The sequence below is a fragment of the Neophocaena asiaeorientalis genome, unplaced genomic scaffold (genome assembly GCF_003031525.2).
Source record: "Neophocaena asiaeorientalis asiaeorientalis breed wild unplaced genomic scaffold, Neophocaena_asiaeorientalis_V1.1 scaffold629, whole genome shotgun sequence".
Taxonomy (NCBI): domain Eukaryota; kingdom Metazoa; phylum Chordata; class Mammalia; order Artiodactyla; family Phocoenidae; genus Neophocaena; species Neophocaena asiaeorientalis.
Genome location: NW_020175468.1, coordinates 5949134 through 6018521, shown reverse-complemented (window position 1 = coordinate 6018521; position 69388 = coordinate 5949134). Strand labels below are relative to the sequence as shown.

The 69388-nt window shown below is 51.8% G+C and overlaps 3 protein-coding genes, 1 long non-coding RNA gene and 1 pseudogene across 5 annotated transcripts; 3 read left to right on the top strand and 2 right to left on the bottom strand.

Moving 5' to 3' along the window:
- Window positions 1-13691: 13691 nt before the first annotated feature.
- On the top strand, window positions 13692-15056 carry LOC112415552 (interferon-inducible GTPase 5-like). The gene is given in 5 exon segments (XM_024768609.1): window positions 13692-13881; window positions 13884-14306; window positions 14309-14513; window positions 14515-14779; window positions 14781-15056. Coding segments are annotated over 5 exon segments (1359 nt in total).
- A 256-nt stretch (window positions 15057-15312) lies between these two features.
- On the top strand, window positions 15313-20453 carry LOC112415355 (interferon-inducible GTPase 5-like; annotated as a pseudogene).
- A 2018-nt stretch (window positions 20454-22471) lies between these two features.
- Window positions 22472-41362, bottom strand: SMG9 (SMG9 nonsense mediated mRNA decay factor). 2 transcript variants are annotated; one of them, XM_024768607.1, is made up of 14 exons: window positions 41220-41362; window positions 38410-38565; window positions 36104-36178; window positions 35751-36015; window positions 35576-35673; window positions 33960-34072; window positions 31653-31764; window positions 28780-28875; window positions 28292-28377; window positions 25526-25632; window positions 24733-24840; window positions 24435-24563; window positions 24000-24144; window positions 22472-22991 (listed from the first exon to the last, which is right to left on the bottom strand). In XM_024768607.1, exons 2-14 carry the CDS (start codon window positions 38557-38559, stop codon window positions 22913-22915), a joined length of 1563 nt encoding a protein of 520 aa, XP_024624375.1. In that variant the 5' UTR covers window positions 38560-38565; window positions 41220-41362; the 3' UTR covers window positions 22472-22912. The 2 variants fall into 2 exon arrangements, with proteins under 2 accessions (XP_024624375.1, XP_024624376.1); XM_024768608.1 differs by lacking the exon at window positions 41220-41362 and adding an exon at window positions 36806-36840 and having other exon boundaries at window positions 38410-38538.
- LOC112415551 (uncharacterized) lies at window positions 41302-43571 on the top strand. Its single transcript, XR_003006325.1, has 2 exons — window positions 41302-41415; window positions 43301-43571. It is a non-coding gene; the product is annotated as an uncharacterized LOC112415551 (long non-coding RNA).
- Window positions 43572-55982: 12411 nt separating this feature from the next.
- On the bottom strand, window positions 55983-68523 carry KCNN4 (potassium calcium-activated channel subfamily N member 4). The gene is made up of 9 exons (XM_024768558.1): window positions 68228-68523; window positions 64971-65066; window positions 63289-63719; window positions 61140-61275; window positions 58455-58565; window positions 58142-58260; window positions 57774-57843; window positions 56410-56577; window positions 55983-56098 (listed from the first exon to the last, which is right to left on the bottom strand). The coding sequence occupies exons 1-8, from the start codon at window positions 68384-68386 to the stop codon at window positions 56413-56415; spliced, it is 1287 nt and encodes a 428-aa protein (XP_024624326.1). The 5' UTR covers window positions 68387-68523; the 3' UTR covers window positions 55983-56098; window positions 56410-56412.
- Between the last annotated feature and the right edge of the window lie 865 nt (window positions 68524-69388).

Genomic DNA, 69388 nt, shown 5'->3' with positions numbered 1-69388 from the left:
TCCATGGTTTGCTTGTTCTGAACTGCACTTCCTCAGCTGTTCCTGAATAACCTCAATTTTTGCTTAAATCAAATTGCTCTTTGCTCTGATTAAGGTTGACATTTCATGGTGTTGATGCCGACAGCTCAGCTTCTCTGTACGTGGTGCCAAATCGTATCTCCGAGACGGAGTTTTGGGTGAAGTAGAAAAGAATAGCTTTATTACTTTGCCAGGCAAAGGGGGACACAGCAGGCTCCTGCCTCGAAGAACTAGGGGTCCCCACTTGGAGAGTAAGTAGGAGCCAGCAACATCAGCCTTCAGGTTCCAACTGGTCTGGCGTCTACGTGCTTGTTGCATACCATCATTAATTGTTAACTTCTCCCACCTGGAGGAGGTTTCCTTATCTGCAAAACAGCTCTAAGCTGTTGTGTGTATCTGTTGATGGGGAAGCAGGACCTTGCCCCAAGGCTGCACTATTGTTTCTCTCCACTGTTTCTCCCTTTTCTCGCATCCCCTCCCTTCCCTAATGAACAGCTGCTTGAATCTGCCCGTTGGAACTCCGGGAAGGTCACGGAGGCTGAATGAAGGCTATTTCCTGTAATCAAAGAAATGGGGGACTCAGAAAGGCTTTGTGCCCAGGGCCACAGGGCCTTTTCCGGTATCAGTGTCATAAGTGGGATCCGAAGGAAACAAACTCCTGAGGAACTAGCAACCCCCAGAACCATGTGCGGTACCCATTTAAGCCCCTTGTGCTCTCTGCTTCTGTGAACCATCTCCTTCCTTTTGGTTTGGTAAGTCTTCTCTTGGATTCGCGCTCCCTCCTTTTGATCGAGCTCTCTAACTTTATTCGGGATCTTTTTTCTCGAAGGCATCGTCTTTTTGGTGAGTATTTATTTGTTTTCTGAACCTCTGATTTTGAAGTATGGGATCCCAATCCTCTAAATTATCTCAGGAGGGTCCTCCTTCTGGGATCCTGGCCAGCTTTATATTTAAAAACTATGGTCCCTCGTCATGCGCATTTTTAACTATATGGATTAACCTAACCAAAGATAATTTAGAACTTCGATGACCATTACGGGGCATTTTTTGATCTCCCCAAACTTGTTTTTCTCAAAAGTAAATGTGAAGACTGTGGATCTAAAATAAAACAAATGGAATGGGACGCCTATCTCTTTACAAAATACTATTCTAAATTGAAGTAAATAAACAATTGAAAGAAAATAAAAAGACATCAGAGGCCTCTTCACCCCCTTTACCCCACTGCATTAACTTCCTCTTTGGCTACTGTACCTGCCCCATCTTCTTTGTACCCTCCACTTCTCCATTCTAATCCTCTCCCTGAACTTCCCCTTTTCTCTGAACCTCTGGCTGTCACTTCCTCTCTTGACCTATAGGTTCTCCTAAAGTTGACGAGACTCCGAGGGATTTCCTGGTAAACTGCTACATTATTCCCTTAAACCGCTAAGGGAAAACTAAAATTAAAAATTAATAAGAAAACCTTGCCAAATTCTGGTAAATATTGGAGCTACACTATCCACTTTAAACCCCACTTAGAACTTGTAGATGCACTCCTTAAAAAAATCTGGCAGAAGCCAACAAAAGGTGAAAATTCTTACTAAGATCAGCTCTCCCAAATCTCCATCTGTAGTGGCCAGTTGCGATAGGAAAATAAAATTTCACGTTGCCTCTTCTTTCCAGGTCCAGACCCATTCATTATCGATCCTTTCTCTCCTAGAGATAGCTACTGCCTTCTTGCTTGTTGTGTTTTGCATCTGAAGACCTTGGCTTGGCTTTCTACCTGCCTGGGACAAGCAGCTGTTGGTTCCTCCTTTTGGCTATCTGTAGGAGTGACTCTGGATCTCGGGAAGGTAATAACCTTTGTGTTAGACCCAAACGGTCTACGTGGGATTCCAACTCGCCCAAGAACCGCCAAGAGTCGAGAGCCGTTGCAACACGCAAGAGGTTTATTAGGAGCCGATGCACCGGGGTTCCCAGAACCTCACGCAGGAGGCCGATGGGGAACCCCTAAAAGCGGAATCACATACTTTTTATAGGTTTATTTACTCATAGGGCGGGTATATTCTCACAATGATTGGGTAAATGTGGTGACTTTTGAATTCATTGGCTTAGGAACTTTTGCCCCACCTTCTGGCCATTACAGTGGTTTGTTCATTATGGCGGTTAGGGCGTATACCTGTTATGAGCAACTGGAAAATTACCCGCTGGCTGGAAAGTCCCCGTCAACTGAAAAACTCCAAGAATTGGTTTCGATAGGGAGAAGAATTGGTTTCGATAGGGAGAAGGAGTGGCGCAAGAGGTTGGTTTACGGGAACAAGTGAGGGGGTGGAAAGTCCCTAAAGGCCCCACATTCGCACGTTCTTTGAGGACACCTCTTGGGTCCATGGAGTTATTTAATACTGCCAGAAATATTTACTGTTTGTCCCAGCTGAAACCTGACAAGATATTTGAAAGGATTTAGTAACGTCATGATCAGAAATTTGGCCAATCTGGAAGCTAATATACAGATCCGGATAGGAATTTTCTTTTAGACCCTTTCCTTTAAGCTAAAATATACCAGGGTGGTGGAGGAGAGCTTTAGCCATCTGGGAAGATAAACTTAACTTGTTCCAACTGTCCTTTTATAACTAGTGTGCTTGGTATGATTGTACCTGATTCATGGCATAAATTTTAAAATGAAACTATAAGGTCTCTGTTTGCATCTGTCTCTGTGCTTATGTGTGTCAATAAATGTGTTGTAGATGTGTGGGATTTTCTACCTTTGGATGGTATCACAAAAATTAATGTGTAGGGACTTCCATGGTGGCACAGTGGTTAAGAATCCACCTGCCAATGCAGGGGACACAGGTTCGATCCCTGGTCCAGGAAGATCCCACATGCTGCACAGCAACTAAGTCTGTGAGCCACAACTCTTTAGCCTGCGCTCTAGAGCCCATGAGCTACAACTACTGAGCCCGCGTGCCACAACTACTGAAGCCTGCGCTCCTAGAGCCCGTGCTCCGCAACAAGAGAAGCCACCACAATGAGAAGCCTGCGCATCGCAACGAAGAGTATCCCCCCGCTTGCCGCAACTAGAGAAAGCCCACACGCAGCAACAAAGACCCAACGCAGCCAAAAATTTAAAAAATTAAATCAATAAAATTAATGTGTAGTTCAATTTAATTGGCTTAAAGAAAATAAAGAGCTTGTATAAATTAAGTATTCATAAAATTTCAAGAAATATAGTAGAACTTCACCAAAATGCTTTTCAGGTTCATGTGATATGGGAAAATATTGTTCGGTTAAAATAATTTGATTAAAATGGACATGTCTTAGAGTTATAAACATGGAATGTAATGCAAACATACAACTTTTATTCAACCTGGGCTTATTAGTCAAATAAGTTCATATTACAAAGTTTGTCAGCAAGAAAAGTAACTTGGTATGAAATTTTCATAAGTAATCTAAACGTTGTTAAAAATGAGTAAATTAAATAGATGTAAGTAGGATAAAAAGTGTTTAGGTGAATTTAAAAAATAGTTTCCCCAAATCTTTTGGAAGCTGAAACCTTAGTTTTGCTAAGTTCAGTTAAATAATGAGTTAAGTTGAATTCATTGAATATCCAAATCATCTCTAAATAGATAAAACACTGGAACATTAAATATTTTTTACAAGATTTATTATTTATTTAGGGCTCCGTCAGGTCTTAGTTGCCGCACGCAGGATCTTTGTTGAGGCATGCGGGATCTTTTGTTGCGGCGTGCAGGCTTCTCTCTAGTTGTGGCGCGCAGGCTCCAGGGTGCGTGCGCTCTGTAGTTTGCGGCACACTGTCTCTCTAGTTGATGCACGTGAGCTCAGTAGTTGTGGCGCACGGGCTTAGTTGCCCCGCAGCATGTGGGATCCTAGTTCCCTGACCAGGGATCGAACCCGCGTCCCCTGCATTGTAAGGCGATTCTTTACCACTGTACCACGAGGGAAGTCTGAAACATTAAACATTGAACATAGGGCTTCCCTGGTGGTGCAGCAGTTGAGAGTCCTGGCCACCACAGGGAGAGGCCCGCGCACCCAAAAAAAAAAAAAAAAAAATATTGAACATAGTTTTATCCATTTTGGGCTTCCTTTAGACATTTGGGTTTATTAGTAAACATGTTTTATGCCACACTGAGAAAAATGTCTATGAGAAAATTTGTATCTAGAAATTATAAAAAGTATTCGTAAATTTGCCAAGCCACAGAATGCTAATTAGAAGAAACAGTTCAGAATTGTTTACTCTTTTATTTTCACTAAAAATTAAGGTTTCTAAGGGTTAAGAATTCTAATTAATATATGCAATTAAAGCTACTGGAAATAATAAGAGAAATAACTCAGTATGCAAGAAAACTAGGATATGGGTTTTTTTTTTAATTGTTATTATTGTTTTAGAAAGGGTGTGAGGTATGGAGATGCATTTTTGTTGAGAAAGATGAAAGTGATTTTGTCCTAAAGTAAAGCTGGTTATTTTGGAAAGGGAAAGAAACTAAAATGAACATAGATATTTGTAGAAGATTCATGGAAAAAAAATCTTGGGAAAGGAATTTTATGGTGTGATCAAGCTGGATAAGATTGAAAAAATTTGCTATAAAGGTTTTTTTTTAAAATAAGCTTTAATATCAATAGTGTACTTATGAATAAAACTGGAACTTAACTTTCTTTCATCTTTTAAAATGACAAAGTTTGCTTCTACTATTGGTCTGCTTCTGAGAGGAGCTTGTAAAAGGTTTTTCCTTACTTTTTAAGCAATATGCCTAGAAAGGAAAGATTTTGTGTGTTTTTGTTAATTAATTAATTTATTTATTTGGCTGCATCAGGTCTTAGCTGTGGCACGTGGGATCTAGTTCCCTGACCAGGGATAAAACCCAGGCCCTTGCACTGGGAGCACAGTCTTAATCACTGGATCACCAGGGAAGTCTCTGTTTTTTCATATTTAAGGAAACCCTTTGTCTTATTAAAAATATTTACTTTTATTTATTTATTTATTTGTCTGCACTGGGCCTTTTTTTTTTTTTTTAATTGTTATTTTTTTGGCTGTGTTGGGTCTTCGTTGCTGCGCATGGGCTTTTCTCTAGTTATGGAGAGCAGGGGCTACTCTTCGTTGTGGTGTGTGGGCTTCTCATTGCGGTGGCTTCTCTTGTTGCACAGCATGGGCTCTAAGCATGTGGGCTTCAATAGTTGTGGCACACAGGCTCAGTAGTTGTGGCTCGCGGGCTCTAGAGAGCAGGCTCAGTAGTTGTGGCGCACGGGCTTAGTTGCTCCGTGGCATGTGGGATACACCCGGACCGGGGATCGAACCGATATCCCCTGCATTAGCAGGCTGATTCTTAACAACTGCGCCACCAGGGGAGTGTGCCGGGTCTTAGTTGCGGCACATGGGATCTTTTAGTTGCCATGCGAACTCTTATTTGCAGCGTGTGGGACCTTATTCCCTAACCAGGGATCGAACCCGGGCCCCCTGCATTGGGAGCACAGAGTCTTAGCCACTGAACCACCAGGGAAGTCTGAAACCTTTTGTCTTAAGCTATCTATGACTTATAGCAATTTGGCAAAGTATACCTTTGTAAACAAAAATGAAACATTTACTTTCTCTTCTTTCCTGATCCCTCCAAAATTTGGAAATTCTTGCATATTATTTTCATGGCAATATAGTTACTTATTTGCATAAGTTCAATAAAAATCTGTTCTCCCTGTAACAGGACAATTAGAAACACTGGCTCTATTACCAAGGTGTTGACTGGAATATTATATTCAAGAGAGATATGCATAGAGTCAAATATGACCAAACAGCTTTAAGGAACTGCCTTAACTTTGGCTTGACTTCCTGGACCCGAGGGGTTTTTAGCATTTAATCTGAGATTCCTTATAAAAAGTTCCAACAAAGCAGACTTAAAAAGAGATTATATGGTCAATCACTGTTCTTGCTGCATTTATAATCAGGGCAAATTTAATGCAAATAAATTTAGTTTTACTGTGTATCTTTGATTAAAATGGCGGCAGTTGTAGAGAGAGAAATCTGTCTATATTTCAATCCTGTTAATAGTCTCTGAGATTTTATTATATACCTGTAAACCGGACTGGATCCTGAAGTCTAGTATCCTCAAATATCTGGCTATGAATCTCCACACTAATGTTTCAGTCAGTAAGAACAAAGACTGCCCTTGGGTCTCCTAGGAAGAGACTAACCATATCTTCCTCATTACCTGGATGGCAGCCAAACTTCAGGGACTTGAAACTTGGATATACATCTCACAGCTGAAAAAGGCTCTGCCTGGCATCCAATCCTGTACAAATGCCAGAGACCTGCAAATCAACTTGACTAGGAAGAGATATAGCTGACATTGAGGTAGACTGCCTCCTCCCGAGATGCCGGATAAAGACTTCATACTTTAGCTAAACATAAAACACTTCCATTCTTCTTTCCTTTCTTTCCTTTACTCTGGCATTGGTCTGGAAAGATAATGCCATTATCCATTTCTCTCAGGCCATTGTTAAGGGGGATAACTTTTCGGACTGCTGTATTTGTCATCAAAAACTCTGATCTGTCCGTGATTCTAGAGACCCCCCTGGTCCATTTCCCTTTCTCTTGTTAAACCCAAACATGGGTAAATTTTTGTCCAGGCTCTGTGTAAAGAAATGGACATAAGGAAAGAATAACAAGAATAAAACTCCCTGTTTGGTCTAGAGACCATTAAAATTTTACTGGCCTCCGTGGCTGTCACCTTTCCAGTCCTGAGCCACAGATTCAGGCGTGAACAACTTGGAGACATACATGCCTCTGGGGTTGCATCCATAGGGAGAGCCTTTCTCCCTTGAGTTGGACTTAGTGTCAATAAACGTATGATCAGACATCTCTCCCTAACATTAGGAAAACTGGCCAATTCCACAGCCAAAGCAATAGCAGCCCAACAACCATTACTTGACTTGTTAACTAAAATAGTTTTGGACAATCACATAGCCCTTGATTACCTACCTGCTGAAGAAAGAGGCATCTGTGCAATAGCAAGTACCTTTTTCACATGGATAAATGTCTCTGGAGAAGTAGAAACTCAATTACACAAGATCAGGGAACAAGTGCATTGGTTACAACAAATTTCATGTGACTGTCCATGGTCCTTTAACTTGTTCAGTTGACTACCCTCAGGTCTGGGTTCATGGTTCAGGATGATTATACAAACTGGATTTGTCATATTACTTTAAATTCTGCTTTGCATAATTATTTTAAAACTTTACATCTGTTGCCTGTCAAACCTCTGCAGAAACAATGCACCAAATAGAATAATGTGCTTTGCAGTGAATTTTAATGCTTATAAGCTTAGGTATGATCTTTTAGAGTGAGAATGCCTGAGAGTCACCCCTTCTATCTTCCTTGTTACTCAGATGTGGCCTCAGATGGTTTCTGATCAATATGCACTTTCCCTCTGATGTTGGACGTGACACCCAGGAAAGGCCCTTCCTGGTACCAAAGGACAAAAATTATTCTAATAAGGAACAGATGACCCAACTTTTGATCAGCTGTGCTTTCAGAGAAAGATCTTGATCAAAAGGAGGAAATGTGAAAATGTGTTAAGGAAACCTAACTCAAAATTGGAGTCGAGAAGCTGTGAAGAGGGATTTCCTGGCGGCACAACGGTTAAGAATCTGCCTGCCAATGCAGGGGACATGGGTTCGAGCCCTGGTTTGGGAACATCCCATATGCCACGGAGCAACTAAGCCCGTGCACCACAACTACTGAGCCCACGTGCCACAACTACTGAAGCCCGCGCGCCTAGAGCCCATGCTCCGCAGCAAGAGAAGCCACCGCAATGAGAAGCCCGTGCACCGCCACAAAGAGTAGCCCCTGCTCGCCGCAATGAGAGAAAGCCTGCGCACAGTAATGAAGACCCAACACAACCAAAAATAAATAAATAAATTTATGAAAAATTAATAAATTAAAAAAAATATTGCAGTAAAAACATCATTTATCTTGATAACTGAGTTTTTTGGCACCCCTTAAATTTTGCACCCAATGCCAGCTTATTGACCCTAGTTCTGACTAGTTCTGACCAAACTGCGTCACTGAGTGCAGAAGGATCCCCCACCTCATTTCTGACATCCCCCCAAAAGCCTTGGCTTCCCCCACAGGTAAAAGGTATATAAATCCGCACTGCCTAGCATGAGATCTGGGTCCTGACCACCTCTCAGACCTCATGTCCTAAAACTCCCTCCCTTGTCACTCTGCTCCAGCCACACCAGCCACCGTGATTCTCGCCAGACACACCAGGCTCGCTTCTGCCTCAGGACCTTTGCACGTCCATGCCCTCTGCCTGGAATGCTCTTCCTCCTAAGGTCCACAAGGCTTGTTTCTTTACTTTATTAAGATAGAAGAATGTTACCTTTTTAGACAGGACTTCCCAGACCACTCTATCAAAAATAGCACACTCCCTCTCCCAAATCATTTGGCTATTTAGTGGCGTAAAACAGTGATTTAATATTTCTCACAAGTCTGAGGGTTGGCTGGGCTCAGTTGGATGGTTCTTTCACTTCCACATGGTATCGGCTAGGGTCACTCCTGTGGGTCAGTCCTGTGCATTCGGCTGGAGCTCAGCTGGGACTGGAACACCCTGGATGGCTTCAGGCTTATCTCCACGTGGTCTCTGTTTCTCCATGGGGTCTCTACAGCAGGGTAGCAGGACCTCTATATGGTAGCTCAGGGCTCTTGAGAAGGAGAAAGCAGAAGCTTCCCTCTTAAAGCCTGGGCCTAGAAATCCCAGAATGTCATTTCTGCTACATTCTGTTGATCAAAGCAAGTCATAAGGCCAGCTCAGATCCTGGAAAGGACAGAGACTCCCGCTCTTGATGGGAAGAGTGGCATGTGTCTAAGGAGATGGGAGAAATTGTTGGCAGCCATAGTTACAGGTGATCCACCAGCCCTCCGCCCCATCCCGTACCCTTGCTATCTTGTTCTTTTTTCTTGTCACTATCGGACACTACCTTATTTTTGTTTATTACCTAAATCTTTCCAAAAATATAAAGTCCATGAGGGCAAAGGCCATCTGTGTCTTGTTCACCAGTGTGTCAGTGCCCAGAACTGTGTCCAGATCCAGAAGGCAGCCAATACGTATTTGAATGAATGAATGAATCCCTGGGGACAAGCTTCAGGTTTCCCCAGGATGATGGCAAATGGCAGGAAGGTGAAGGTCATAATGTGTAGATATTTCTAAGGCGGTGCTTTAGGATTTTTCAGAGACACGCAGAGAAAGGACAAGGAGGAAAGGAGGATGAGAAGCTGGAAGGAGAAATGGGAGGAGGAAGAGGCGGCAGAGGACCGGGAGCTTCAGGAAGGAAGGACCAGGGACCATCTTAGTCCTGGCTGTATCTCCAGCCTTGACCAGCACAGGGCCGGGCACACGGCAGGTGTTCAGAAAACGCGTGCTGAGTAACTTTCTCCAAAAACCCTTTGCTGACTTGGCACCTCAACACACCGCTGGGTCAAGCATCCCCTGGCTCTCGCAGCCCTGTGGGCCATTCCATCCCCCCCTCACCCACTGTGGGTTGTCACGGTCAGGGGGTGGGTCTGTGTTCCCCACGGGACTCTGAATCCTGTGGGGACAGGGCTGGGGCTGCCTTGGCCGCTGCTGGGTCCCGAACGTCGACCAATGTAAATGTATACTGCGCAAACTTCCTCCCTGCGGGAAATACCGTCTGCGTCATTGCCGTGTTCCCGGACTGGCAGACGCAGCGTGAGCCCTCGGGAAACACTTCATCGATTCTAAGATGCACCCCTTTCATCCCCGCTGCGTTTTAGCAATTCTGAAATCAGGAAGAGTCCCAGTCGATGGTGCTTTACAGACAGGCGGCCATTGTGATGTAGCCGGCCCTGCCTGGGTGTCATCATGGAGCTGCCTTTTCTTTTTTTTTGTTTTTGATGGTTAGCAGTTTTTAGCAGTAAAGGTTTTTTTGTTCATTTTTGTTTGTTTTTAAAAATATTTTTAATTGAAGTATAGTTGATTTACAATGTTGCATTAATTTCTGCTGTACAGCAAAGTGGCTCAGTTATACATATACATATGTGTGTATATATATATATATATATATATATATATATATATATATATATATATATATATATATATATATATATATATATATATATATATATATATATATATATATATATATATATATATATATATATATATATATATATATATATATATATATATATATATATATATATATATATATATATATATATATATATATATATATATATATATATATATATATATATATATATATTCTTTCTTTTTCAGGTGGGAGAACAGAATTCTAGATTTAACCAGGTTAAATGAGTTACTCCATCTGACAGGCTTCACACACACCTGGCGCGTCATAAATGCCAGTAAGTGAACACTCAGCCTTAGCGTGTGAGCGACTCGGCGCACCCACCAGCCCGGGAGGTGTGTAGGAGCAGGGGTGAGTGTGAGTCACATCTCTGGACCGGCACAGGGACTGGTCAGGTCTAAACAAATGTTTGTGGAATGGCCAAATAACTGAGTGAATTACTGGGCAAATGAGAGCTCCCTCTCAGCTTAGCGTCTTTGCATAGGTTGGTTCCTTAGCCTGGATGCAACTCCCTAGCGGGCGATCTGGCTCACTCCTACTCATCCTTCAGATCTCAGCTCAGATGCCTGTTCCTCCAGGAAGCCCTCCTTGAATCCTGAGCTGGGTCAGGTGGCCCCTTGGTACTCCCACAGTCCTCTGGGGTCCCCCATCCCAGTCTGGCCCCGTCTGGGCCATCACTGTCTGGGGTTGGATCTGACTCTGCCACTGGACTGTGAGTCCTGTGGGGACAGAGGCCGGGGCCGTCTTGGTCATGGCTGCGTTCCCAGCACCTAGCCCAGGACGAGGCCTGGAGAGGTGCTGAATGTTTGATGGATGAAGAGAGAAGAGGAGACTTGGCAGACAGGCATGGGTTCAGCCTCTCTGGCTGGTGCTCTCAGGAGCTGGGAGAAGCACCCCTGGCAGCGTGCCAGCCTGCATTAGATGCATTTGTGCAGGTGCCCGGCAGCTGTCTTGGCCCACAGTCACCCTGGGCTGCTGCCATCCCCCTTTCCTCCAACCTGGAGCCTCCAAGGGCCAAGCCTAGCCTGATGTACTTCTGGGGCCCCGGACCACGGCTGGCCACACGGATTAGGAGCTGGAGCAGAATGAATGGATGTGGTGGGTTTCAGGGGATGCCATCTGTATACATTGTCTGCGTGTGTAACTGTGTCTCTTCCGGTCTGCAAGTCTGTGTGTGCCTGAATGTGTGTTGCTTGCGTGGCTGTTATATCTGTACGTTTGCCTGCGTTTAGCTTTTCTGTAATGACTCTGTATTTGAGGGTCTGTGTCTTTCCTTTCCCTTTCGGGCCAGGGTTGCGTGGCTGTGGATTCTGGGGAGGAAACTTAGTCTGTGTGTTTGCTGTCTGGGAATTTCTGAGAATATTTTTTCATCTCTTGGTCTCTGTGTTTGTGTGGTGGAGTGGTGGCCCCATGAGCAGCTGGGGGGTGGGGTCCTGGGCCCACCATGGGACCCCACCCTCTGACATCACCCTCACATTATTGTATCAGGGCTGGCTGACCAATAAGCTGCGGTTTGCTGTTATAATGGGTCCTAGCAACGGGCCCTGACCTTGTGCTAACGGGGGTGGGGGGAGGCCCCAGCAGTGGGGAGAGTGAGAGGGGAGAGAGAGCCTGCAGGGCAGGTGAGTTCCCCAAGGACAGGGCTCTCCAGCTGGGCCCTGTCCAATCCCAGTCCCAGCTCCCTCAACCCTAAGCCCACCCCAGGGGCCACTGGCCTGTCCGCCCCTTGCATTGGGACCTGTCCCAGGATCCCCCTCTCCTCTACCCAGGCCATGCCCTGGGATGGGTTAAGGGGACAGGGCACAGGAGGGACTGGGTATAGCCTGGGGGAAATGCCCCCACCTGGGCTGGGGGATCAGACCTGGAGGGAACAGTGGAATAAGGACGGTCTTCTGTAGGAGGTTGGGTGCGCCTGGGGACAGGGGCAGCCGAGGAGAGAAGGGGGAGGCAAAGACGTGTGGTTGAAGGGAGAGCAGCTCTTCAGAGGGACCTGGGTTTGAGTCCCGGCTGTGCCTCTGAGCGGGGACATCGCTTGTCTAGTCTGAGCCTCAGTCCGTCTCCGTCCGATGGGGACAGTGGTCCCTGACCTGAGCGTCTCTCCCAGGGTTCTCTGAAGAGTCTTAGTCAATGAGGAAGTGTATTTTAGAGGCGATGGACAAGAAGAGCGTGTGACTGGGGAGAGGGAGGCCAGGGAAGCTCCAAGGTGAGGAGGATGGGGTCACAGGAGAGACCATCATAACGGGCTCCGCGAGGTGCGAGGGGACTTGGCCTAGCAAGGCCTGCCAAACAGGGCTGGGTGTTTAATGAGACGCCTGGTGTCGGGGGCACCACCTCCCGTGCCCGGCTGCACCCGAGAATGTCTTCAAAGATGGCCTAGAGAAGACAGATGATGAGGCTCACGATGGTCACAGCAGCCCTGTGAGGTGGGCGAGGTTACCTTCCATGGTGCAGGTGAGGCTCAGAGAGGGCAGGGACGTCACACAGCTCAGAATATTAATAATGATCAGAACAATGACGGTGATGCTGATAACGCACACCACCTGCTCTGGGTCGGGCACTCTTTTATTATTATTTTATTTTATTTTTTGGCCACACCTCGAGGCTTTTGGAATCTCAGTTCCCCGACCAGGGATCGAACCCTGGCCCCCTGCAGTGGACGCTCATAGTCCTAACCACTGGACCACTAGGGAATTCCCCGGGCACTATTTTAAGTGCTTTATATGTACGAACTCTTTTCATTTTCAACAGCCCTAGGAGGTGGTTTGCTACTATGATCGTTATGATCCTCATGTGTAAGATGAGGAACGTGAGGCAGAGCTAAGGAACTTGCCCCAAATCTCTCAGCCAGTATGTGGTTAGCCCCGGATTGGATCCCAGGCAGTGTGGCTTCAGGGTCTGGGTCCCCTTGGCCATCACTTCACACTGCTTCCGATCACAGTAGAAGCAGCAGGAGAGCAGCTGCTCTCTTTGCCTGGTTGGCACGAGCTGGGTTGAAGCCCCTTCTGTTGCAGGTCTGGCTAAGTAAATTTCGGGGCTCAGTGCAAAATGAAACTGCAGGGCCCCTGCTTTAAAAGTTCAATTTTCATCAGTGTCATCAGAGTATTAAGCAAAGAGCTGGGCCTTTTAAGCGTGGAGCCCCGTGTGACTGCATGGGTCTCAAGCCGCCCATGAAACGGTCCGAGTTCCTAGGTTATCCCAAAGACTCTTCAGCCCCTCAGTAGGCAGGTCAGTCATTACGCCCATTAAGCGGAGAAACAAACAGGCTCAGAGAGGTGCCTCGTTTTGCCCCAGGCCACACAGCAAGTTAGTGGCAGAGACGGGATGGGAACCTGGGCCTACCAAACTCCAAAGCCCCCTACCTCGTGTCCAAAACGTACCCCGGGTTTTTGAAAAGGAGAGGGTTGCGGGGCTCCAGAGGGACTCCCCTTATATCCTCGGTGTGTCTCTCTCCCTGCCCCACGCCAAGGCCCGGGAGGCGTGAACGGCTCCCTTCTCCCCGCTCCCCCGCAGACCCTGAGGATCACGCGTCCGTCCGAGACTCTCCCCCAGCCCCCGCGCCCTCTGAACCGCCGGTCACCATGGCTACTTCGAAGTTGCCAGCGGTGCCCGGGGAGGAGGAGAACACCATCCTCATGGCCAAGGAAGAGCTGGAGGCCCTGCACACAGCCTTCGAGTCGGGCGACATCCCCCAGGCCACCTCCTGCCTCCGGGAGTTGCTGACCTCTTTCGAGAGCACCCGGCTGGAGGTGGGCGTCACAGGCGAGTCGGGGGAGGCAAGTCGTCCCTCATTAACGCCCTCCGTGGCCTGGGCGCCGAGGACCCCGGCGCGGCCCTCGCTGGCGTCATAGAGACCACAATGCAGCCCTCGCCCTACCCGCACCCGCAGTTTCCAGACGTGACCCTGTGGGACCTGCCGGGGGCCAGCTCTCCAGGCTGCCCGGCCGACAAGTACCTGAAGCAGGTGGACTTCGGCCGCTATGATTTCTTCCTGCTGGTCTCCCCCCGCCGCTGCGGCGCCGTGGAGACCCGCCTGGCCTCCGAGATCCTGCGCCAGGGCAAACAGTTCTACTTCGCGCGCACGCGCACCCAGCGACCCTCGGGCTTCAGCGAGGCGGAGGCCCTGCAGGACGTCCGCGAGCACTGCGTCGAGCGGCTGCGTGGGGCCGGCGTGAACGACCCGCGCGTCTTCCTCGTGCCAACCTCTCGCCCGCGCGCCACGACTTCCCGCTGCTCGTGTCCGCCTGGGAGCACGATCTGCCCGCGCCCCGTCGCCAGGCCGGCCTGCTGTCGCTGCCCGACGTCTCGCTGGAGGCCCTGCGGAAGAAGACGGACATACTCCAGGAGCAGGTGCTCAAGACGGCCCTGGTGTTGGGCGTCATCCAGGCTCTGCTCGGGCCGGCCGGCGGCCGCCTACGACAATTCATTGCTCGTCCGCTCGCTGCGCGGCTACCACTGCAGCTTCGGCCCGGACGACGACTCGCTAGACAAGCTGGCCGAGCAGGTGGGCAAACAGGCAGGCGATCTGCACGCGGGCATCCTCTCCCCGCTGGCCAACGAGGTCTCGCCCGAGACTGTCCTGCGGCTCTACTCCCAGTCGTCCGACGGTGCCATGAGGGAGGCCGGGGCCTTTGAGAAGGGCATCCCCCTGTTCGGAACGCTGGTGGCCGGGGGGCATCAGCTTCAGCACTGTCTACACCATGCTCCGGGGCTGCCTCAACGAGATGGCCGAGGATGCCCAGCAGGTCCGCATCAAGGCCTTGGAGGAGGAGGGGTCCCAGCCTGAGGTCAGCCTGCAGGCGGCTGGTGACAACGGCGTGGAAAAGCGGGGATCCGGGGAGGGGAGCGGCGAGGCAGACCCGCTCTCGACCTGCCAGAAGCTCGGCCTCCTCCTCAAGTACATTCTCCACAGCTGGAAGAAGCGAGATTTGTCGGAAGACAAATGAAAGTGCGGCCCCCAACCCCCTGCCTCACCCACAAACCAAGCCTTATCGAAACCAACCAGACAGACAAAAAAGGCTGAAAATGAGAGCAGTTGCTGAGGGGCGGGGTGTGGAGGGCTGAGGGTGGCAGGTGGGCCCAAGTCCAAGCCCCGAACCTGGGATAGGAACTGACCTTGGGAGGGAGAGGTTCAAGGTATGGACGGGGGGCGGGGGGTCAGGGCTCTTTAATAGTCTCTCTCTCCCTGGTCCCCAAGTGACCATGAGGGATTTGGGGGCGACAGGACAGCCCGGCCTGGATCCAGGACAGGAGCCCACTGTCACCTTGGGTGGGTGGCTGAGTGGGCACTGGGGCCTGCAGTCTCATGTCCCTTTCTGAGAACCCCAGAGTCCCAAAGGCCTGCTCTGGTGGGAGAGGGGCGGCCAACGCGTGCCCGGGATCGGCACGATGGTGCCTAGCAACTGGGTTAAAGAGAGGAGGGGGAGATGGGACATCCTGGGCCAGCCCTGCTGCCTGTGAGTGATGGTGGCGGGGGCGTGGCAGGGAGAAGGGAGGCCAGGTGGCCACGGGGAACCGTGGGGAACCTGGGGGAACAGAACGAGAGCGGAGGTGGTGAGAGGGCAGGTGGGCAATTCTGTAAGCATGCAAAGAGGGAAGAGGCAGGGGCGCAACCGGACACCTAGAGCGAGTCTCGTTTCAGAAAGATGGTGAGTGGGTCCACGTGTGGATGTGTGTGGCGGTGAGCTTGCTGGTGTATCTGTGATTGGGAGGAATCTTGGTATGTCTCTGTGATTTGGATGCTGTGGTCTAAGATCGTGAATAGTTGGCTGAGACTGGGGTTCCGGGTCTGTGTGCGTGGCTGCGTGGCTGGGCGCAGATGTTGGGGATGGTGCTGAAAGGCCACGGGTCTGACAGTGAGGACGCCTGTTGGGATTTCTGCACGAGGCTTTGAACGACAGAGGGTGTGTAACGCACTGAGTGACGGTATCAGCCTGGCCCAGGAGACCCTGGGAACCCAACTGGTTGGCACATCTTCTGGCTCTGTGCTTGGCTTTTTGGCTGGATGCAGAAGGGAATCTGACACCCTTACCTGCTCAAGCCAAAACTCACATGCCGAGTCAAGGGTCATGCATGTTTAAAAACGGACCACCAGACTGGGGGGCTTGGACAGGACAGGGGTTGCCCCAAGAGCATCTGTGGGCTTGGATGAGGGTCAGGGAAAGGTGGGATTTAGGTGCAGAGAAGGGCGAGTTTCCAGGAATTCAGAAGGCAGCTCTGGTGCTGTGAAGGTGGCCTCACTAATACTCCCTGAGGGTGTTCCAGGACCTGGTGATGGTTCTAGCCTCATCTGGGGTCCTCAAATTACCCCTGACTCTGGGAAACAGACTAACAGGGTCCACTTTTACCTGCAGGATTAATGGCGGTGCCAATTTTCTTTGCTGAAGAGCTCTGTGCTTTGCAAAAGATTCCCCTCTTCCCAGAAGGCCTCCCATTGGCTCTGCAAGGACTACTTGGGGTTCATGTGGACCTTTTGGCACCAAAGGAGGTGCGAGGGACCATGGTAGGTTCCCTTAGATGCACAAGAAAGAAGGTCCCTTCCAAATCGATTCTCAAAAACACAGCCCACATCCCTATACCTGTGGACCCTCAGACATCATTCTAAGCACAGGACTCACCAACCCCAAGTGGCTGAGATGGAAAGGTCAGGCCTGCTCTCACTACGCTGGGCCTAAGGTTAAGAGAGACAGCCTGGGTGACTTTTGTCTCCTGCTTCCAACTGGTGGCCTCGTCCTATCCCTTCTGCCTCCGTCTTTCCCTTTCCCACCTCCCATCTCAACCCCCAGCCCCTGTTCCAGCTGAGGCCTCCCCCTCCACACCTAGGTTCTGCCCCAGCCCCTCACCTTGTCTCCCAGGCCCCAGTCTCATGCACCGTAAGGCTACGGAGGGTTCGTTTCAAAATTATTTTTATTATTTATTTATTGGCCATGCCACATGGCTTGCAGGATCTTAGTTCCCCAACCAGGGATCGAACCCAGGCCCTCGGCAGTGAAAGCGTGGAGTCCTAACCACTGGACCGTCAGGGTATTCCCAGGGGGGCTCTTTCTAAGGTCCACCTCGGACCCCTCCCTTCCCTGCTCAGAACCCTTCCATGGCTACCCACAGATAAAGATCAAGCCCAGCCCGATGTTCCAAGCCCTTCCCAAGCTGGCCTCTTCCTGAACCTCGCCAGCAGTAAGACCCCCAGTCTTCCTAGAACAGCAGAGCTGGGAGGGCTCGGAGGAGTCATCGCTCCACTCCACAGGTGAGGAAACTGGCACCACCCCCCAGTCACAGAGGGGAAAATAAAGGCTCCAGAGGGGATATGGCTTGCCCCATGTCACCCCGCAAGTCCCTGGCATGGCTGGGATTAGATGCCGTCACGCAATCCCAGGATGTAAACGTGGCTGCCCCGTCCATCACACCGGTGAGGCCTTGGAGGCCTAGAGGCAGGACGGGGCTTGCCTAGGTGTGCCCTGTGGCTTCCGATCACATGCACATACTCAGGAGCCAGGCAACGAGGATGAGTAATGTTTCCACAAATGCACTAGACCCGTCTGTTTTGCTAGTGCTGGAAATGCAGCACCCAAAGAGGTCTTGGCACGTAGCGAGGGCTTAGCTGTGCAAAGATTTGGTGGTGGGGGGGGGTGTGTTGTACGGCAAAAGGATCAGAGGGAGCTGGCCCATATCCTGGTTCTGGTGCAGGCTGTAAGACATTTAGCAAGGGACCTTTATCTCCCTGAGCCTCAGTTTTCTGCTCTGTAGAATGGGCACTTGATGAAATCATGTATATGGTTAGAACAGTGGCTGGCCCAGAGTAAACATCAAATAAACCTGATCTATGATTACCAGCAATGATGAAGATTCCAGCTCTTAATCACTGCCCTTTATGGTTGATCCCAGTGCCTGGTGCATGGTAAATGCCCCCCCCCAAATTTAAGACTTTGAATTCCAGGACCAAAAGACTTCAGCCCCATTCCCAATATCCCCAGGAATCAGCTGGAGGCCTTGGGCAAGTGATCTGTCGTCTCAGTGCCAAATGTGGAGAGGAAGGGAGGGAATCTTTTCTGGCTGTTTTGAGGATTTGATGAGATACTCCAGGAGGAGAAGCTGGTGGTGATGAATAAATGCGAACTTAAATAAAGCACTTAGCACCGGGCCTGGCATCTTCTAACACTCTCAGTGCTATTACTGGTGATGCCGCAAATACTTCAGGCAAGCTGAGGGAGGTAGAGAAGAGAGGGCAACTCAGAGTGAAAATACTCCCTTACCTGTCCTGTCCAAGGTCATCAAGTCCTGAAGACGGAGAGCTGGGGGTCAGGCAGCCCATGGCAAGCAAAGTCTTCCAATCATGCCTCAGCCAGTCCAAGATACTGGAGCTCTCGCAGGGCACCAGGGCTCTGAAGGAGGCGGGGGACCTGCCAGCAGTAGCTGCCACGTTACAATCTACGCTTCATCCCCTGGAGAACGTCAGGCTGGACATTGGTGTTACCGGGGGAACGGGCTCAGGCAAGTCGACCTTTGTCAACGCCATCCAGGGGCTGGGGGGGCGAGGACCCCCACCTCGGCCTGCATGGGCATGGTGGAAATGACCGTGGACCCCACGCCATACCCGCATCCCAAGTACCCCAACATCGTCATCTGGGACCTGCTGGGCATAGGCGCACACGCCTTCTGGGCTGACAAATACCTCCAGCGGGCGCTGCTGGGCCGGTACGACTTCTTCCTCATCATTACGTTGGAGAGCTTCGCCGCCGACCATGCCCAGCTGGCCCTTGAGATCCGGGGCGGCGGGGCGAGCGCTTCTACTGCATCCACTCCAAGGTGGGTGTGGACATCGCCGCCTCATGCAGCCGCCACCCCAGCTCCTTCTCGGAGGAGAGGGTGCTCATCCAGCCTCGGGACGACTGTGTGCAGCGGCTGGAGGGTGAGGGGCAGGCTCTGGAGGGCTGGATTCTCTGGTTTTTTTTTTGGCCGAGCGTCTTGTGGGATCTTAATTCCCCAACCAGGGATTGAACCCGGGCCCTTGGCAGTGAAAGCACAGAGTCCTAACCGCAGGACTGCCAGGAAATTCCTATCTATTTCCTTATTTATTTTTTTAATTTTTAGTTTTTATTCATTTTGGGGGGGCTGGATTCTTGAGGGCTTGCCTCCCCCTTCCCCTTCATCTTCCCACCGAGGCCCACAGTGGGGTGAGGGGTCGCCCATGGTCACATGGCCCCCATGGTGAAATACTGCTTACAGCTGCCATTTCAGTCACCTGTGATGGAGACCAGTCACTTGCATTAAGGAAAAAAAAGGGTAGGTACTGGCTTATGTATTGGCCAAGTTAGAGCAGTGCAAATGCTATCCGCCCGTGCCCATGCGGATGCTGGCAACGCGTCGCGGCTGGCAGCTGTTCCTTGAGGGCTCACCAGCGGCCACGAACCACTTGCACCAGCTCAGTTCACCACCATGCCATCCCTAGGAGGTAGGTTATGAGCATCCCTTGGTTTTACAGGTAAGTACAGGAAAGCCCAGAGAGGTCTGGTAACTAGCCAGATGCCACACAGGGCGTAGGGAGCGAGGCTGGGATCTGAACTCAGGCAGCCTAGCTCCAGGGCTGACGGTCTTAAGCCACATGCTGTGTAGACCCAGCTTGCACCCAGGCAGCTCTCAGGACAGCTGGGTCGGCTTGGCGCGGGAACCCACTGAAGGTGCTTTTGTCTCCTGCAGCGGAGGGCCTCAAGGACCCCAAGGTCTTCCTGCTGTCCATGTTTGAGTTGGGCAAGTACGCCTTCCGCCTGCTGGAGGAGTCGATGGTGAGGGGCCTAGAGAGCCACAAGCGGCACGCGTTCCTGGTGGCCCTGCCCAACGTCTCCAAGCCCATGCTGGAGCGGAAGGCGGCCTCGCTACGGCAGCACATCTGGCTGGTGGCCATGGTGGCCTGTGGGGCCAACCCGAGTCCCGTGCCGGGCGTGCCGGAAGTGGCCTGTGACCTGTACACACACGCTCACCCGCTCCCTGGAGGGCTACCGCCGCAGCTTCAGCTTGGACGAGGACTCCCTCGTCAGGCTGGCGGAGCAGATGGGCCGGCCCGTGCACAAGATCCTGGAGGCGCTACAGGGCCCGAAGACCAAGACCACCGAGGCGCTGGTGGCGGAACTGCTGGGCCAGGCCTCCGGGGATGCCTCGGCGTTCAGCCAGGAGCCCCTCAACGTGCCCATCCTGGGCTCCCTGGCCGCCTGCGGACTCTCCTTTGCCCCTGTTTACCGATGCTCCGCACCTCCCTGGATGTGGACACCTAGAGCGTGCTGGTTGAGGCCTCCCTCGACAACCCCGAACACAAGCTCCCAGATAAATCCAGTCAAGGATCCCAGCCCTGAGCCTGGGCCAGCTGGAGGTGGCAGTGAGGGGCTGGGAGCACGCAGGCTCCATCTGTGCCCAGGCTAGGTGGCACTGGGGGACGGGAAGGAAGAAACTCAGCAGCAACTCTCCTGGACTGCGCCCGTGTGCTCTCGTGCTTCTGTGCTCTGGGTCTCACACTCTCGCTGGCATTGCCCCCGCCTTCCCTACTCTGGTGAACCCACACACCAACCAGCTTCCCCTGGGAAGCAAGGGGTGGCAACGGCACACGGGAGTGCTAAGTTCTGCTAAGGCAGAGACGAGCCAGCTGTCAGGCTGGAGAGAGCGGCCAGAAAGGTGTCCCCACATATCGGGCACGGCGGCAAAGGCCGCAGAAGCATTTCCATAAGAGGGCAGTGAACAGCTCTCAAGGGCCTGGGGGGTCATGAAGGGAGGTTCCTGCCTAAGGTCTCAGCCAGTGGTGGCAGGGCCAGAGCATGCCCTGGGCCTCGTACCTCCCAGACCTGGGGTCTGCAGACTCCCCACTTCTGGCCAGACCTTCTCTGGCCTGACTGCTTTCTTTACCGACCCCTACTCTACCCTCTTCAGCTGTGCTTTTTTTCTCAAAAGACCCCGGGATTCCCATGACCTGGACACCAGGACTGTATACAGGGTATGTCAGAGGGCAGGGAGAAGCCAGGGAGACCAAAGTGGCATGGGGGGTGGTGGACAGGCCAGATCAGCTGGTTGGACTGGAACTAACTGCTTTACTGAAGGGTGGAGTGGTATGATTTGAGGGCCAGGACTAGTTTGGGATTAGGGTGTGGTGAACAGACCAATCTGGAGACATACTTTGGGAAACACTAAATTAGGATGATGTACCATATTTAACTGAGCAGGTGAGGATAGGTACTACATTGAACTGTATGGTGTATTTAATTGAGGGTAGGTTCTGGATTAAAGGGAGGGACCATTTCTCAGCAAGAGCAGTTGAGGTTTAGAGAGGAAGGAAGCCACCACGTGCAAGGGTAACATCATGTGTAAGGATAACATATGAGCATTTGAACAAGGGTAGAACCTGTTTTGACTAAGGGGAAGTATAGTTGGCCCTCTGTATCCGAGGGTTCCACATCCGTGGATTCAACCAAACTTGGATTGAAAATATTTGAAAAAAAAATTCCAGAAAGTTCCAAACAGTAAAGCTTGACTTTTCCAAGTGCTGGCAACTATCTACATACCATTTACGTTGTATTTACAACTATTTACACAGCACTGACTGGTGGATTAGGCTTTTTTGTTTGTTTTTGCGGTACGTGGGCCTCTCACTGTCGTGTCCTCTCCCATTACGGAGCACAGGCTCCGGACGCGGAGGCTCAGCGGCCATGGCTCATGGGCCCAGCCGCTCCGCGGCATGTGGGATCTTCCCGGACCGGAGCACGAACCCGTGTCCCCTGCATTGGCAGGTGGATTCTTAACCACTGCGCCACCAGGGAAGCCCATGGATTAGGTTTTTTAACTAGTCTAGAAGATGACTTACAGTAGATGGAAGGATGTGCGTAGGTTACATGCAAATACTGTACTGTTTAATATACAGGACTTGAGCATCTAAGGATTTTGGTATCTACGGGGGGTCCTGGAACCAATCCCTTGTGGATACTGAGTGACAGTATACTATATTGACTAACTGTATTTAACGAAGGACGTGTTCTATTTTTTAACGAATTGAGTTAGGCATTGCATTTAACCAAAGGGAAGGCACCGTCTTCAAGTGAGCAGAAAACGAGGGCCCTGTACCTTCCTCTCCATGGCACACAGAGACGGGAGGCTTGATATCACCCCAGGAAATAGAATACCCCTTTCTAGAGGCTTCCTCCGTAGCAAAGACTGGTCTTTAACCACCCGTGGCAACTCTCTGACCTACAGTGGATGTGCCCACGGGAAGTTCATTCAGGCTCCAATGGGAGGCCATGGCTAACCTGCCCCCAAGGGCTGGGACCCAGAACAGGGGGATTTCCAGGACAGCACGCTGGGGAGGGGGAAGAAGATGAGCGCCAGAACAGGCTTGCATGACTGTTTTTATTCCAGCCACCAGATCTGCCCCAATAAAGAGCTCCCAGACCCTGCCTCACCTTCCAGGCAGGGGCCTGGAGTCAGGGCAGAGGGACCTGCTGCTCCTGTCCCTGCAGAGGGAGGCTGACACGGAGCCTGGGCTTCCTGGTGACCACTCAGGCTCCTCCCGCCACCTGTCCCTGTGGGGGCTGATGATGGGCTACCTCGTCCAGGCTGGGGGCGGGATCTCAAAGTCACCCCCTGAACAACGCTCCCTTGAGGATGGGGGACCGGCCCTGGACACCTCGTGTCTCCGGGTGAGGAAGTCACGGTCCCTTGTCCATCAGGCCTGCTGCCGCTCTCCGCCCCGCGGGGAGAGGACGTGGGTGCCCCTCGCCATCCACTGGGGGCCCGGAAGGGGGTTCTCTGCGAGACATTCCTCCCCTTGGCCTCAGGCCAGCAGGCGGCTGTACTCGGCCAGGGCGGAGGACTTTTTCACCCCGTCCCAGATCCGGGCGGCGTAGTGGAACCTGTGAGGGGAGGTCAACAGTCAGAGCTGCCCTGGCTGTGGCCCCCGCATGATCGTAACGCCTGGGATGCAGGGAAGATGCCAACACCGATGCTAGGTGGCCTGATCCCCTCGCCTCCCCCAGGGGAAGCGAAGGTGAAGTCCTCGAGCGCCCACCTCTGGGCCCAAACTGCTTCCCGCTCCACTCAGTGCTGGCCTTTGTGGGTAGGGGTCTATCTCTATATCCCTCCAGAGTCTTGTGATGATCAGAAATGTCAAGCAGCTGCATAACCCTCCCACCTCCCAAATTCTCCCCTCCCCGCTGGGCCCTGGTTTAGACCAAAGAGAGAAACAGAGCTCCAGAGTGGCTTCCTGCTGTGTCTGCACTCCCTGCCCCTTCTGCCCACAGCCGACTGCAGACAGACCCAGGGGAGCCAAGCTGCAGCTACTTCTCAAGTTTCTGTTTCTCTGGAAAATGAGATGAGGCAGCCCCGGGTCTGTGGCAGCACTGCTGTGGGCTCTGGGCATAGAGAGCCACGTAGAGTCGGGGCTGGGGAGGCAGCGCAGGGCTTTGTGAAGGAAGGTGGAGAAAGCCAGAGGCAGAGGCTCCCAGTGGAGGGGGCTAGTGGGGGGAGGGGGGCCTGGAGGACGCGGCTCCTGTGGTTCCCGACAGCTTTCCGCTTTCCTCTCCGGTGCAGCTATGCTCTCTGCACTCAGGGCCTCAGAATAAATCTTTAAACTGGACTGAGCTCACTGGCCCTACTCCTTGCAGTCAAGTGACACCCAACCACAGTGCATGACCTTGTTACGTAACACTTCCTTCTCTGAGCCTGAACCTCCCCACTAGTAAAACTGGTGACAAGATCTACACCCTCCCGGCTGATTGGGATTCAAAATCACATGGAACAGCAACAAGATGGTAGCACTCATCAGTGCTCCAGGAAGGGAAGCTGAGGTGTGGAGAGACCTCCGAGACCCTCAACACGGTCGAGGTGGGGTCCTCACACTGACTCCTCTGCCGAGCGCTTACCAGTTCTTCTCGGTGAGGATCGTGTGTGACAGCTGCGGCCGGGCCATGGACATCACCTGGCTCCGGAGCTTGCTCACCAAGGACTGGAAGCTGGGATGGCCTCGGTACCCAGGGAGCAGGGAGAAGAGGGGGCTGGAACTGGGTCCTGGAAAGTCAGAAGTTAGGAGGGGAGGGGAAGGGGGACAACCCGCCGAGAGAGGCCCTTCCTCCCCATCAACAGAATCCTGGCCTGCCAGGAGCGCCTCTGAGTTCAGCCCCGGCCCAGGTCCCCCCGTCCTTCCATGACTCGGAAACACGCTCCTACGGAAGGAAGGGTCTGTGCACCTTAGGGACAGGCTTGCGTCTCCCCTCAGACCAGGGCGGGTCCCTGTCACCCCCGGACCGGGGCAGCCTGTGTCTCCCTACGGACCAGATGCCCTCGAGGCGGAACCGTACCTGCTCTTGGGGGGGTTTCACTCTCTGCCTCGCTGTCCATGAAGGGCATCAGGAACAGATTGACCTCGGAGTCCAGGAAGTCGGGTGGGAGCCCAGGGAAGACGTTGCAGTGTAACATGGACAGCGTACCTGGCGGAGGGAACCCGTGAGGCTGCAGGCACAGTGCTGCAGGCCCGGGGGAGGTATGCGCGGGGTGGTCAAGCGGGCGTCAGGGGACGGGTCTGGGGGCCGGGGCTTTGGGACTGGATTGGGAGCCAGAAGGCCGCTGGCCAGCTTGGGGGTGGCTGGGGGCCCTCACCCTTGTACCGCAGGTGGGAGTGGGCCATGAGCTGGTCGATCACCAGGTGCATCTGCCGCAGCTTCCGAGGGCAGAAGTCCTCCCGGCGAGCTTTGTTCTGCAGGAAGACTGCGGGTGGGAGGAGAGGCCGAGCTCCCGTGCTGCTCGAGCTCGCCACTGCCACTCGCCACTCTCACACCAAAGACCGGCCCTGCCCCTGAGCTCAGATCACTTGTATTTACATAAGTAACTTCCCTTTAGTACCAGGCCCTGTGCTGGGCAGCGCTGGGGACCCAGAGAAATGAGTCAGAGCTGGTTTCTGCCCTCAGGAAGTCGCCAGGAGCCTGGCAGAAAGACCAGGGGCTGGGCCAGGTGGAGGAAGCAGGGAAGACCCTGCCTGGGGTGTCATAAACAAGCCGGATCTTTGCAGAGGAGCAGTGCGTCAGAGCGCAGGGCAAGGACAGAGCGGACCAGGGATGCACGAGTAGGGGCCCAAGCAGGGTGAACAGGGTGTGTGGCGCCACTGGGGCCGACACCACACTCACTCCCTGAGCCCCATGCCATGGACCCAGAAACAGGCAGACTACGGTCCTGCCCCCAAGGGGCTCCCATTCTGATCGAGGGGCCAGAGCTGGACTCGGGGGTCACGCCCTGATGGCCAGGGGGCCCCTCAGAGGAAGTGGCAGCTAATCCTTTTTGACTCTCCTCACAACCCCCACAGGTGCTCCTCCCAGCGCCCCCTCCCCAGAGTACTCCCGGTTTCCACCCCCCACTCTCCCCTGCCCACCAGTGCAGCCCCCGGAATGCCTCTCACCCAGGTGTGGGTAGTACTCAGTGCCTTCATCGGAGCCTGACGAGCTGCTGGACTCATGGCTGGGGGACGGGGTGGAGGGCTTCACCATCTCTGCTGTCTGGAGGAACCTTGGGGTTTGGGGTGACAGGTTGGTGCTCTGCCTCCGGCCCCCCCATATCCCACAGCCTGGGGAAGGAGGGGGCTCCCTTCACAGATCTGATTAAAGCTACAGCCACACTCAGAAAAATGCCACATACACACCATATTCCTCACACAGTTTTAGGGAACCCAGAGACAGCCCTCTCAGACACTGATCCATGGACCCATGTCAACACGTATGTATTTTTTTAACGAGTTTATGCCATCAAGAAAAATACTTTACTTTTTAGAGGAGTTTTAAGTTCATAGCAAAACTGAGTGGAAAGCAAAGAGAATTCCCACGGACCCCCCCCCGCCCCAACACACAGCCTTCCCGCTTGGCAACATCCCGATGACCCTCCAGTGACACACCGTTGCCACCCGACGTCCATGGCTTACATTAGGGTTCCCTCCTGGTGGTGTATGTTCTATGGGTTTTGACAAACACCACATAAACCCACCACCTGCATCACACGAGTAGTTTCAGGGCCCTAAAAATCCTCCCTGCTCCACCTATTCACCCCTCCCTCCCCCTCCCAACCCTGGCAGCCACTGATATTTTTACTGGTCTCCATAGTTTTGCCTTTTCCAGAACGTCACAGAGTTGGAATCATACAGTATGAAGCCTTTTCAAATTGGCTTCTTTCACTTAATAATCTCCATCTGAGGCTCCTCCAATGTCTTCCATGGCCTGACAGTGCATCTCTTTTTAACAATGAATAATATTCCATCGTGTGGATGTACCACAACTTATTTATCCGTTTATCTACCAGAGGACATCTTGGCTGCCCCCGGTTTTGGCAATTACGAATAAAGCTGTGCAGGTTTTTGTATGGATATAAGTTTTCAGTTTATGCTATTTTAAAGTAATTCTTCCAAATATATAGAAGTATATATAAAAGTAAATAAAATAAACCTGAGATAAGGGCTAACGGGATCTGATAAACTATGGCCCTTCTTCTCGTACGGACACGTACACAAAGAAATCTGGAGTGACTGAGGGGGCAGGAAGGGACAACAGAGTTGAAGGTTCCCTCAGACCAGCCTGGGGTCCCTGATCTCAGGACTCAGCTGAGGGGGCCGCAGGGCAAAAGGGCCTCTGAGCCTATAAGCACCTACTATGTGCCCAGACTGCGCTGGCACCTCCCTTCCAGGCCGTCCCTAAATCGGGCCACAAATATGGTATCCACAATTTCCAGGGATTCACCTGCTCTGGGGAGGCCACCTGTAGACTCTGGCTTAAAACCGAGGCTCTGCAAGGGCCAGCCTGAGGCCACACCCCACCACAATGTGAACTCCACAGGGCAGCCTGTGTTACCTGTTTGTTCACACCTGTATCCCCAGAGCCCAGGACAGAGACCAGCCTATGTAAATGTCCAATATATTTGTCTTTTGAATGAATTCCAACAGACGATGGTGGTAGGAGGGGGTGTTTCAGAATTAAGTCACTTAGATCTGGTCACAACAGCCGGCTCCCCCAGCAGCTTGTTTTTTTACTGTTGGCCAGACCCTCAGCTCCCACCCATCCCCAGAGCTACTAACACAAACCTTAAGCTCCCACTTAATCTACTGCTTACTAGGCACCAGGTGCTGTGCTGAATGCTTTACATTCTTTAACTCACTTCATCTGCAGGACACCGTTTGCCTATGAGGAAGTGTGGAAAAAGCAACCGCTCGCCTAACAAGTACTGGGATTCAAACACAGGGCTGCCTGACTCCGGAGACATCTGCTTCCTTCAGCTCGGCTCTCCCCTCCCCACAAGCTCCCGTTCCTTCCATCTGTCTGTCTGGGCCCCATGCCCAGGGCTGCTGGCCTCCCCATAGCTACCTCCTGGGGCCTGAGGCCAAGAGGATTGGAGCCAGTCCCATCTGGGGGCATTTCTGGAACCTCCAGCTGCTTCAGGCAGTACTCCTGCCAGATCCTGACTCCCTCCCTTCCCTGCCCAACAGGGACCCACGGGAATGGCACCTACGCCTGGAGATGGACCACGAGGCTCTAAGGAGCAGTTCCTCAGCGTGCTATTTATTCAACAAACTTGTTAAATATCCACCTTGTGCCAGGCACTGTGTGAGCCACTGGGGCTTACATTCTAACGAGGGAGACAAGACCATAAAAAGGTCCACACCATCCTGTCAGGGAGTGATACGTGCAGTGAAGGAGAACACAGCAGGGTAAGAGCGGGAGAGTCACAGGAGAGGCAGTTAGCAGGTTAGGGAGGCCTCAGGGGGACGTGAAGGACATGAGGGAGGGGGCCTGGCAGCCGCGGGGAGAGTGTTTCCAGCCGAGAGATGAGGCATGCAGAGGCCCTAAGCGCCACGAGGGACAGCCGTGGGGCCACCACACCTCTGATGGAAGGCGTGAGGCAAGTGCTGGGGGAGGTCGGGGCAGTGACTGGGACCACATCATGTAGAACTCTGTTAGCCATGCATGGGGAGGACCCTGAATTTTACTCTGAGCGATGTGCACAGTCCGTGGAGTGTGGTAAGTGTGTATGTGTGCTGAGAGAGGATTAGGTGGCAGTGATCCTCTCCAACGCACGTTGTCAAAGGGTCCCTGTGGCTGCTGTGTGGAAGTGGTGAGAGCTGGGCAAGTGGCTGAGTCTTGGAGCCCCCGTCCCTAGCCTGGCTCCACTCCCGACAGCGCCTCACCTGTACAGGCTGAGGTCCGTGAACCAGTCCTGGACGACAATCACCACGTGGCAGACCGTGAAGAGGAAGGCAGCGATCTGGAGTGACTGAGGGGGGCAGGAAGGGACGACAGAGTTGAAGGTCCCCTCAGCCCAGACTGAGGTCCCTGATCTCAGGACTCAGCTGAGGGGGCCGCAGGGCAAAAGCGCCTCTGAGCCTATAAGCACCTACTATGCGCCCAGATTGCACTGGCACCTCCCTTCCAGGCCATCCCTAAAATGGGCCAGGTGGCAATGATCAGCCCCTTTTTACACAGGCGGATACGGAGGCTTGAAGGGGGGATGATTTTGCCGAGAGGCAGAGCCAGGGGCTGAGTCAGGTCTGACTCTTGGTGCCGTCCTCTCCCTCCAGCTCTGGGGTACCCAGGGCTCTTATGAAGCAGAAACTAGCCTAATCCGTATCCACTAGCGCTCCATCCTGGACCACCAGGCCTGGCTCGGCCCCCTCACCTGCATCTCCACGTAGGTGTGGGGCAGGCTGTACTCTGGAGGCAGCTTGCGGTCGTTGTTGATGAGGTGGTCCAAGATGGAGGGGCTCAGGATGGGCTGGAGCAGGAAGACAACAAGGTGCCAGGGAAGGGCCGTGGGTCAGGATCCCAGGGGACACGGCCACCCAAGTTCCACCCAATGACTGCAGATACATCACCTCTCAGGACAAAATAATGTCAGGTACACGGGCAGTTTCTAATTAGGAAAGAACTAGTCAGTGAGAGGAGGGGTGACAGAAAAAGAGTTTCAAAGCCGACACACTTTCCCCAGCCCTCTCACAAGTCCCCACTGCTCCCAAGTGCTCCGTGCCCCAGAAGAGCACTCCTAGTGCTGGAAAATCGAACATCCACTTGAATGAGTCATGTCCCTGCGACACCCTTATTTTGTTGTTTCAAATGCTGTCAGGCCTTCCCTGGTGGCGCAGTGGTTGAGAGTCCGCCTGCTGATGCAGGGGACAGGGGTTCGTGCCCCGGTCCGGGAGGATCCCACATGCTGCGGAACGGCTAGGCCCGTGAGCCATGGCCGCTGAGTCTGCGCGTCTGGAGCCTGTGCTCCGCAACGGGGGAGGCCACAGCAGTGAGGCCCGTGTACCGCAAAACAACAACAACAAAAAGTATCAAATGCTTTCAAAACTTCACTAGGATAATCACTCAGGTCAAATAACAATGATTAATGTGAAGACTAGTGAGGATTTAAAAGGCTGCATCAGGGCTTCCCTGGTGGCACAGTTGTTAAGAATCCGCCTGCCAGTACAGGGGACACGGGTTTGAGCCCTGGTCTGGGAAGATCCCACATACCGTGGAGCCACTAAGCCCGTGTGCCACAACTACTGAGCCTGAGTGCTGCAACTACTGAAGCCTACACGCCTAGAGCCCGTACTCCACAATGAGAAGCCACCACAATGAGAAGCCCACGCACCGCAACGAAGAGTAGCCCCTACTCGCTGCAACTAGAGAAACCCAGCACGAAGCAACTAAGACCCAACACAGCCAAAACAAACAAAGAACTGCATCAGTGGGTGTACAAGAGCCATCTGTGAGCTCATCACCTTTTCTTAAAGGAACATCCCACTAAAAATACAAAAGGCTAAATTAGTGGCTCATCTATCCACTTCTTCCTGCCCTGGATGGAATTAACTTTAAGAAAGAGGCTTGGGGCTTCCCTGGTGGCGCAGTGGTTGGGAGTCCGCCTGCCGATGCAGGGGACACGGGTTCGTGCCCCGGTCTGGGAAGATCCCACATGCCGCGGAGCGGCTGGGCCCCTGAGCCATGGCTGCTGAGCCTGCGCGTCCGGAGCCTGTTGCTCCGCAATGGGAGAGGCCGCGGCAGGGAGAGGCTCGCATACCACAAAAAAAAAAAGGCAGAGGCTTTCCTCTTTCCTTTTTCGTCAATCCAATGGCTCACTTTCTAAAACCCCAAACACTGCAGTGTTCCATTCTGTCTTTTTTCATTCATTCATTCATTCATTTATTGCTTGCTTGTTTGCTTGCTGCATTGGGTCTTCATTGCTGCTCGTGGGCTTTCTCTAGTTGCGGTGAGCGGGGGCTACTCTTCCTTGTGGTGCGCGGGCTTCTTGTTGTGGTGGCTTCCTTATGAAGCACGGGCCCTAGGTGCACGGGCTTCAGTAGTTGTGGCTCGCGGGCTCTAGAGCACAGGTTCAGTAGTTGTGGCACATGGGCTCAGTAGTTGTGGCTCGAGGGCTATAGAGCGCAGGCTCAGTAGTTGTGGCACACGGGCTTAGTTGCTCCACGGCATGTGGGATCTTCCTGGACTGGGGCTCAAACCTCTGTCCCCTGCACTGGCAGGCAGATTCTTAACCCTGAGGAGCTGCAGACCGGATAGGAGCGGGCACAGAATGCAAGAACAGATTGTGGTAAGCCACGTGCTGCGCTGGGAGGTGCACATGGGTGCACATGGGCGCTGGTGGGCGCTCAGAGGAGGGGGAGGCTTCCGGGAGGAGGCAATGCCCCTGCGGAGTCTTCAGGGAGGAGAAGGCAATAGCCAAGCAACAAAGCAAGGGGAGAGAGACTGTTCTAATGGTGACGATGCTGACAGCCAAGAGTACTGAGAACCCACTTCATGCCAGGACTTTACCTGTGTTAATTCACTGACACCTCACAGAAACCCCACGAGGGAGGTAATGTTGTTTTTCCCACTTAAGAAAACCAAGGAGTGGAAACGTTAAACAACTTGGCCAAGGTCGCAGAGCTCAGGAGCGAGACTATGGCAAGGCCTGGAGGTGTGTGTGGTGGGGCCGGTGTCTACATCAGAGAGGGGAGTCCAGGGAGTCTGACAGGCGAGCCGCACAGGCCCCGGCTGCCTAGCTAAGGAACAGGGATCTTGGAGAAGCTGAGGAAAGCTGCCAGGTAACGCAGGACAGGCCAGCTCTTGTGACAGTGAGGCGCCTGAAGGCTCACCACGCACCATCCCGTGCCCAGCACTCTGCCTGGACTGTTCCACTGACTCCCTACAACCCTCCTATGAAGCTGAGAAAACTGTCACCCCCATTTACAGATGAAAAAATGGAGGTGGGGGGGTTAAAACTTACTTAAAGGCCAGCTCTGGCTGTAGACTGACTCCAGGGCCCACACTTCCAACTGCTGTGCTATAAGATTCTTTAGGCTCCTGTGTACACGATGGATGGGAGTGGAGAGGGGGTGAAATCTGACAAGAGGAGACTAAGGGCCAAAAAGAGACACAACTTGCCCAAAGGTACTAGCATGTCCGTGGCTCGGCTGAAGCCCCATGGAATCCAAGCAAGGTTCTGGCTTAAACACATTTGGGGATGAAGCTGAGTGCTGCACGCAGCAGGGTGGGGTGAGTGGGGGTCAGCACCTGCGTGTCCAGGAAAACGATCCGCTCCTGGGTAATAAAGAAGTCAATGCCACTGGTCTGGTTGCCCCCTCGTTCCTTCATTTCGGCGCTCTGGGCCCGGAAGACATAGGCCCTGTGGAAAGGAGCAGGTGGGGGCATTAGAGGTCAGGTTCTTGGCCTTTGCCGCCTCGGGAGTGTGGCCCTGTGTGGGAGACCATGAGATGTGATTCCCCGCCTGCCCGCAAAGCCTTCCATTCATGGCCCCTGCTGCCTAGGGGGCTGTGTTTTATATCACATGACTTCATCCCTACCCCTACCCATAGGCAGACCTGTTAAGTCTTAACAAAATCAATAGACTGAGGTGTTTAAGAGCAAGGACTTTGCTGCACTGCTGGGGTTCAAACCCCAGCTCTGCCTCTTCCTGGCTGTGTGGCTTTGAGTAAGTTCCTTAATCTCTTTCTCCTCAGTTTCCTCGTCTGTAAAACGGGGACAACAATAGTCTCAATCTCTCAGAGTGACTGTGAGGTTAATATACATAAAGTGCTTAAAAGAGTGCCTGATACACGACGATATAAAATAGCTAGCTATTAATTATCAAGTGTATCCGCCATGTGCCAGGTATGGGACACACAGCACTGAATACTCTCCACCCCATGGTGAGAGGGTACGGGGCATCCAGGCTCCCAGTTCTTACCCTGACTGGAGCGCTTTCCCTGCTCCCCCTCCTCAGCGTCTGCTTGTTCTCAAATGGCCCCTTGACCAGCTGATTTGTACAGTAACCTGGCCCCAGCCACCTCCCTATAACCCCTTCCTGTTTGATTATCATCTTCTAATGTGCTTGTTTACTAGCTCCCCATTAAAATGCAAGCCCCACGGGGACAGAGATTTTTGCCACTTTTGTTTACTGTTGTAGCCCCAGCACCCAGGACAGGGCCTAGCCCGTGGTAAACACCCAATAAATATTTGTTGAACTGAAGCAGGGAGACCAGTTAGGAGGCTCCTGGCCTCCTCCAGGGGAGATGGCAGTGGCCTGGACCAGGAGATGGGCATGGAGGAGAGGAGCAGATGAATTCTCAAGATAATTAGGAGGTAAAACTTATGAGACCTGATGCCAAGAGTTGGTACCAATGTCTGCCATGTCACAGGCGGACCTGCCTCAGAAGGACACATTAGGCCGACAGGATTCTAGCTCAAGTGTCTGAGCTGACAGCCACAGGGAAGTTTTGCTAGTTGGGGGTGGAAGCTGAGATGGAAAGGATGCCAGCCAAGAGAGCTGCAGCCGTGCCAGAGCGGAGCCCAGTTGGGCTGAAGTCATGAGTGAGCGGAGAAGCGTGGGCACGGAGCCGACCTGGGAGGCGGGGCGCTGCAGCTCGGGGTCTGGTGATGTATGTTCTCACCACAGGGGTTCTTAACCTGTTCCGGGTTTCCCTCAGGCCCCTCTGAGAGCTGGTGGGAACTATGGACACTTTCCCTAGAAGAGAAGCCTGACTGTCAATGTGTGTAGAATCCTGCATATACCATTCGGGGGTTCATGGACCCCTGAGGCCCATCCATGGTGTCCAGGGTGACATCACCGACTTTATAAAAACCAAACTCCTACGCTTTAAGATAACCCTAAGTGGCCACAACTCCTGCTCACCCCCCATCTTGATTCTTCCCTAATTAGACTGTCTGTGTTCCCTACCTTACTCCCCAATCCCTGCCTTTCCCTCTTTCCTTCCCTGCCCTCAGTTTGGGGCTCTAGTGCTCAAGCTCCCTCCTCCCCCAAAGGACTCCCTCCTTTACCTTCACAATCATACCCTGTCCTTACTCAGCAAGGCAGGACCGAGGCTGGTCTAGAACCCACGCCCTTCACCCAGGTCTCTTGTCCCAGGCCACATCAGCCACATCCTGTGAGCACTCGCTCTGTGCCAAGTTCTTGTTAACTTTTGCCTTCCCGATCTTGTCTCATCCTCCAAAAACGCACTTTACAGATGAGAAAGTGAGATACCAGGAGGTGAAGGGACCTGCCCAAGACCAGCCAGCAGGTGAGCGGCAGGGCTGAGACTGGGGTGAACCTAAATCCAAAGACTTAATGGATACGCCATGCCAGCTCCTGGCTGGTCCTGTACCATTTGCTGGAACGAGGAAGGAAGGGAGGGAGGGAGGTACAGGATTGGTGTCCTTGGAGCTACACGAAAGTTTGGTCCAGACTGGTCATCATCCTCGTCTGACAGAGACATTGAGGTCAAGGTAGGGGAACACCAAACACCACTTGCAATATCCAGGCCCACCCTTCCCTGACCTAGGTGGGTGCCACCTCCCTTGCAGACCCAATGTCCCCCTCACCTCTGGTCCTCCTCAGGAGTGTTGGCTGACAACAACGACATAACCATGGACTTGCCTGTCCCCTGGAGGCCCAGGACACCAACCACCAAGACATCAGTCTGATCCAACAGGTACTGCGGGAAGAGGCAGGAATGAGACCCTCAAAACTCTGTCGGTTGATGGAGTGGGAGTGAGGAAGGGGCCCTAAAGACTTCCATGGCTTGCCCACCTACCTTCTCAGAGATAAAGAAAAACGTTTGTGCTCCAAATCCCCTCAACTGGGCAAAGGGCGGGGGAAGGGGGGTATATGGAACGTTCTGGGCACAAAGAACAGCATTTGTGAGAGCTCCAAAGCAGAAAAGAGCCTCGCTGGTCAAGAAGGTACTAGGAAGTCAGAGTGGCTGGAACACAGAGGAAAAGGGGTGCCTGATTTTGGGGAGAAGGGGAGAGGCATAGGAACAAAAGGATGGGTGGAAGAAGCCAGGACTGGGTAACTGAGGGCCACTGGAGCAGACTCCTGGGAGGCTTTGGGCTTCAGGCAGGTTGCGAAAACATGGGAAAGCATGATAAAGGCAGCAGTAAGCAGGAAGGGAGGCAGCCCATCCTGGCTCTGTCTGTGGGATTTAAGAGTCCTACAGAATCCTGAGATCTTCACCTCTGGGCTGCCAGCTCTGCTGATTTTCACCACCAGGGGGCATAAGAGACACTCCTCAAGGAAAACAGTCATGTCCTTAATGTGGCTGCTACACCTCAGAATTATCTGGAGAGCTCTAAAAAAACCCCCTCTAATCCTGGGCTGAACCCTAGACCCACTAAAGCAGAATATCGAGGGCTAGCCCAGTTCAATATGGTAGACACTGACCACATGTAGCTACTTAAATTTAAATTAATTAAAATTAAACAAAACTACAAATCAGTTCCTCAGTTATACGATCCACGTTTGGGGATTTGTGGGTAAGCGCTCTATAGCAGGGCCTGGACAGCGGCTCTTTTTTTTTTTTTTTTAAAGCTTCCCAGTTGATATCAATATGAGAGTGGTAACAGATGGGCCTGGTATGTTGTTAGTAAATCCAAGCTGTTGGAGAAGGAGAGGGAGCATACCTGGGAGAATCTGAGTAATGTGACAAGCCTGGGAGGGAAAAAACAGGACGGGGGAAAATGAAGACTGGGACACTGGAAGTAGATATGATGGTCCAGAGGTGTGAGGTGTGGACTACAGTGAGGGCTGTTGGGATGGAGGCGGAACCTCCGGGGGCTAACATTCAAAACAGTTCACACTGGTACTGCATGGGTCTTGACCAATCAGGAGGAGGACTGGAGCAGGCCCAGGAGGCTGCCCTGCTGCGTGCGAGAGCGGGCAGGAGATCCCAGGGCCTCTGCGGTGGTAATGGGTCCCTCTTTGCCAACCAGTATCAAAGTATTTCAGCATTTTAACAACCAGCACAGCTGAGCTAGTGTAAGCCAATGAAATTCAGCCCAGCTAGGTGAGAACTTTCTGATCCATCCTCTCATTGCTGCCATTGCCCGAAAGCTGTCTAGTCTGGTGTTGCCTGCCAAGGAGGTGGGGGGCGGGGAGGAGGTGAGGGTGTGGGACCCAGAGAAGGTCGAGCAGGGAGAGAGCCCTGGCCCCCCAGTACCTCAATGGCACTGTCGCACCAATTCATCTGGTCATCCACCAACTTGATGCTGTGCTTCATGCGCTCTGGGGGCAGCAGTTTGGCCTGGCCCACGACAGCTGCAGACAAGAGCGTGCTGAGGGTCTGTGCGAGGGGGTTCCGGCTCCCAACCAGATCCCGCCCGGCCCCAACTCACGGTCCATGGCTGCCGGCGCGGCAGTCCCCATGCCCCGGTTCTGGATCTGGTACACAGGCTGTGTGGGTCTCTGCCCCTCCTTCTCCCCCTTGGGTGGCGCAGGGGCTGCAGGGGGTGGTGGGGCAGTGCCCTCGGGGGTGGAGGCACTCGCTGTGGCTGCAGGCCCTTTCCCCTCCTCCCGTGGCTTCATGAGGACAATGGGCTTCTCAAGAGGGGCTGGGGCAGGCGGGGCGGCAGGGGCCGTTGGAGTCGGTGGCTGCTTTGACTACGGGCGTGAGAAGGTTCCGGTCAGTGGAGAGATCCTTGCCCTAACTGCTCCCAGCCGCCCCTTCCAAAGCGTCTTCCCCACTCACCCGCTCTGCTGGAGGCTTTGAGAGGATGATGGGGGTTTTCTGCATGACCGCCGTGCTTGTCTCTTCGCTGCCATCCTGTGGTGAGGGAGGGCAGTTACTCAGGAGTGGCTCCCCTAGCTCCCTGGACACCCCTCTAAGTGTCAAGAACCATTCTAAACGCCTTCAGACATAAACTCCTCCAATCCTACCAACAGCCCTGTGAGAGATACCTTTATCCCCATTTTTCAAATGAAAAAACTGAGATCCAGAGAGGTTAACTGGCTTGCCCAAGGCCACACAGCCAATTAAGCAGTGGAGCCAGGCCTTGAAGCCAGACAGCCAGGTTCCAGAACCACGCTGCCAGCCGCTCCACTCAGCTGCCTTTGCTAGACAAGCCCAGGCAGAAGGCGCTGGGGCTTTGGAGCGAGAGACATCTGCATTTGAACTTGGCCTTGGCTTTTGTTGGTTGTGTGAACACGGATAAGGAACCGCCCTTACTTAGGCCTGTTTGCTCACCTGGCGAATGGGGATAGGAATTCCTTCCTCACAGGACTGTTAAGAGGCTGAAAGTAGACAGGACTCACAAACCGTCCACGGAGCGCTGGGCACGTGGTAGATGCACAGCATCTAGAGCTGCTATCCTGACAGCCCTGCTGTCCCAACCTCCGCTCCCCAGCCCCCACCCGGGCTAGCCAAGTCAGCGGACTGATTCCCGTGCCTTACCCTCTTCATGCCTCTTCTGTCTCACCCCCACCTGCCTAAGAAAGGGGAGAGACCTGAGTTTGAATCCTGTTCCTTCTGTGGTACCCTCAGTAACCCTGGGAGAGTCCTGACCCTTCAGTAGGTCTGTTTCTTCACCTACATATTGAGGATACTTATTTAAATCCTGCTCACTCACTGGCCTATGACGAAGGACAAACCAAAGGATATGAACGTGCTTTGCAAAGAACAGGTGAGGGTGAAGAGATGAGGATGGATAGGAGATACAGTCAGGAGGCACCATGTACAGCACTGGTGCCCGATGGGCGTGGGGGTGACCAGGATGAGACCTGATGGGCTGTCACTAGCAGCGGGAGGAAGAGAATTGGCAGGAAGATGCTGAGGTCAGCAGGAGACATGGAGGACGTGAGGAGTCCATTGGCCAGTTAGGAGGCTGCCAGGGTCAAAGACAAGACATCTGGGAGTTGCTTGTTCAGGGACTGAAGCTGAAGGTGCAGGAAGATGGTAACATACCCCAGAAAGATGTGTGTGGAAGGAGGAGAGACTGCGTGTTGTCACTTATGCTGTGGCCCAAGGGAAGGAGTAAGTAAGAGCCAAGCTCACTGTGAATAAACTTCCTTCATGTTTTTTGCAGTTTTATGGCTCAGAAACTGTCCCAACCATTATCTTCTTCCACTCCCCCCCCGCACCAATAAACAGCCCTTAGAGGCAGGCAGGGCCCTGGAGAAAGAACCCGGGGGGCAGGCTGTGGCAGTGAGTCACCTACACACGGGAGAGGAGCAAGGCTGGACCGGGCCCACAACGAAGCTCCCGACTCCCGATTCCCGGTCCAGGACACTCTACAGCAGACACAGTGGTGCTGCGCCTGAGGCTCACTTGGATTCGGGTTCAAGTCCTGGCCCCAAAGCGTATTGACTTGTGACTTTGGGTAGGTCCCTTCCCCTCTAAGACTCATTTCCTCATTAGTGAAAACTGCGTCTGTCATAGGCTCTACTTCATGGGACAGCTGCAGGAGCTCAGCAAGACCCAAAGGATGGAAAGCACCCTGCAGAGCACCAGCACTGCACCCTGCTCAATAAACAAAAAGCCTGCTATTATGACACAGCTCTGGAGAACAGGGGCTTCTGGCACCTCTCAGCTCAAACTCCAATGCCAATTCCAGTCAGTGACATCCAAAGTTCTTTCCAAGGCCTATCAGGTCCCACATGATCTGGCCCCAGTTTCCTCTCTGATCTCATCTTCTATCACTTCCCCTTCTTCATCCACTGCAGCCACGCTGGCCTCCTGGCTACTCCTTGAACACACCAGATAAAGGCCTCAGGGCCTTTGCATTGGCTGTTCTTTCTGTTTTGAATGCTCTTCACTCAGATTCTGTCAGGACTTGTCCCCTTGCCTCCTTCAGGTCTCTGCTCAAAAGTCAGCTGTTCAGAGAGGCCTTCTCTGACTGCTTCATCTAAGAGAGCCCCTTTATCACTCTGAGCGCAGTCTGTTTTGTCCACAGTTATATCCCCAGCATCTAGATGAGGGCCCGGCGCCTAGCTGGTGCTCAATAAACATTGGTGGAATGAGTGGACACATGAATGCTGCCCTTGGGCCCAGACACTCACCCGTCTCTCTCTGTCCCAAGGTGCAATGTAGTCCCTCTCCCGACCGCCAGGCCCAGAGAGATTCTGGGGGCCGCCAGGGCCTGGCTCCTTCCACCGCCGCCGCCTGTCTACCCCATAGAGCCCAGGCTGACTGTGCCCAGACTCAGACATGGTCACCTATGGGTAGAAAGAGGTTGATTCCAGGATGAAAAAAGTCTCTCCCCACTCTATCTGGCTTACCCTGGACTATAAGAAGGCACTTCCTTTCAAGAGAGCTCTGTGGCTGTGGCAGTGACTGCCAGCAGGATCTCAATAGCCATTCCTCACTACTTCCAAAGAAATAAAACCCTCAGTTCTGAGCTGGATACCTGGCTATCCAGAATACACTTCTCAGCCTAGTCTGCAGTTAGCTGCGGCCATGTGACTAAGCTCTTTCTGGCCAACGGTATGACACCAGAAGTGTGTTTTGGCAGCGTTCAGAAACTTTTCTTCACAGACACTGGCACCTGCCTTTTGTTCCTTCCTCCTACTAGCTGAAAGGAATGCGGGTGTGGAGGCTGGAGCTCAAGCAGCCATTAAGGTCTGTGAGGCAGCTTAATGTAAGGAAGGCATAAGAGACAAAACACAAGGTTCGGGGACTCCCTATTAACCTTAAATTGCCTATCTCTGGATGCAGTGACAAACAAATCCCCTTCTATCTCTTGTAGCCAAAACTATTCCCAACTGTTAATCACTTTTCTCAACATAAATACTAACACATGGGGGAAGGTCACATAAAAATGGGACATACTCTTTCCCAAAGTGCAGCAAAGCATTTCCATACAAATCTGTAACATGACCCCCAGTCCGACAACTACCCTTTTGATTACCCAATACTGGCACATGTGGGGGTGGGGCACCTGTATTCAAGGACCTATTTTCACCAGGTGTCCCTCTACTTTCAGTGTGTTCACCTTCCATTACTGATGGTCTGCCATCCCTCACACTCCAAGGCCTCACCAGGGACATTATATGTCCCTCACCAGGGTCATTATATGTCATTATATGTCTCACATCTAAGACATTATAAAATGTATGGTTATCTATATAACCCACTCTCTATCATTTAACTAGCTGCTTATAGGCCCCTAGAGAGTTTCCCCAGCTGTTTACACTTCATTCCAGGGACGTCTCTTGAGTATGTCTGTTTGCAGGACTCCGAGGCCAACTGCTATAGCTCACGGGTCCATATCTGGTCTGCCTTCTGTTTTCGGAAATAAAGTTTTATTGGAATACAGCCACATCCATCAATTTAGAAGTTGTCTATGGCTGCCTTCTTGATACGATGGCAGAGGTGAGTAGCTGAGACAGAGATACTATGGGCTGCAGAGTCTAAAGTAATTATTCTCTGGACCTTTACAGAAAAAGTTTGCTGACCTTTGCTTAGCTCTGAAGTGCCTTCAAATCATTCTATGAATCCCTCCACCTCCCACCCCAGTACAGTCACATTAAGAGGTCCTTGTGTAAGACTCTTTCCCCAGAACGGAAGTATCTGTTTACAGGATGCAGGAGTAATTTTGCTAGCCAGGTAGGGGCTTGTCTAGCTCCTCTCCCACTGCTCTACGTGACCTCTCCCCTAGCCACAAACTAGGTGGAAGACTGCCTTCCGAGACAAAGGAGAGCAAGGCCAGTTTACACATGCTTATGCAAACTGATTCAGCACTTAAGTGACTGTTTACAGTCTCCTGAAGGACAGCCTCCTCAGAAATCGAGACTCCTCCCCGCCTTGCAATTAAGGTTCTGTTTACACTTTATCCTGGAGGCCTCCCCTGCACTTAATTGTCTGTTTTCTTGCCTCAATAGGGATTCTGCTCCACCACTAATGTGTCTGTTTACATAACCCATGAGGACCTTCTTCCCATGCATGTTATTCTGGGAACTTACACAGTATCTGAGTTTACTCTACAGCCCCTATGGCAAGCTCCCCAGAATTTAAGAGTTCACCTACAAGCATTTTGGGGACTCCCAATAGTTTCCAGGCTCCTCTGGGGACCCCCCCCAAAAGTATAAAGCCAGTCTACTTGCGTTTATTTACAGGACTCTTAAGGTGACCTCCCAGAACTACAAATTACAAATTCCCCTATTACAAATTCTTTGGGGGGCTTCCTCAGTACTTAAGCATCTCTTAACATGCTCCTTTTGGGGGATCACCCAGAATCTATTTGCAAGTTATTTGGGGAGACTCCCAATTCCTAACTCCGTATTTATGGTCTAATGGAGCACTCCCACCCCAGAACTTGGGTCTATTCACACTATTTTTCTACAAGACTCTCCAGCAATTACATGTATATGTACAGCCTCTTATATGGGGTCTCCCCTGGAACTTGAGTCTGTGTTTTATTCAGGGTACTTCAGCATAATTAGGCACCTGTTAACAGGCCTCCTATAGGGAATCCCAGAACTTAAGTTTCTATTTACACTATATTTAGAGGAATTTGGAGGACCTCTCCACTGTTTAAAAATCCGTTTGTAGGCCCTCTACGAGTGTCCCCAAGGCTCTGCACGTTATCGGACGGATTTCGCAGTACTTTACCGCCAGTTTACAGGCCCTCATTATAAATGGTCTCCCAGAACTGAAATTTTTCCAATATACACATTATCTGTCTCCGGCCCACCCCACTCCCGGCAACGCGCTTTTTAACGCGTTGCTTTGACTCCGAACTTAGTTACGCAGAACCGCCAGGCGTCCGAACGACCAGTTAGCGGTCAAGGAGGAGCCGGGCCCCGAAACACGCCCCGTTCCCCGCCCCCCGCCGAGGCGCCAGCCTAGCGCAGGCACGCGGGCCACTTACCTAAGGCGGCTGCTGATTGGTTCCCGGGGCGTAAGGGGGCGCGCGTTCTCCGAGACGGGGGTGGGGTGGGGACGGGGAGGTTCCACTGCAAGCCACCGGCCTGTAAATGGAGCCTGGGAACCCGGGAGCGTGGCTGGATAGAACGGGTACCGGTCAACCCAGAACCGGTGGGGGCATCCCGGAAGCGGCACCGAAGGTAGGCCGGTCCGAGGGAGGAAGAAGTCGAGAAGATCTCGCGGGGTCGAACCGAGATCACGTCTCGCGGGCTGCCGGCCCTGCGCATGCGCCGCAGGCTGGGCGCGCGAGAATCGAGCGTGAGCGCCGAGCTGAGCATGCGTTGATGTAGGTGGTTGGCTTCAGCAAGGCGGCGGGTTGCAGAGGGCAGTTGGGAGTGCGCGGCGACTCCGCTTCAGTACGCGTGCTCATCGCAGGGGGCGTACGTGGGCTTTCAGAGAAGCTGGGGAAGCGGGGCGGGGCGGGGACGCCGGAGGCTTTGGGTTCGAGTACCGCTTCAGCTGTGGTGTTGGCAGGACGCGGTGGGGTGGGACGGCAGGAAAGAATTTTAAGTGTCCCGGGCTGAGTGAGTGCTGAGAACACAGGCATGAATCAGAACTGGCGTAGGCCCTGGAAGGGATCCCGGTCTGTGGAGGGAGACGGCTAGGGAATCAAATCACTTAGGAAAGGGTGCGGGTACGATTGGACCTTGAAGGGCAGGCAAGGACACTCCAGGCGAGGGAACCCCGGGAGAAAGGTCCAGACTGGCTTGGACTCATGGAGTTCCACTGCGGTGGGAGGTGAGGCAGCAGACATGGGCAGGTCAGATCCTGAAGAGATGTGAGACGTGGACTGGTGGGAAGCAGAGCACGTATAAACCCTTCGGGGGCTGCGGTGGAGGAGGGATACAGTGCTAAGAGTCGACAATTCAAACGCCTGCGGTGAGAACCCTGTGCACGCCTAAGATGAATACCGGGCGGAGAGTGAGGCCCGCAGAGACCGCATGCGCAGTTAGCCCAAAGGCCTCCGCGACTTAGCTGAAGCGGGTGGTTACCAATGGGAACGATAGATGCTTCAAGAGAAGGGAGAAGGGTATATATACATATACATATATTCATAGATATATAGGTGAGTGAGGAATTTACCATTTTTCATTTAAAATTACATTTGGGTACCTCCCCGGAGGTCCAGTGGTTAAGACTCGGCTTCCATTGCTTGGGGACACAGGTGGTCCCTGGGTGGGGGAACTAAGATCCCACATGCCGCGTGGCGTGGCCAAACAACAACAAAAGTATATTTGGACAGGGAATACATGTACATTCTGACAAAAGTCGAGCAGTCCATGGGGTAGACAAGAAAAGTCCGTCTCCTCTCTGGTTCCCATATTCCATTCCTAGAGCACCGCTTCTCAGTTTCCTTCTGGAGCTACTGTTACAGCAAAGCATTGGGGTTGAGAGCTTGAGCCTGGCCAAGTTCCTTAACCTCTCTGCGTCTGTGTCCTGTTGCTACAATGGAGATGAGGGCGCTGAATGATGGTACTGGCAGAGTTAAATGGGTGACAGTGCCTAGAATAGTGCCTGGTGCATAGTAGCACTGTGTGTTGTCATTATTTCGTGGTTTATGATGACAGTGATAGTGACTGAGTCTGAACTGCCCCCCTCCCGTCCAGGCCTCATCCCTGCTGCCATTTTCTTAGCACAGGTGGCAGGTGGAACCATTTCTCCAGGCTGTCACAGGCTGGGTGAAAACAACCATCACACAGACTGAGTTGAGAGTCCTGTTGTTTATGGATTCTCCAGAAGATTGTGGGTGTCTGGAAGAGATGCACATGACAGGCCATCTTTGTGTTATGTCTGACATTATCCCCTTTAGCATCTTCATCTGTTAGGTCGAATCTCTTTTTCTTACCTGAATTTCTCAACCCCAGGGTAGCCTCACAAATGCCAGTTTCACCTCTGGGCAACCCTCAGAGGTGGAGATTTGACTTAAGGGAAAAGAAGGGGCTTGGCATTGGACCATGGGCCCACTGTATACCGGGTTCTGCTTTATATACATCACTGTAACCTTCTCCCCTCCTCATTTAACAGATGCAGAAAATGAGTCTGAGAGAGAAGAAGGGCCTTACTGAAGTACCCAGGGCCAAGAGGCATCAGGGCCTGGATTCAAACCCAACCCTGTCTCACTCTAGGGCGAGCCCACATTTTTTCCCTGGCATTGGGCAGCCTGCCTAGCGGTGAGTCAGTGGTGCAATCAAGCACCCAGAGAGCTGCCTTTTATATAAATGGGATGGCGTGCTGTTGTGTGGATGTACCATACTTAACCATTACCCTATTGATAAACATTTAGGTTGTTTCTGAACTTCTGCTCTTACAGACGTTTGCCACAATGAATATCCTGTACATCTGACTGCATGTAGATGACAGTATTATCAATAGAATGTCTTGTTTGAAGTAGAATTGCTGAGTCAAAGGGTACATGCACTGGGAATTTTAAGAGCCCTTTGCCAAACGATCTGTTCATTTCTCAAGTCACTTCTCTGGTCACTTCATTCATTCGTTTGTATCTACTGAACGAATTATGGAACTCTAGTCATCTGCCAGGACAGAGCACCTGCCCTTCAGGAATGGATCTTCTAGTAGGGGCAGACGATGTCAAGTAAAAGATGCTTGGAAAAATCAGGATAAGGGAATTGAGAGTGACAGAGGTCACAGAGAGTGACAGGTGGTCAGGGAAGGCTGCTCCGAGGTGACATTTGAGCAGAAGCCTGAAAGATGGTAAGGGAATGAACCATAGGAAGATGCTGAAAAACAGTAAGTGGAAAGATCCCGAAGTGAGAATGGACCTGGGTGTTCAAGGATTATCAAGATGACCAGAGTGACCGGAGCAGAGTGGAAAAGGGGTAGAATTATTTAGGGATATAGCTGTAGAGAGGTCCAGGTTACATGGGGTCTCGTGGGCTATGGTAAGAGCTTTTGAATTTACTTACAAGTGTAACAGGAAGCCTTTGGAGGGCCGTGAGCAAGGACAAGCGTGTTGTGAGGTATGTTTTATAAAGATTTCTCTAGTGTTATTCTCAAAAAGTAGTAACAGTGGTTCCCTGTGGGGGTGAAGGTTATAGGTAGATGTGGAGGAAAACGTCTTAAGACTTTCATGTTTTTGAACTATGTGACTCTTATCTATGCACAAAATAGTTAAAGCAGCGCTGGCCGCCATGAGGAGAATGGGCTGCAGCTGGGCAGCAGTGGAAGCAGGAGATGAGGAAGCTGCTGTCTCTTCCCTGGGCAAGAGATGATGATGACTCAGGAAGAGGGTTATGTGAGACGAAGCATGAATCAGGAATGACTTAAAAGTTATCCTGAAGGTTTGGGCCTGACCCACTGGGTGAAGAGTGATGCTTTTTACCAAGACGGGGAGGAGTAGACTTGACGGGAAATTGGCAAGCTTTGAACTGCTTGACTTTGAGATGCACGTTGGACATCTTAAGTGGTCCAAGTAAGTGGTCGCACTAGGGCGAAGCCAGGGTTTGTAGATACAGAATTTTTACTGACTTTTCATTATGAAAATTTAAAAACACGCACAAAAGTTTTCTGGTGTAAAGAACTCCCACATACCCACCACCCAGTGTGGAGAGTCATCACATTTTACTTATCTTATTTATTCTATTTTCTTCTCGCACATATAAGCACACTTTTTCCTGGAGTTTCTGTATTATTTTTTAAGCTTTTAAGCAAGCCTCAGATGTCCTGTCATTTTATCAATAACTATACAAGTGTGCTAAATTTTGAAGCTGTTAATATATAGATGACATTTAAAGCCCCGGAATTTGCTGAAACCATCCAGCCTGAGGGAGTAGGTTGAGCAGAGACTGGGCCCTGGGCCTCCCACATTTAGGAATCGGGGAAAGGACCAGCATCCTAGAGATGGAGCAGGAATATCAGGAGAGGTGATAAACTGGGGCCGAGGAAACAGAGTTCCAAAAAGATGGTGATCGACTAGGGAGCAGAGATACAGAGCAGTAGCTGGAGGTGGACATGGGGTCCACCATGGAGAAAACATGGCTGTCTTATCCCCCAGTCTTGTTGCAGGAGAATGGGGTGCAAGAAGATGGTCATGTCCCAGGCGAGTCCCAGGGACGGGCCATCAAGTGAGGGTCCTTGGTTTCACTCAGGAAAATTCAAGAGCGAGCCACAGTAAAGTGAAAGTCAGTTCATTTAGAGAGATACACATTCCATCGGCAGAATGCAGACCATCTCAGAAGGCAAGAGTGGCACTGGGGTGCGGGGGTGGTTAGTTTTTATGGGCTGGATAATTTCATAGGCTAACAAGTGAGAAGATTATTCCAAATATTTTGGGGAGGGGGCGGGGATTTCCAGGAATTGGGCCACCACCCACTCTTCGGCTTTTTATGGTCAGCCTCAGAACTGTTATGGTGCCTGTGGGTGTGTCACTTAGCATATGCTGATGTATTGCAACAAACGTATAATGAGGCTCAAGGTCTAGTGCATTGGGAGCATGGAGTCTTAACCACTGGACCACCAGGGAAGCCCTGTGTCATTCTTTTAAAGGTTGTGTCCTGCCCCCTTCCCTCCTGTCTCAGTCTCACTATGTCATGGAAACTTCTCAATATCGTAATATGGAATCTATAAGGAAAAGTTTACAGGTACTTACTTTTCTTTATCTTTTTTGTTGTTGAGGTGTAACTTAAATGTGGCTAAGTGCAGAAAAGACACAGATCTTAAGAGTACTGGTCAATGAATTTTTACAAATATATATAATCGTGTAACCACTAACCAGGTCAAGGTAGAGAACATTTCCAACACCCCAGAAATTTCTCTTGGACCCTTTCCCTGTCAGCTCCCCCACGCCAGAAGCAGCCACTGATCTAATTCTGGTTACTATACGTGAGTTGTGCCTGCTCTTTTGAACTTGATATAAATGAAATCTTACAGCAGGTCTTCTGTGTTGTCTTCCTTCTTTAGCTCTTTGGTCTGTGAGAGTCTTTGCTGCTGTTGAATGTATCAGGAGTTTGTTCTATAAGAACTTACTTTTAAAGGATTTCCACATACAGGTTATTTTACAATGTGTAAAATAAAGACTCTGATTTGAATTCCGGATGTTTTACAGTTTGGTGAATACATAGTGGAGGATGTAAAGTGCTTAAAGTCCCTGTGGGCCGTTTTTGAGATGGGAAGAACGACAGCATGTTTGTATGCTGCTGGGAGTGATAGGGAAACCATGCAACTCAAATTGGAACTTGAACCCACGTGCCAGGACTTGAACCGGGCCAAACCCAGACTGGGAATTGAACCCACGTCCTTTTATTTTTTTTTTATATTTTTGAATTTTATTTTCTTTATTTTTTATACAGCAGGTTCTTATTAGTTATCAATTTAATACATATTAGTGTATATATATCAGTCCCAATCTCCCAATTCATCCCACCACCACCACCACCACCCCGTTGGTGTCCATCTGTTTGTTCTCTACATCTGTGTCTCTATTTCTGCCCTGCAAACCGGTTCATCTCTACCATTTTTCTAGGTTCCACATATATGCGTTAATATACAATATTTGTTTTTCTCTTTCTAACTTACTTCACTCTGTATGACAGTCTCTAGGTCCATGCACGTCTCTACAAATGACCCAATTTTGTTCCTTTTTATGGCTGAGTAATATTCCATTGTATATATGTACCACATCTTCTTTATCCATTCGTCTGTCAATGGGCATTTAGGTTGCTTCCATGACCTGGCTATTGTAAATAGTGTTGCAATGAACATTGGGGTGCATGTGTCTTTTTGAATTATGGTTTTCTCTGGGTATATGCCAAGTAGTGGGATTGCTGGGTCATATGGTAATTCTATTTTTAGTTTTTTAAGGAACCTCCATGCTGTTCTCCATAGTAGCTGTATCAATTTACATTCACACCAACAGTGCAAGAGGGTTCCCTTTTCTCCACACCCTCTCCAGCATTTGTTTGTAGATTTTCTGATGATGCCCATTCTAACTGGTGTGACACCTCATTGTAGCTTTGATTTGCATTTCTCTAATAATTAGTGATGTTGAGCAGCTTTTCATGTGCTTCTTGGCCACCTGTATGTCTTCTTTGTTTTAATGTGTTGTTGGATTCTGTTTGCTAGTATTTTGTTGAGGATTTTTGCATCTATATTCATCAGTGATATTGGTCTGTAATTTTCTTTTTTTGTAGTGTCTTTGTCTGGTTTTGGTAACAGGGTGGTGGTGGCCTCATAGTATGAGTTTGGGAGTGTTCCTTCCTCTGCAATTTTTTGGAAGAGTTTGAGAAGGATGGGTGTTAGCTCTTCTCTAAATGTTTGATAGAATTCACCTGTGAAGCCATCTGGTCTTGGACTTTTTGTTTGTTGGAAGATTTTTAATCACAGTTTCAATTTCATTACTTGTGATTGATCTATTCATATTTTTTAGTTCTTCCTGGTTCAGTCTTGGAAAGTTATACCTTTCTAAGAATTTGTCCATTTCTTCCAGGTTGTCCATTTTTTGGGCATAGAGTTGCTTGTTGTAGTCTCTTATGATGCTTTGTATTTCTGCAGTGTCTGTTGTAACTTCTCCTTTTTCGTTTCTAATTTTATTGATTTGAGTCCTCTCCCTCTTTTTCTTGATGCGTCTGGCTAAAGTTTTATCAATTTTATCTTCTCAAAGAACCAGCTTTTAGTTTTATTGATCTTTGCTATTGTTTTCTTTGTTTCTATTTCATTTATTTGTGCTCTGATCTTTATGATTTTTTTCCTTCTACTAACTTTGGGTTTTGCTTGTTCTTCTTTCTCTAGTTCCTTTAGGTGTAAGGTTAGATTGTTTATTTGAGATTTTTCTTGTTTCTTGAGGTAGGCTTGTATTGCTATAAACTTCCCTCTTAGAAATGCTTTTGCTGCATCCCATAGGTTTTGGATCATCATGTTTTCGTTGTAATTTGTCTCTAGGTATTTTTTGATTTCCTCTTTGATTTCTTCAGTGATCTCTTAGTTATTTAGTAACGTATTGTTTAGTCTCCATGTGTTTATGTTTTTAATGTTTTTTTGCCTGTAATTGATTTCTAATCTCATAATGTTGTGGTCGGAAAAGGTGCTTGATATGATTTCAATTTTCTTAAATTTACCGAGGCTTTATTTGCGACCCAAGATGTGATCTATCCTGGAAAATGTTCCATATGCACTTGAGAAGAAAGTGTAATCTGCTGTTTTTGGATGGAGTGTCCTATAAATATCAATTAAATCTATCTGGTCTATTATGTCATTTAAAGCTTGTGTTTCCTTATTAATTTTCTGTCTGGATGATCTGTCCATTGGTGTAAGTGAGGTGTTAAAGTCCCCACTGTTATTGTGTTACTGTCAATTTCCTCTTTTATAGCTGTTAGCTATATGCCTTATGTATTGAGGTGCTCCTATGTTGGGTGCATATATATTTATAATTGTCATATCTTCTTCTTGGATTGACCCCTTGATCATTATTTAGTGTCCTTACTTGTCTCTGGTAACATTCTTTATTTTAAAGTCTATTTTATCTGATATGAGTATTGCTACTCCAGCTTTCTTTTGATTTCCATTTGTATGGAATATCTTTTTCCATCCCCTCACTTTTAGTCTGTATGTGTCCCTAGGTGGGTCTTCAGAGTGGGTCTCTTGTAAACAGCATATATATGGGTCTTGTTTTTATTTTTTTTGTTTTTTGGGGGGTTTTATTTTGCAGTACGCAGGCCTCTCACTGTTGTGGCCTCTCCCGTTGCGGAGCACAGACTCCGGACGCGCAGGCTCAGCGGCCATGGCTCACGGGCCTAGCCGCTCCGCGGCATGTGGGATCTTCCCGGACTGGGACACGAACCCATGTCCCCTGCATCGGCAGGCGGACTCTCAACCACTGCGCCACCAAGGAAGCCCTGGGTCTTGTTTTTGTATACATTCAGTGAGCCTGTGTCTTTTGGTTGGAACATTTAATCCATTCACATTTAAGGTAATTATCGATATGTATGTTCCTGTTACCGTTTTCTTAATTGTTATGGGTTTGTTTCTGTGCGTCCTTTTCTTCTCTTGTGTTTCCCACTTAGAGAAGTTCCTTTAGCATTTGTTGTAGTGCTGGTTTGGTGGTGCGGAATTCTCTTAGCTTTTGCTTGTCTGTAAAGCTTTTGATTTCTCCGTCGAATCTAAATGAGATCCTTGCTGGGTAGAGTAATCTTGGTTGTAAGTTCTTCCCTTTCATCACTTCAAATATATTGTTCCACTCCCTTCTGGCTAGTAGAGTTTCTGCTGGGAAATCATATGTTAACCTTACGGGAGTTCCCTTGTATGTTATTTGTTGTTTTTCCTTTGCTGCTTTCAATAATTTTTCTTTTTCTTTAATTTTTGTCAGTTTGATTACTATGTGTCTTGGCGTATTTCTCCTTGGGTTTATCCTGCCTGGGACTCTCTGTGCTTCCTGGACTTGGGTAGCTATTTCCTTTCCCATGTTAGGGAAGTTTTGGACCATAATCTCTTCAAATATTTTCTCAGGTCCTTCCTTTCTCTCTTCTCCTTCTGGGACCGCTATAATGAGAATGTTGGTATGTTTAATGTTGTCCCAGAGGTCTCTTAGGCTGTCTTCATTTCTTTTCATTCTTTTTTCTTTATTCTGTTCTGTGGCAGTGATTTCCACCATTCTGTCTTCCAGGTCACTTATCCGTTCTTCTGCCTCAGTTATTCTGCTTTTGATTCCTTCTAGTGTATTTTTCACTTCAGTTATTGTATTGTTCATCTCTGTTTGTTTTTTCTTTTTTTGTTTGTTTGTTCTTTAATTCTTCTAGATGTTTATTCTTTCATTCTTATAGGTCTTTGTTAAACATTTCTTGCATCTTCTCGATCTTTGCCTCCATTCTTTTCCCCAGGTCCTGGATCATCTTCACTATCATTATTCTGAATTCTTTTTCTGGAAGGTTGCCTATCTCCACTTCATTTAGTTGTTTTTCTAGGGTGTTATCTTGTTCCTTCATCTGGTACAAAGTCCTCTGCCTTTTCATCTTGTCTGTCTTTCTGTGAATGTGGTTTTCCTTCCACAGGCTGCAGAATTGTAGTTCCTCTTGCTTCTGCTGTCTGCCCTCTGGTAGATGAAGCTCTCAAAGAGGCTTGTGAAAGCTTCTTGATGGGAGCAACCGGTGGTGGGTAGAGCTGGGTGTTGCTCTGGTGGGCCTAACTTAGTAAAACTTTAATTGGCTTGTCTGCTGATGGGTGGGGCTGGGTTCCCTCCCTGTTGGTTGTTTGGCCTGAGGTGACGCAGCACTGGAGCCTACCCAGCTCTTTGGTAGGGATAATGGCGGACTCTGGGAGGGCTTGTGCCAAGGAGTACTTCTGAGAACTTGTGCTGCCAATGTCCTTGTCCCCATGGTGAGCCACAGCCACCCCCCACCTCTGCAGGAGACCCTCCGACACCAGCAGGTAGGTCTGGTTCAGTCTCCTATGGGGTCACTGCTCCTTCCCCTGGGTCCTGATGCACACACTACTTTGTGTGTGCCCTCCAAGAGTGGAGTCTCTGTTTCCCCCAGTCCTGTCGAAGTCCTGCAATCAAATCCCACTAGCCTTCAGAGTCTGATTCTCTAGGAATTCCTCCTCCTGTTGCCGGACCCCCAGCTTGGGAAGCCTGACATGGGGCTCAGAACCTTCACTCCAGCGAGTGTACTTCTGTGGTATAAGTGTTCTCCAGTTTGTGAGTCACCCACCCATCGGTTATGGGATTTGATTTTACTGGGATTGCGCCCCTTGTACCATCTCATTGCGGCTTCTCCTTTGTCTTTGGATGTGGGGTATCTTTTTTGGTGCGTTGCAGTGTCTTCCTGTCGATGATTGTTCAGCTGTTAGTTGTGATTTCAGTGTTCTCACAACAGGGAGTGAGCTCACATCCTTCTACTCCGCCGTCTTCCCCATGGCCTTTTAATTGAGATGACACACCTGGTCTCAAGACTAAATGAAGCTCAGGTTCTTGATGTCTCCTTGCAGAAAAAATTCAGTGAGAGACAAAGTGTTATGTAAGAAGTGGATTTATTTAGAGAGAAACACACTCCACAGACAGAGCGTGGGCCATCTCAGAAGGCGAGAGGCCCTGAAATATGGGGTGGTTAATTTTTATGGACTCGGTAATTTCATAGGCTAATGAGTGGAAGGATTATTCCATCTATTTCAGGGGAATGGGCGTGGATTTCCAGGAATTGCACCACAGCACACTTTTTGACCTTTTATGCTTGTCCTCAGACCTGTCATGGCGCTGGTAGGTGTTTCATTTAACTAATGTATTACAATGAGCAGATAATGAGGCTCAAGTTCCACTGGAAGTTGAATCTTCCGCCATCTTGGACTTAGTTGTTTCTAACCAGTTTTTGTCATGTCCTTTGGCTATGTCATTCTTTTAAAGGTTGTGCCCTGCCCCTTGCCTCCTGTTTCAATGCAGGGAAAATGGATGAGGCAGGAGACTTAGGACCCAGGCCCTCAAGGAGGCGAGAGAGGGTGCAGCCTGGTTACAGGTGGAGACAGGGCTTGGACTTGAATTGAAGAAGGGCCAGCTCATCCTGGTAGAAGAAAGGAAAGTGTTACCATTTGACATTGCCTCCAAATAGTGAAAAGCACTCTCCTAGTTTTTATGTGTTAGCAGTAATCCCACACAGCAGAAAAGCTCAAAACAGGCCCTTGGACTGCAGTCTGGTGTTGATGTAGATGATACAGCTTCCTTTACCAACCATCATAAAGAACTGGACAGATACTGGCCATGTTTGTTCTACATGGATGGGGCAAAAGGGCCAGGAGAGTGATGGGCAATTACGACAGAGAATCTTTGGGAGGGAAGAGCCCTGTGGCTGGAGCAGCTGTGATACTGTGATTTATAATAAATATGTATTTGGTCTTTGTCCCCTGAGTCTGGAACAGAGCTCCTAAACCCTTTGGAACGGGGTAATAAGGGTGTGTTTTGTTATGTTAATAAGGTGGCTTTGGAAAGCACCTAGGTAACCTAAGGATAGGGGCTGGGTGCCAAGGGACCCAACTAGATGATTAGAGGGTCAGAAGTTCCAGGTCTCCAGGGAGGGGAGAGGGGTTGGAGGTTGAATTAGTCACGGAAGTTCAATGATTTAATCAGTCATGACTGTGCAGTGAAGCTTCCGTAGAAAACCTCAAAGGACAGGGTTTGGAGAGCTTCCAGCTTGGTGAACACATGGAGATTTGGGGAGAGTGGTGCCCAGAGAGGTCATGGAAGCTCCCTGCCCCTTCCCCATACCTTGCCCTATGCATCTCTTCCACGTGGCTATTCCTGAGTTATATCCTTTTATAAGAAACCAGTAATCTAGTAAATCAAGCATGTCTCTGAGTTCTGTGAGCCACTCATCGAACCCAAGGAAGGGGGTTGTTGGATCTGTAGCCAGTCGGTCAGAAGCATGGGTGACAGCCTGGACTTGAAACTGGCATCTGAAGGGGTGAGGGTAGGGGGCAGTCTTGTAGGACTGAACCCTTAACCTGTGGAATCTGACGCTGTCTCCAAGTAGACAGCGTCAGGATTGAGTCGACTCTGGTGTCTGAGAATTGCTTGGCATGGGGGAAAAAGACCCTCACACACTGGAATTGGGTGCAGAATCATTAGCAGCCATGACAGGGAGGGGATGGGGAGGCTAGAGGCAGGGGCAGGGGGGTGCAGAGCCGGAAGAGCCCCCCCAGGTGAGGCCTGTGCGTGTAGTAACACCATTCTGTAGTAAAAACGAATGTGCACCTGGCTGGTACCAAGAAGCAGGTACACACCGGGGTGTGCAGCAGGGCTCCTTTCAGAGTTCAAAATTGGGCAAAAGGAATCAAGATGGGAGGGGCGTGAGAGTTTTTAGGGGCCCAGAAACTTCAAGCTTGAGCCGAGTGGTAGTTGCTCAGGTAAATTCTTTTGTAAAAAATCTATTGAGGCCACATTTAAAATTTGTGGTGTTTATGTAAAATAAATCTCAATGAAAGAAAATTGAGTGGGGACTTCCTTGGCAGTCCAGTGGTTAAGACTCTGCGCTTCCATTGCAGGGGGTGCGGGTTCAATCCCTGGTCAGGGAGCTAAGATCCTGCAAGAAGAGAAAAAATGAGCTAGCACTAGGAGCCAGACTTTGAGAGAAGGGCAGGTGGGAACCATGGAAGGGTTTTGAGCAGAGGAAGGGCATGTCTGGGGCATGGTTGGGGTGGGGGATGGGGTGGCCCCAGCTCCTGACTGGCTTTCTAACCCTGGTAAGCCCTCCAGCCCTCTCTGGACCCACTTTTCCCCACCCAGTCCTCTCGTGGGCATGGAGGCAAAACAGAAGTAGGAGGGGGAAGTTGCCAAAATCACCATGAGACTGAGCCCCTGGGGGCAGAGCCCTCTGCCTTATGCCTGCAGCCCTGCCCCTGGTGCAGGGCCTTCAGAAAGTGCTGATTGTGTGAGGTGGAGAGCAGAGACTGCTGGAGGGAGAGGTCAGGACCTGAGCTCCACAGTGGAGAGTGGGGGCAGGGTGGCGGGGGCAGATCTGAGATAGCTCAGAACAGGAGCGCTCTCATGTGTGCTCTTAGTCTTAGTCAAAAGCCCCTTAAAACCAGTTCGTCCCTTGTCCCAGAAGAAACCAACATGTGGTAGAGGGTGAGAAGCTTCCAGCCATCCCAGGTAGTGTGTTCATTCAGTGATATTCACTGAGGCCTGGTATATGCCAGGCCCTTGACATTGAAGACGCAACAGAGTAAAAATTAAAATAGGGTGTAGGGATCCCTGAGCGAATGAATGGGCTGGTTGGCTAAGTGCTGGGGCTCCAGAGCCTGGCCACCTGGGTCAAATCCCAGCTCCCCCATCTCTTTGCTGTGGCTTTGGGCAGGGTTCTTAATCTCTGTGCCTCAGTTTCCTCATCTGTAAAATGGGACCAGTAATACCACCTTGTCTCCTTTTGTAGAGATTTTGTGAGATCATTTATATAAAGGACTTAACTTGGGGCTTTGCCCAATAAATATTATTATCGTAATAGAGACAGGTTCGTGGGGCTATGGGAGCTTCAGAGAGGGCTTCCTGGAGGAGGGGGCATCTAAGCAGGGGCCCAAAGGAGGAGTAAGAAAGAGTTTGCCGGCTGAAGCCAAGTACAACTAGGAAAGGGTGGTCCTGGAGGAATGAGTTTGGCAGGGTATCTGGCGTCACTAAGGAGGGCTTACTGCAGGGGTAGGGTGTTGGAAATGTTCCTGTTTCCTCTTCCCCGCAGATGGGCTGGCGTCCAGAGGAAGGGCTGTCTGCGGCAGTGGGCGGTGCAAACCGCAGTTTAGCTCTTGGGGCTGAGGGGGAGGCTGGCTGTGGACTTGCAGGGATATCCAAAGATAGCTCAGCAGAGAAGTATGACTCGCAGCCTGGGCTTCCCCTCAAATCAAGGGAAGCGAGGATGAATCAGCCTCTGCAAGTGGAACGAAGCGGCTGTGGGAAACGAGACCTAGGTTCAGGGTCCAAGGCTGCTCTGTCTTTGGCTCACCTCAAGCAGGGCAGAGAGGGAGGGCTCTGCAGTGGGATGAGCTGGGTGTGAATCCAGGCCCGCTAGGCCCTGCTCCTCTTGAAACCTCAGTTTCTGTATCTGTACAATGGGGTGGAGTGGGGCGGGCAGTGGTGGCGGTGACTTACAAAACAGGAGCGCAGAGCTGGGCGTACAGGAGGACCTCTGTAAGTGCCAGCCCCCTTTCCTTTTTCTGTCTTAGTCCTAGCAGGTACGAAACAAGTACGTAGGATGGTTTGGAATTCCTGTTAGTCTCCTGATAGGTGAGTTTTCATCTAGGTTCTGGTGGAATATGAGTAGAGAGGGTTAAAGGGCAGTAGAAAAAAGAAAAAGGGCAGCCCCGTATTCATTGTGTCTGAAAATCAGTAGCACTAATAAAAATGATTAAGTTCTTGCCTGTATTTGTTCTTACTAAATACCTGACCCTCTGTGCACTGCCAGTTTTAATCTTCACAGCTGACCCATGGGAAGGTGGCCCTATCTTACAGGTGAAGTGAAATGTTCAGAGGTGAAGCCACTTGCCCAAAGTCACACAGCCAGTGGTTGGCAGAGCCAGGATTTGGACCCTGATCCAAATCTGAGGGAGGAGGGCTGGGGGCCTGGACTCCTCGGTCTGAGGGAGGAGGGGCTGGGGGGCTGGGCTCCTGGGCCTGAATTGAAAGCCCTTGCTCTTCACCGCAGATCTGGGCTGGGGCCAGGTGGGAGCTGAGGACTCCCCAGCCTACAGACCTGGGAGGATACTTCTTAGAGGCCTCTGTTTTATAGATGGGAAAACAGGTTCAGACAGGGCAAGGGCGTTCCACTGGCTGACCTGCCTGTTTGGAGTGTGGATATGTTTCGAAAGAAACAGCAACTCCTTCTGACTTTGTTTAACATTTATTACAAAGTATAAGAGCAGAGACTGGTGAGCTTCACTCTTCCCCCCAGGTCCCACCTTCTCCCCCACCAGATAATTCTCTGCAGCTCTGGAGAATTGGTGTCCTCCTCGATCTCCCGCCAGGGGGCTGTGCCTTCTGCCTCGGGCCTCGTTCCTTCATCTGTGCTGGTCAGCGGGTAACTGATGCAGTCCAGGATCTTGGACTCTGGGCCCCTGCTCCCCTCCTCCTCTGGGACTCAGGAGTCCCAGTCCCCAGGCACAGGGTATGTGGGACAGGGGTGACCATTTTCCCGTTTGGGGCCTCGGTGGGGATGGGCCACGGCTTCCCTCCTTCAGCTAGTGTCCCCGCCAGCAGCCATCAGGGAGTCAACCCACCTCAAGGTGTGGCCCCCCTCCGTCCTTACGCTTAACTGGCTTTATGCATGGGGCTGGGTTAGGAGTAGCAGAGAGAATGTCCTTGACCTCAATCCTGGGGAAAGTAGCCTGGTTCTTCCTGGCTGGGTCCTGGGGAGACAAACAGAGAGATGGATAGACAAGCAGGCCAGACACCAGAGGAAGAGACAGAGACAGAGACCAAGCAAAGAAAGAGAGAGCGGGTACTGAGAGTCTGTGAAGGGGGGATGGAACGTCTGTTTCCTTCGCTGCTGGTCCAGCCCCAAACTTGGAGTCCCTCCCTCCAGACAGAGCCAAAGCGGAAGAGAAAGGGTGGCCTCACCTCCAGGCCACCCATCCCCCACCCCCTTAGTCACATGGAGTGCTGGCCACAGGCACCCTTCCTCCAGGATGTTCTCCTGCCCAAGTCCCAGCTCCCTTACCAGCTACGTGGCCTCCTGGCTTGGTTCTGGAAGCTGCTGTGGACCCAGGGCAGCGCTAAGCAGCTCGGTCAGGGTGTCTAGCCTCCCTGCCAGCGCATCAATCTGCTTCTCCAGGGCCTGGTGTGAGGTGCTCAGACCCAGCTGCAGGTCACAGAGGATCATGTGCATCTGGGCAGAGAGAGGTCAGAGGGATCGGTGGCTGGGGGAGACTCTCCCTGCCCCGTGGAGTAAGGCAGCGGAACCAGCATTTACTAAGTCCTCACAGGCCTTGGAGGATTATCCTCAATAATATCAGGTACCTTATCAACCACCTGACACCGCCCAGCAACTTGGCCTGGTGCTTTTTATAGTTTAAAATCCTCCTAAAAGTGTGGGCAGTGGGAATCCTGTTTCTATTTTTAAGAGCTGAGGAAACAGGCCTGGAGCAGTTAAATGACACGCCCAAGGCAGCACCTGGATCAGGGAGGCCCTAGAACTTAGTAGGTGCTCACTTAAATCTTTGTGTAATTGATGACTGCCTGACTTCACAATCCACAGAGCCCTTTCTCTGCCTTCTCAAACTAGGATTCACAGCTTCGTCCTTGAGAGTGTGTGAGCTTTCTATGAGAACTCTTGACTTACGTGTTTTGGGCCGGGTGGATAATCTTGGAAATCATGACCTGCCAATTCCGGCAGATTTAGGCCACCACCATGCAGTTTAGGGGCCGGCATCTGTGGCTGTGTTTACCATGGTATTGGGGCCAAGGGCCACTGTTTGAATTGTCGTGGACTAATGAGAAAAAAGCAGAGGCTACCGGCTAAGCAAGAGGTGCTGTGAGCCAAGCCGGGGTACATGATGTCACCTACTCGAGCACTTCAGAATCAAGGGGACCCAGGAGGAGGGCAAGCTGAGTCACCCCTTGGCCAGGCAAGGCTGCCCAGCGCTCCTGGGCCCCCTCTTCATAATAGCAACACAGATTGAGTTTTCCACCTGTCCGGGTGTCAGTGCTGTTAGTTCGCCTTTTATTGCTTTGCCCTTTGTGTCTGAACTTGGTTTGTCAATTTGCTTTGGTTTTATTGTTGTATAAGAGTCATAGTTGAAAGGAATTTTATATCCGTCCACATGTAAGTAACTTGACAATGGAGATAATTTCACATCGAACACTGGAGTTCTTTGTACAAGTTATTTAAGTTTCAAAGGAAACCGCACCTTACATGAGAAACGCTATTGCATCATTCACTTATTCATTCATTCGTTCGTTCAGCCACAAACCTTTAGTGAGTGCCTGTGTGTGCCAGCGTTCCCTGTTCCAGGGCCAGATCTCCTTACCAGCTGCCCCCAACCTCCCTCTTCTCCCAGACCCCCTCTCATGGGATCCCAGTACCTTGGAGATGTCCACCATAGAGTTCACTTTTTCCCGGAGCTTTCTGTGTTTCAGCCGCACCTGGCGGAACCTGGGGGTAAAAAAATGCGGGGGTCAAAGTGGCCCTAGCTCAGAGGTGGGATGAGAAGGGGTGGCTGCACCCATGAGCCCGCCTCCCACGTAGAGACCCGGGCATCCAGGCCCACAGACACTCTGGGACATGTAAACGAAACCATCACGCGGTGGGCATCCGTTCAGTGAGACAACACATGGGCATCCTGACCTGGGCACGCGTTCATGCTTGGTCACACACACACGCGCGCATGCGCGTGCACCCTGCAGAGAGGAAGAGACTTGGACATGGCGTGCGCACGCACAGAGGTCCTCACCTGTTGATGGCGGCCAGCAGCCTGCGCTGGTGCCTGCGGGCGGCTCCAGAGTCCTTCCTGCGTGTATGTTTGTAGAACATCCAGGACTCTTGCAGCACTCGGGCGGCCGACTCCTTCATCTGGGGGTGGGTTTCACAGTGTCAAGCGAGATAGTCCTCCTAGGGTTCTGGGAGGAGGGTCCCGGGGTCTGGATCCTGGGTCTGAGGGAGGAGGGGCCGGGGGTCTGGATCCTGGGTCTGAGCGGGGAGGGGCCGGGGGCCTGGATCCTGGGGCTGTGGAAGGGGTGTGCTCTGGGTGCTGGAGGCCCCCTCACCTCTTTGGTATACTGAATATCCATCATGAAGTTGTGCACGTGCTTCTCTGCCTTATTAAACTCCAGCTTCCGGGCCACCACGGCCACCAGCAGGGCTGTGCAGCAGACCCCCTGTGGGCACAGCAGGCACTATGACACAAGGCCCGTGGGGATCTGAGGACCAGCCGTGTGCCACCAACTCTCTCTCTCCTTGAGCCCTCCCAACAGCCACAGACAGCAGGCAGCACCACCGCTAGTTGACAGACTAGCAAACCGGCCCAGAGAGAACCAGGGTCCCACAGCTCCCAGTGGTGGAGCTGGGATCATAAAATCATGCGTCCGAGTCCAACTCCTAGGTGCGGTATTTACACCATCACAATGTTCTCTCTCTTTTTTTAAAAAAATTAATTAATTTATTTTTGGCTGCATTGGGTCTTCGTCGCTGCACACGGGCTTTCTCTAGTTGTGGTGAGTGGGGACTACTCTGTCGTGGTGCGCGGGCTTCTCATTGCTGTGGCTTCTCTTGTTGCAGAGCACGGGCTCTAGGTGCGCGGACTTCAGTAGTTGTGGCGCATGGGCTCAGTAGTTGTGGCTCGGGGGCTCTAGAGCGCATGCTCAGTAGTTGTGGCTCACGGGCTTAGTTGCTCTGTGGCATGTGGGATCTTCCCGGACCAGGGCTCGAACCCGTGTTCCCTGCATTGGCAAGTGGATTCTTAACCACTGCGCCACCAGGGAAGCTCATGTTCTCTTTGGTTAAGTGTGATTGGAGATTGGGGAGAAGGGCTGGTTCTGGGCAAGGAGCAGACCTCGGGCTCCTTCGGGACCCTTTCCTCCCCACGGTCCAGTGGGCCGTCAGGTCAGCGAGGGTGTCCTCCCCCTCCTCCCCACCCCTACAGCCTCTGCCCAGCTCTGGCCACATCCTGTCCCTTCTGGACAGTCTCCAGCCTTTCCCTCACTCCACCCTGACCCCAGGGAGATCAAACATCCAGTTATGTCCCTGATGCCCTCACCCTAATCTCCTTCTAGGCTCCCACTGCCCCAGACTTAGTGCAGCTCTCAAGGCCTTCCAAGGTCCAGGCCGCTCTTCTTCCTCTGCCCAGCTTCCGTCCCAGGCAACTCGGCCCTCACCTGCCTGAGCACCTTGGTCTCACTCTTCTCCCTTCCTTCTCGAGGCCTCTGATCCTTCAAGGCCCCAACAAATCCCAACTGCTCTGTAGTGCCTGGAGTTAGAATGAATCTCCTGAAGTCTTCCCCCACCCCATATGTTTCAGCTCTTGACCCTCAGAATAATTACTAGCTGTAAACCTTGGCTCTGGGACTGCTTGGGTTTCAAGCCCAGCTTCAGAGCAAGTTATCTAATCTCTTAGTGTCTGAGTTTCTTATCTGTAAAATGTGCACACCCTCACAGTATTACTCCGAGGATTCCATAAGTTGACACCTTTAGAGCAGAGACTGGCACAGAGTATGTGCCCAATAAAAGTTAGCTGTTATAATTTCATTGTACCTTGGAACCTCTCAGCTAGGAGTTGGCTGTGAGCTCGACTGCAAATCGCCTTATCTCTGTTTCTCCTTTTGTCAAATGAGGGAGGAGGTCCCAGGCAGCCCTGAGGGTCCCTGACCCTTTGGGAGTGTGTCCTTGGCTGAGTCCCTGCCCCTCTTTCCTAGTCACAAAGACTCACTGCTGGAGGGAAGGGGGCTGTCACATTTCCCCCCATGCATCACCTGTGGACCCAGGACTGGGGGATTCACCATGTCCTTCCTGGGACAAATCAGGGCTGGGGGCTTGAATTCCTGCGGGTAAAGGGAGCCAGATCTCACAGGGAGGTGAAGGCCAAGGCATTGGGTGCTGGGTCTATGAGGGGAAGGGGGCAGATGTCTAGATTTAGGAGGAGGCCGACTCTGGGGAGGAGGCTGGAGTCTGGCGCTTGGGGAGCCTCTGTCTCATCCTTGAGGGCACAAGAGCTGGGGTAGGGGCAGCCGGACGCCTGGAACCAGTTACAACAACAGCTTCCGCATCGCCACCCCCTGACCCAGTTACTGACCATTTTCTGTGTTTGAGACCCTTTACGTGGTTTAATTCATTTCGTCTTCTCAGGAACCCCGTGAGGAGTACACTGGTATCAGCATCCCCATTTTATAGATGAGGAAATTGAGACCCAGAAAGATTGTGTGGCTGACTCCCAGCTAGGAAGTGGGCAGAAGCAGGATTTGAACCCAGGCAGCCTGAGTCCACAGGCATGCTCTTGATGTCTAAACGCAATAAATAACTTCAATGGAGGCTGGGAGGCTGGATTCCTGGGTCCTGGAAGAGCCTAGAGCTGGGAAACCAGGTACCTGAGTCCTGGATGATTGAGAGGGTAAAGCGGGGGAGAGGGCAAGATACCTGAGTCTTGGTGGGGCTTGGGACTGGACTCCTGGAATCTGGGAGGAAATGGGGCTGGGAGGTCAGGGGCCTGTGTTCCCAAGGAGGATGAGGGCTGGGTCCTAGGTTCTGGAGAGAGCGAGGACTCAGGGCATGGATTCCTGGATTTTCAAAGGAAATGAGGCTAGTGTTTGTGTCCTAGACAGGCAATGGGGCTGTGGGGGACCAGACACCCGAGTTTCTTGGGGGTGTCCCTGAGTGCCTTAGTTGGCTCTGTGGTTTCCTGGGGCCCAGGGGATGAGCACTGTGGGATAAAGGCAGGGTCCCTGAGTGGGTGTACTCACCATGACTCCGGTGCAGAGGCAGACAATCTTGCCCCATGTGGTACCCGGCACCACGTCCCCGTAGCCGATGGTCAGGAATGTGATGGGGATGAGCCACAGTGTGTCTGAAAGGTGCCCGGTGGCATTAACGGTCTGTCTGTGGGGAAGAGTGGGTTAATTCTGGGGTTCCTGTGATGTTTGATACCCTCTTTCTTAACATACACCCACAGTTGCAAGAAGGACTCAGAAAAAGCCAGTTAAGTTCTGGGCTTTGGAGAGCCTGCCTGGCCTCCTCCTTGCTGTGTGACCTGGGCAAGATGCTTAACCACTCTGGGCTGTGGCATTTGAACCTGGATCCGACCAATTCCAAAGCCTTTTTGGTTTCAGCTAGGCTACCAGGGCTGCTACATTCAGAGCGTGTGGTTGAGGGGTTGAGAGGGGGGCAGACACCCAGCCTGAAGTCCACTTGTCAGACCCGGCAGGGGGCTGCATCCACTCAAAGGAAGGGGCACCTTTTTCTAATTTCCGCAAAGATGCTCTATGGCCTAGAGGTGGCCCTATCAGGACTAAAAAGGTGGGACTCTAAAAAGGCTTGACGGGGGACTTCCCTGGTGGTCCGGTGGTAAGGAACCCACCTTACAGTGCAGGGGACACCAATCCCTGGTCAGGGAGCTAAGATCCCACAGGCCGCAGGGCAACTAAGCCTGCACACCACAACTACTGAGCTTGCGCACCTCAACCAGAGCCTGCGTGCCGCAAACCACAGAGCCCACGCGCCCAGGAGCCTGCATGCCACAAATAGAGAGAAGCCCACGCGCTGCAACAAAATATCCCGCATGCCGCAACCAAGACCCGACACAGCCAAAAGTAAATAAAATAAAATAGATAATAAATCTTTAAAATAAGGAAATAAATGCACTTTAAAAAAATAAATAAAAAGGCTTGGCAGACTCTGCCTCTTTCCCCCTCACTTCATAGGAGGGGACATTTAGGTCCAGCCATGGAAAGGATGGATAGTCAGGATTTGTCTAACTTTGACCCACAGTTAGGCCAAAGCAGGGAAAGCATCACTCACCAGGGCCCCAGACACCTCAAACCCACTCAATTAGCGTCTGGAGGTGGCGACTGAATCTGCCCTGTTAAGCTCCAACCCCTTCATCCCAAAATACATTCAAGTTTGAGGACTTCTGCCTCAAACAGATTTAGAAATTTGGCTCCCTGCCCATCCTCCCATTTTTCAGGTGAGAAAATTGGTGGGAGGATCATTTACTGATCCTGACCAATTTCCCAACTGAGAAAACTGAGATCCTGTGAGATGAATGAGTTTAAAATCATGAAAGATTAGAATTGCCAGGGAGACCTTAAAGATGGTGGATTTTGATACCCATTTTATAGATGTGGAAACAGAGGCTCAGAGAGGAGAGATCTAAGGCCAGTTCTTCCCATTCTCCATCTCCCCTCAAGAATCCTTTGCCAGATGTACGAAACCAGAGGTTCTCAAATTTGAGCCAGCATCAGCGTGAACTGTTAAAAAAGACTGCTGGGCCCAACCCACCAGAGTTTTGGATTCCACAGATCCGGGTGGGGCCTGCGAGTTTGGATTTGCAACCAGTTCCCAGGAGATGCTGCTGGTCCAGAACCACACTTTGAGAACCACTGGCTAAGATTACCCCCAATTTGTTTATCTGTAAGGTAAGTGGAGGCCCAGAGGGGTACAGTTCCAGCATCAGGTCAAAGTCCAGCAGGGGGTCTTGAATTCCCGTACCAATTCTCTGCACGGAATTCCCTTCTGGCGCAGCCCCGGGGTCACTGGGAGCACCTACAGTGCATCTGTGCTAATTTGGAAAAGACGTCCCCTTCCTCCAAAGCAGGTGCAACCCTTGGCCAGGGCCCAGAGCCTGCGTGTTGAGACTGAACAGATGCCTGGAAACCTGAGGCAGGAGAGATTTGGAAGCAGGAAGGGCAGGGCTTCCTATGGTGTGTGTGTGTGTCTGGGGAGACTGGAGACTGCAGGTGGAGGAAAGGCTTTGGGGCGATAGGCTTTCTCCACTTCTTGGTCCCAGGGAGTCCCAACCTGCACCACGGTACAGAGCGATGGTGGTTGTAAGCGGCTCCTCCAGAGGCTCCAGGTACCGTCCCTTCCCGCCCTCCCCTCCCCCCGCACCCTCACCTCTCGGCCACCGACAGCACCCAGGCGGTGGTGAGCCAGAGGCCAAGCGTGAGGCAGAGCAGCAGGCGGCCGGGGTGCGTGTTCATGTACAGCTTGGCCACGAACCAGTGGCGGAAGCGGACCTGGTTGAGCGCGCCGATGCTGCGGTAGGAGGCGTTGAGCAGGACGCCGCTGCGCAGGAGCAGGGCGCGGGGCACCAGGTATAGGCGCAGCAGCATGGCCAGCGACAGCAGCGCCTCCGCCTGGCCCAGGAAGCTCGGCGAGGACTGCGTGACCGCCGTCTGCGGGGACCCCGAGATCTGCGCGCATGGCGGGCGCCACACCGGCGCCGGGTGCAGCGCGCACACAGCCAGCTCCAGCACGATCTGCGCCGCCTGCCGCCCGGTCAGCGCCACGCGCCAGTCCCGGAGCCCGTTGTCCGTCATGAACAGCTGCAGGGAGGGGAACGGATGGAGAAGGAGGGGGGTCACACGAAGGTCAGGCGCCTGCTCCCCAGCCTGCGCGGGGAGATAAGGGGGGCGCGCCCGCGGGGCCGGAGAGGGAGGCAGATAGCGCAGGGCATGGGGCCCGGGAGGGTGGGAAGGGGCAGGGCAGGACCCGAGGAAGACAGCTCTCCACCTTCTCCCCCTAGTTTCAGCCCACTTCCAGAACTTCCAGCCCAGAAACACTTATTGAGTGCCTATTGTATGCCCGACATTGTTCCATATATTGTGATATATTGAGGATATGGGTGGACAAAACAAAACAAAACCCCTGCCTCTCCAAGAACTTACATTCCACATCCATAGAGCTATGTCCTAACTCCAGTTTCTGGGGACGCAGTAGTAATTGCCATCATCCCATTAGCAATGATAATAGCCAACATTTACAGGGCACTTTGGAGGTGCCAGGCATTGCGCTGTCCTCTTTATGTGTGTGACTCAGTGAATGCTCACGAGACAGTGAGATTGAAAGTATTCTTACCCCCATTTTATAGATGCAGAAACTGAGGCCCAGGGCTCTCAGGCCACTTAACTATTTGAATGACTGCTTTAATGATAATGTGTACTTCTTACTGAGCACATCTTGTGTGCCAGGCACTGCAAGGGGCGTCACCACACTCAACCAATAACCCTCATTTTATACTGCAGAGGTGTGGGGGGAAGGAAGCAGGATCTGGGGATGTGGGGGATGGGATGAGAGGGGAAGGGGTGGAGAGTCCAGTGTGGGTTGAGACATATGATGGGAGGGGGGGATACGGGTGAGAAGGGCTTCTGGGTCTGTGGAGTCGTTGGCACAGAGGTGGGGAGCTCAGCAGTGGGGAAGGACCTGCGGGCACAGGGCTAGGATCTTGGGTTGTTGGGACAGGAACAGGTAGGGACTCAGGGGTGGAGAAGTGAGATCTGGGAGGCTGTGTCTTGTGTGAGGCAACCTGGGACAGAGTGGACAGAGGCCTGGGGGCGGGAACTCTCAGCATCTACCGGTGTGCAAGGTGAGACAGGGCAGCAGGTGGAGGAAGGTCAGGGCTGCTGGGGGGGGGCTGTCTGTCTGTCCGTGGTTCATCCCCTCGGGGTGGATGAGGGTGTGGATGTATCTCAGGGTGGAGGAAGCTCGTGATATCACTCAGCCCAGGAAGTGGGAAGTGTGAGCTGACAGGGCGTGGGGGTGGGCTGAGGGGAGCTAGGGAGGGGCTGGGGGCCTACCTGGACCTCTTTGGCATGAAAGGCCACAATAAGGGAAAGGAGTGAGAACGTGGAGATGCTGATCATGCATTTAACCAGGAACAGGTGGATTGCCCACTGTTGGGAGGGAGAGAGAAAGGGGTGAGATCCTAGGTCTCCCTCAGTCCCCGCTGCACTCTTCCCAAACCGCCATCCCTTCTCCAGTCCCAATTTTCTAGCCTCCTAACTCCCAGCCCCCAGCCCAGTTCCTCCTGATGCCTCAGGTCTGGGGAAGTCTCAAAACCATCATCTGGTCCCCAGGGAGAGTGCCCTCTTCCTTCCCAAGGGGACAGCCCTGGCCCAGGTGCCAGTGTTCACCCTCCTCCTCAGCTCTTCTGCTAGGACCACACCCCTGAGGGAAGACCTTGAAACTCACATTCCTTCCTAATTCCCCTGTACTGGTCCCCATCAATAATAGTTCCTCAGTTTTGTGTGTGTGGGAAGACCTTGAAACTCACATTCCTTCCTAATTCCCCTGTACTGGTCCTCATCAATAATAGTTCCTCAGTTTTGTGTGTGTGGGAAGACCTTGAAACTCACATTCCTTCCTAATTCCCCTGTACTGGTCCTCATCAATAATAGTTCCTCAGTTTTGTGTGTGTGGGAAGACCTTGAAACTCACATTCCTTCCTAATTCCCCTGTACTGGTCCTCATCAATAATAGTTCCTCAGTTTTGTGTGTGTGGGAAGACCTTTATGTGTATGTGCGTGTGTGTGTGTGTGTGTGTGTGTGTGTGTGTATGGGGGGGTGTCTAGAAACAGACATTTAGCTTCTAAAAAGTGGTCCCTCCCCTTCCCTTCCCACCCAGCTGGTCTCTGCCCTAGAAAGCAACTTCAGGTCCCTCCCCTCCCCCCGCAGTTCCTGAGGAGCCTAGAAACTATCACTCAGGCCCCAAGGAATGAGTGACACCCTCCCCTGCCCTCATCCAGGGGGCTGGGTTCCTAAGACCCCAGCCCCAGCTCTGAGAAAGGCCCCCCAGTCCTGCTGCCCCGTGTGTCTCCTCTGCCTGCCTCCCCACCTCCTGCGCTCTCTCCTGGCTCTAAGCCCAGGGCAGAGCTGCCCAGAAGCACATGGCCTCCAGAAACCACAGGAAGTTTTTTCCCCTGTCTTTGTGTGGCAATACCTTGGAGGAATCTAGAATTCTTGAGGAAGGGATTTAGAGGGGACTGGGACTGCTGGATTCCCTAGGAGGGGGTGTGTGTGTGGATCTCTGCCTGGGAGGTGGTGTCAGGGGGAAGGGGCCACCTGGGCTCCCACTCTGAGCTCAGCACCTGTTTCTCCTAAAACACTGCCAGCTCCCCTGACCCGGCCAGGGCCCCCCTCTGTGCAGGGGAAGAGGGCCAGTTTCCTGTCCCCCTTCCCCGAACAATGGTGCTGTTGTCCCTAGCCCTCCCCACCCCTTCATCCTTCTGTGGCTCCCCAGTTCCCTGTCCCCCTCTTTAGTTTGTCCCAAAGAACATCCCACTAGACCCAACCTCCTCCCCGCTCTGCAATCCACTTCTCTGGTGGTCCTCTCTCCTTTCCAATTCCTCTTGCCCCGAATCCCCGACCCCCTTCTCTGTCTGTACCACTCTGTCTCTTACTGCATCTTTGTCTTGGTCTCTCTCTGGCTCGGTGTCTCTGTGTATCTCTGCCTCTCGGTACCTCTCACCATCCTCCCTCTCCCGCCCCACTATCTCTATCACGTTCCCCTGCATCGGTGGGGTCTGGCACCTGCCTCTCCTCCAGCCCTTCCCTCCTGGCGAGCAGGTGTCTGGATCCCTGCAAAATGAGTTTATTAGATTACGATGGAGGTGGGGAGGGGACACGGGTGTTGTCAAGGCAGTCATAGAAAGGGGGCTGAGGAGGACCCTTCGGATCATGTATTTCAACCCTCACCGCCGGTTTCCAGTTGGGGAAACTGAGGCTCAGAGAGCTGCAGCAGATTCCAGAGTCCCCGTGCTGGAGGCAGCAGCCTGGCAGGTGGTAGAGGGAAGCGATTGGAGGTGAGGCAGCGGAGGGATGGGGTGGCGTAGGAAAGACCCCCTGTCCCTTCCCATCTGCCAGGGCTCCCTTGTCCTCACCTCGCCTGCTGGGCGGGGTGCTGAAGTGTGGGAGCAGCGGGTCGGCCTGACCATGTTTCCTGTTGGCATGGGCTTCGGCGGCCCCACCCCCTCAGTGCCCGCTGCCCTTGCCTGGCCACCCGGCCAGAGGAAGCCAGCCTGCCCTGACAGTCCGTGTGGCTCCTGGTCACTTCAAAGCTGTCTGCCTCTCCCACCCCCAAATCCAAGCCTGAGTGTTGTCCCCCAGAAATCCCCCCAACTCAATCCTCAAATCAGTGCCCTCCAACCAGCCCAATTCCACGTCCCTTACCCTAGACAGATCTCCACCCCCTCCTTTCCTGTTGAGCAATTCTGTCCCGTCCTCAAGCCGCCAGTTCTGACCCGTGTCCTTCATCTGCCCCCATCACTGCCCGGACCAGGGCTGGAATGTGCTGGGAACCTGCTCCGACCTGTCCTAGCCCCACTTGTTCTTTCCTTCCCCACTCACACTATCCTCAAAGTCAGCCCCTCTTCCCCTAAAAACGCTCTAAGTCACCTCTAAGGAACCCGGGCCCCAGCCTCTCCTCTCCTGGGACCCAGGAGTCCAGGCTACCATAAACCTACCTCTCCCTTATTTCCCAGACTAAATAGCCCATAGATTCTGGGGAAGCTGAGCTTCTTAATGATGGAGATGGAGGGGGGAGGGGGGCGGTGCTTGTTTTCTTTTCCCACCCCCACCACCCAGCCAGTTCTTTTGGTCTCTGCCCTTTGCCTCTGAGATACTGCGCAAACATTAGAGTTTAGATAAGGACCAAGGAGCTGCTGCCTACTGGAAGAAGCCAGCCTTTCTCCCCACTCTCCCTTCACTGAACCTGGGGTTACCTCTCCCCTAATCTGCTCAAGTATCTGACCAGCCACCTCCTGGCCTCCAGGGCTCCTGGGCCTCCAACTGTCTAATTGCAATACCTTCAAACTGACACTCTGTGACCCCTCTTCCCTTCCTTTTGCAGAGAGGGCCCCCAGCATTTACCTCCCTAGGTCCCAGGAGTCCAGCCCTCAGCCCCCTCCACTCTCAGACCCAGGGGTCTCCAGCCTCTACTCACTCAGGACCCGAGAGTCCTGGCCCCCAGGCCCCTCCTCCCTCAGACCCAGCAGTTTCAGCTTCCAGCCCCTCCTCCCTCAAGACTCTAGAGTCTCAGCCTCCAGCCTCCACTCACCAGGCACCCCCCGAACCATAGCATCTCCACGTGCAGGACCATGAGTCCGATTCCGATTCCTGCCAGTGCCAGTGCCCAGCCTGCCAGACTCCTCTCCTGCTCCAGCAGGTGCTTTCTCCGCCGCAGGGCCCCCAGGCCCGGCACCAGCTCCCCGCCCATGGCCCCCGGGGTCTTGGGGCTCAGCCAGCTTCCTGCCCAGATTCCCCCACCTCGCAGCACACAAAGAGCAGCCACTATGGCTTGCAGGTCCCCGGCCTGCTCTGCTCCCTCGCTCTGGGCTCTTGCTTTGAGGCACAGCAGAGCCTGTGCCCTCTGGGGGGTGGTGACTGCTGGGCAGGGCGGGGAGGTGCTGGGGAGGCCCCTGGGCAGAGGGGAGGCTCCCCAACCCCCCTTCTCAGACTAAGGAGGGGCTGGGTGTGTCTTGGGGCAGAGCAAGGAAGAGGCGTGTGTCCACATGGATTAAGACACACACCAACACACAATGGGCTTTGTCATACACAACGGTCTGCAGCGTGTAATACACACCTACACTCAGCCACACCCGGACACCATGCAACACAGGGTGATAACACCCTCAAACACGGCATGGCCGGAGACAGAACCTATAACACCCATGGGCATACAACACAACCTACACCGAGTGACTCACAACTCCTGACAAGCTCTGAAACTCACAGCCACACCCTGACACCACACACATGATGCGACACACACCGGCACTTAGTGAGGCAGGCAGCGCCCCGTGGCACACACGGCCACTTAAATATTGTCCACACGCAGGCACAAACACTGCAATCAAAGTTGGCACGACACCTTCTGACACAAACAGCCACACCCAGACGCCTCACACAGGATGATGCCCATTCGTAGCTACACAAACACAACATATACAGGTGTTCCACAAACACACAATCTGTATTGACCTCGCAATCCCCAAATGCCACACACAACATATCTGTGTGAACAAAGCACTCAGCCATCACACACCTGTGGAACAAAACACGACATGTGCAGACACACAGCACTTAGGGACACACCCATGGCAGTCTCCAATCACCCAGCACGTAGAGAAATGCACACTGACGTACGTCACGGCACATGGTGACTCAAGCACATATGCTCATAGAATGATTCACAACACACATGGATTCACCCTGACAG

Excerpts from the sequence above, each read along its gene's own strand:
- SMG9 (XM_024768607.1), bottom strand. The coding sequence starts at position 38,559 with ATGTCTGAGTCTGGGCACAGTCAGCCTGGGCTCTATGGGGTAGACAGG. Across the intron at positions 36,016-36,103 it reads CAAAGCCTCCAGCAGAGCGG|TCAAAGCAGCCACCGACTCC; the intron begins GTGAGTGGGGAA and ends TCACGCCCGTAG. Across the intron at positions 24,564-24,732 it reads CTCCCACCTGCGGTACAAGG|GTACGCTGTCCATGTTACAC; the intron begins GTGAGGGCCCCC and ends TCCCTCCGCCAG.
- KCNN4 (XM_024768558.1), bottom strand. The coding sequence starts at position 68,386 with ATGGGCGGGGAGCTGGTGCCGGGCCTGGGGGCCCTGCGGCGGAGAAAG. Across the intron at positions 61,276-63,288 it reads GTGCTGTCGGTGGCCGAGAG|ACAGACCGTTAATGCCACCG; the intron begins GTGAGGGTGCGG and ends TCTTCCCCACAG. Across the intron at positions 56,578-57,773 it reads CTATGGTGGACATCTCCAAG|ATGCACATGATCCTCTGTGA; the intron begins GTACTGGGATCC and ends CTCTCTGCCCAG.